The following is a 71914-nucleotide window of genomic DNA, read 5'->3' on the forward strand; positions in this document are numbered from 1 at the left end:
ACAAAAGATCTGTTCAACCATCAACAGAGAGCAGTATGCTATTATTAGGCTACATTAGGCTACACACTTCTCAAGTCCAATGGGAAATGCCATAGTACACTTAGATTGTCCACTCAGGCACTCAGAATGCTAAAATAGAGCCCTAGGCTGTCAACTTCACAGTCCACAGCATATTGTAATCCCATAGAGCCCCATAAAGGGGATACTATACTAGAAAATAACCTCTGTACATGAGACATCAAAAACATGACAACTCAGTCATCACACCATCTATGCCTTGTAAGTGGTACACACATTTTTATGTTTTGTGTTCAAAAGGTTAAAAGCAAAAACATTTTTATATCTACATCTTGTACCATTTGTAACAGGAAAAGTATATGAGTCAACTTCTGTTTGAAAACAAAAGGTTTCTTTCGTCCATGGGACCATGTTTTAAAAACAAAACAACCAGTACAGAACAGGACAGGCCTGCTGAGTAAAGGCAACCAGTGCAGGTAGGGTGGCCATCCGTCCGGATTTCGTCCGGACAGTCCGGTTTTTGAGCTATTTGTCCGGACAGAGAGAGTGTGTCCTCCTTTTTGGACATTTGTCCGGATTTTTGTCATGAGTGGCCATCTGTCCTTTCATGAGCACATAGGCTACGCCTAATATCAAGGCCTCTGTAAGCTACTCATCTCTGTTACGTGTCATCATTTCTGACCCTCCGCCACCACCATAGCACGGGACATCACAAAACTCCACCCACTTCCTTTTCGCGAAGCAGTCAATGCGACAACCTCCCTTGTGATTGAATGAATGAACATCGTTGCTGAGCCTTAAGTTGCATATGGCGAAACGAAAAACGTCTTTCAACTCTGCGTGGTATTCTGAACACCACTTTGCTACCAAAAGCAGGACAGATGCTTACCATGCATTTTGTAAACTGTGAAACAGATATTGATGTCAGCTCCAGGGGTAAGAGTGCCATAGAGAGGCACGCTTTCACAGGCAGGCAAAAAGAGAAAGCCAGATCTGCCGGGAAATCCTCTGTGGCCTCATTTTTGCTCCAGCAACAACCACAGCTGCAGAGCTCACTAAGTTATTAAGTCACTAAAAAGTTATTGGGTTAAAAAGGTGGGTTTGTTGACTAATGTGGAAAACACACACACACACACAAACTAATGTTACTATGTTATTATAATAAGTATGGGAATGTTGGAAATAGCTGACTAATGTGAAAAAGACAACAACAAATGTTACTATAATAAATTATGTTATAATAAATAGGTGCCTTATATAGAAATTATTTATTTTCTAATGTTATTCCCCATATGTTACTCTGATTCCGTATGTGTCCTCACGTTATGACCTGTGTCCTAACTTTTGGGCACAAGTGTCCTCATTTTCAGTGTCATGGCGGTGGTCACAGGACAGGACAGGACAGGACAGGCCTGCTGAGTAAAGACAACAGGACAGGACAGGACAGACCTGCTGAGTAAAGACAACAGGACAGGACAGACCTGCTGAGTAAAGGTCACTGTTGCATTCCTGAATAGTTGGTAAATATAGGTGTTAAGTGTTAGTGTTTTAAATAACTCACAGGACACCGTCCTGCTGTTAATCAGATCGGCTTCTGTATTAATGTTAGAAAGCAGCTACTTCCTCCATTACAGCATATTCTCCCAACAGGTAGCGCCCTCTAATGGTTACCAGAGAAATATAGTCAAAGTAATTACAAATCGAAACAGTTCAGACAGTGTTACATCAAAAGCAATTAAAAGTCTCAATTCCATACATGCATTTTAATTTCCCTTTTAAACAGGTCATATAGCGCAGTGCTTCTAAACTGATGGGTTAGGAGCCAAAAGTGGGTGGCAGGACTGTTCTGGGTGGGTCGCGGTCACGGAGCTTGTGGTTAACACCTTTATTTTGATATATGAACGGCGACACAGGAGTTGAGGACTGACAAATGTGTGTTACATCAGCATGTTCCAAACAAATACAGGCACTTTGCTCATCTTACCACACAGCTCACCATATCAATTGGCTTGAATGCCAAAATGAAAGGCCACCAGTAGCCTACAGGACAGTCCAGGGGCCTCATTTATAAATCGTTCTTACGCACAGATTTGATCTTAGACCGTGCGTACGCTCAAATCCATGCCAACGCTCAGATTTATAAAAAACGTCTTTGACGTGGAAAAGTGCTTATCTCCACGTCAGGTTCAAACTTGACGTACGACCATTTCCTTGTGGTAATGCCGGGGTACTGCAAGTAATCTGAGTGCGATGCATTTTCAAAATTCCGTTTTTGGACGCAGCTTAATTCATGGTTTGGCATACAACTGCTAATGAGAACTATAGCCCACTTAAGAAACTGAAAAGACGTAGCCTATAGCTTACTTATTTCACAATATCTAAAAAAAACCCACCAAGACCTACGATAGAATAATTGAAACATTCTTACAGGTGATCTAGTATATTTAGTGTTCTCACCAATCTAATATTGACCATCAAATGTAGCCTGGGTGCCATTCCGAACTTAGTCCCGCCCACAACGTTTGAGGTCGGGAAGTTCGGTCTGGCATTGATCAATAGTGGCGCGAGTATGCTCGCCCAAAAGCTGGCGGGCCAATCAAATTGTCAGGGCGGGCTTTATACGATGATGGACAGATGCTCAACAGTAACGTAATCAATCACGTCAACAAAGAGCGCTTGGGTTGAATTCGTTTACAACAACGATGGCTGCCGCTGGAGAATTGAGATGTGTAGATTCTGCTATCAGGTCTGTTCTAGAAGATATCGACAGCGAATTAATTTTAAAAGAGGAACAGAGTAACGGGATCAAGGCATTTGTTGATAAGAAAGATGTTTTTGCCGAAGCAACTGAAATGGGCATCACGGCGATGCAACTCGGCGTGCACGACGAGGTGGATATAGCCAGCGGTCGTTGCCAGATCCTTTTTTGAAGCCCGGGGGATATTCCATCAACCTCGCTAATGAAGGCGGCGCTTAACAGAAATAGCCTGGCTTGAACTAGCGTAGACTTTCACTTGGGGCTGAAGCCGTTCCATTAACTCAAGTTAGCGGCATCTTGGTCTCGTTTATTCAAGCGAGGTTAAAGTCAGCTTCATCTCTGCTCGTGCACGAGGTAGAACAGTAGACCAAAACAGTAGATTGACGAAAAGAGGATATATGTCATAAAATTAAGACAATACTAGACGATTTTTGTTCGATTTGGCAAACGCCATCTACAGGATTTTCATCGAAAGTCATCACATTTAACATCGAGAGAATAAAATGGATTGCCTACAGAAATTGGAGAATATTGAAAGCATATATTTAAAACAACAATGCTAATGGTTTGAAATCAATTCCGAGTTTGATTGGCTTCACTCTTGAACACATAGTCTATGCTTGAACAAAACGAGTGAATGAATAAATAGTATAATGTAGCACCCTCATAAGGAGAGAGAGTGAGAGAGACTACGCCACCCCTGGGTTTCAACCTAGAGCGCAGGGGAGCTCTGATAGTTACATAATTTTCCCGGACAAACGGACTAGATATCAGTGCTTATCTCATATAAAAATAAATACTTTTATTTCTCTTAATTTAGCACAAAGATATAACAGACATGGACGACATAAAACTCCATAAGGACAGACATTAATGACTCAAAACACAGCCCACCCGCTATTGCTGTTACCCAGCCACAGAGCAAAAGAACACTAGTACAGTCACCACAGCTCTACTAATAATAAGCAAACACAGTAAAGTGATTGTAGTCACACACAAAGTGTCCTAAGCTATTGCACAACGCTCGCACAACACACTTCAATTCATCACGGGAAACCCCACAGCACGCAGTGAATGAAGAGCTTACTAACTGTAACACGCCCCTTTCCCCGGACTGATTAGTGGCTGGCTGTTACGTGGACATAGACAACAACACAAAAAGAAACAAACAAACAAAAAGAAGGAAATCTTAACTAGCCAGTCAACCCGCGAATCCCTCTTAGCTTCCCATACGTAGCTGGCCAGCTAGAAAAGTTACACGAAACCCCTTGAGCAGTTCGCAAAGAAAAGAAATGCAACAAAACAAGCCTAAAACAAACAGCGGTCAGCACAGATACACGGGACCAATAGATCGCTCTCCCAGGAAACCAGCAGTCTTCCCTGTTAAGTCGGCCCCGCTGCCAGATCCACCCTCAAACGCCCGCTCACAGTAAGAGGAGAAACGTTGTGCTTTCCCAACCTGGCACACCTTGCCTCCGGAACAGGTAGATTAAGACCGAGCGGCCTCTTCCCACTCCGTTTAAATAACAGGATGTAATCAGGGGAAACCCAAAATAAGACCCGCCCCCTTTTACAGCGTAGCGGGCGCACCAAGTCACTACTGGTTGTGCAGGGGCACACTACCACAATTCACCCCCTCTAATTGAATCGTCGCCCCGACGATAGCCCACCCACAGCACCCTCCCAGGAGGTGGTAGCTACAGACTGTGGTAATCGATAGGGGTTAGTGTGTTGCCCTGCCGTTGGTCTGGTCGACCGCCGCAGCTGAACATCAGCATCAGCTGTGGACTCCCACTCCTCTACACTCTCTTGGTATGGGAAGGGAGAGTCAGGATCAGAGGCTGACTCGCATCTTGAGGAGTTCAAGGAGGCCTCTGGGGGAGGGTCTGACTGGTGCTGCAGGTCCTGTGCTGGTTCCTCTTGAAGAATAACCGCAGGCTCAGCATCTGAATCTTCCTCAGAGGGCACAGGGGACACATTTTCATCACCAGAAACTACATCGCTCATAGGGTCATCTTCCACTGGACACTCCATCCCAGCTGGAACTCTCCTCAGCTCAGTGCGGTGAATTTGTCGGATAGGACCATCTTCGCCCACTGGAGCAATAGAGTACACAGCGCCTTGGTTGGAAGGTGTGCCGACCACTTTGTAGACCAGGGGGTTCCAATGATCCTGAATTTTATTACGCCCTTTGGGATGATTTCTCACATACACTAGTTCACCCTGTGTCAAACCCCCATCGTTAACTGATTAATTATATTTCCGATTCCGCTTATTGGCTTTAACTCCCAGCTGTTGCCTCACATGGGAATGTGCCAATTTCAAACTTTCCTGGTGCTCACAGACCCAATCGCCAGAAGTGGTTTCATCTCCCCCCTCCCAGCCAGTACCCAGCAAAAAGTCTACCGGTAGCCTGGGTTCACAACCAAACATGACATAATATGGGGTCATGCCCGTGGTCTGGTGTACTGTGGTGTTATAAGCATAGGTCAACTGAGGAAGGTGGCGTGGCCAGTGTTTCTTCTCAGCTGGCGGCAAGGCTCGCAGTAAGTCATGTAAGGTGCGGTTAAACCGCTCGCATTGACCGTTTCCCTGTGGATGGTAGGGCGTTGTTCTACTTTTCTTAATGTCATAAATGGAACAGAAACGCTGGATCAATGCGCTTTCAAAGCTCCTGCCCTGGTCTGAATGTATGCGACTGGGTGGGCCAAAGTGATGAAACCAGTGATGCACCAGGGCTCGTGCCACCGTGGCTGCCCTCTGGTCCCGAGTGGGAATGGCCTGAGTGTATTTTGAGAACACATCAGTCAGGATGAGCACGTTCTCCCGGCCATCACTCGCGGATTCCAACACTGTGAAGTCCATAGCCAGTAACTCGTGCGGTCGGGAAGCCAGCAGTGCGCCTCGGTATGCCCTCACTTTAGGTTGCACCGCCTTGCTGAGTATACACCGTTCACACTTTCGGCACCACTGTTCAACATACTTGGTCATGCCTGCCCAGAAGCACCGGTCACGTACCAACTGGAGTGTCCGGTCGACGCCTTGGTGACCATGACCCTCGTGGACACTTCGGAGGACCTCTTCCCACAAACATCTGTGCAGAATAAGCTGTAAGATTTCTCGCCCGCCACCTGCTGGATGAGATTGGCGATAGAGAACCCCCTCCTTCTCAACAAGTGTTCCCCAGTGGCGCAGGAGTTCCTTACTCTCGGTTGGGAGCTTCCCTCTCTCTTGAGCATCTGGTTGCCTGCCGTCCCGCCAGAACTTCAGAATAGGCCCAATTGTTGGGTCCAACGTCTGCAGAGTGGCTAGATCTGTGGGGGACCGCCTTGGAAATGCTTCCACCTCATTGCAATGCACCTCCATCTCGGACGACATCCCAGGTGGTATGGGCTGACCCAACAATGGTGGTACTTCTGTGCCAGAGACAAAGCGATGGAGATACTGTCGAGATAAAGCATCCGCATTGCCGTTACTCCGCCCAGGCCGATACTTGATGGTAAAGTTAAATGAAGCCAATTGAGAGGCCCACCTTTGCTCCATGGCACCCAATTTGGCTGTCTGGAGGTGACTTAATGGGTTGTTATCAGTATAAATTGTAAAAGTGCTTCCCAGAAGATACTCCCTAAACTTATCCGTCACAGCCCACTTCAACGCTAACAGTTCTAACTTCATGGAGCTATAGTTTTCCATGTTCCTTTCCGTGGGTCGCAAACCCCGGCTGGCGAAGGCCACTGGTCTAAGCTTGCCTGCCTGCTCCTGAGAAAGTATAGCGCCCAGCCCTCCATGGCTGGCGTCGACTTCCAGGACAAAGGGCCTCGCGAAGTCTGCATAGGCCAAGACTTGGGCTGTTACCAAGTGATGTTTCAGGGACTGGAACGCTTCCTCACAGGCCTCATCCCAAGCTGAGGAAAGTGGCACCTTTGGGGTCTTCCCTTTCCTCCTAGGTCCACTTAATTGGCCAACAAGATGGTGCAAGGGGGCCGCCATCTTGGCAAAACCTTGCACAAAACATCGGTAATAACTTGCGAATCCAAGAAAAGAACGGAGTTCCGCTAGATGACTTGGACGCCTCCACTCCCGCACAACCTCCAGCTTATCAGGGTCAGTTGCTACCCCTTCTGCCGACACAACATGCCCCAGTTATTTCACCTTCGTTTGAAAAAAATGGCACTTTGACAGTTTCACCTTCAGCCGTTGCTGTGAAAGCCTGGAAAAGACCTCCTCGAGGCGTTCCAAGTGCTGCCCCACCGAGGAGGAAAAGACAATCACGTCGTCAAGATACAGCAATACGGACAGATGGCGCTGGTCGCCAAACATTCGCTCCATTAATCGCTGAAAAGTACTTGGCGCGTTACAAAGGCCAAAGGGCATGCGATTGAATTCGAAAAGGCCAAAAGGGGTGCAGAAAGCAGTCTTGGTTCTATCTTTCTCGGTCACTGGGACCTGATTGTAACCACTGGCCAAGTCCAGTGTAGAAAACCAGCGAGACCCGCTTAGAGCGTCTAGCGATTCTTCAATCCGAGGAAGGGGATAGGCGTCTTTGCGTGTCTTGGTATTTAATTGCCTATAATCCACACACAACCTGATCCCACCATCCTTCTTTGTTACAAGGACAATGGGCGATGAATAAGGGCTACAGCTTTCTCTTATTACTTTGGCCTCTAAGAGCTGCCTAATGTGGGCCTTCACGACTTCGTATTGTGAGGGGGGCAGTCGACGGTACGGCTGTCGTACAGGGACATCATCCACTAAGGGAATGTCATGGCTGATCAAATTAGTACACCCCAAATCAGTGTCACTATGGGCAAACAAACTCTGGTACTTCATTAACAAAGCCTTAGCCTTAGCCGCCTCTTGGTCACCCAAGTCCTCAAAGGCGGGAAGTTGCACTTCATGGGTAGAAGGCACAGCCTGCTGAGTGGCCATCGTAGCCGTGCATTCAGAAGAAGAAGGGTCAAACGAAAATTCAAGGGGAGATGCATTCTCAGAGGTGGTCACGGCAACCTGAACAGTACCCACCACTCGTCGAGGAGAGAGCCAGACATCCACATTACCCACATTTGTAATCGGTGCATACAGAAGGCCTTTGGTGGTTTTCAACAGGGTAGGGGAGACTAATACACCTGAGGGAAGGGGGGCGTCTCCATCAGACAAAGGTTCCAGTAAGAACTCACCAACTGAAAGCTGAGGGCAGGTGACGGGGACCATGGAGAGAGTTCCAGCAGCTAGGAGGATGGGCGGACCACGCCGGACTTTGGCTTTAAATGCAACAGGAGAATTGACAACAGCTTCAACCTTCTCACAATAGCGAAGGGCACGCTTAAGCACTGGAGGTGCTGAAAGCACCAAGGGGAAGTGGAATAGCTTAGGGCCATACTGTTCAAAAAGGGTGCTGTAGCATTCACACAAAACATTCATGCCTAATATGCCTGGAATTGCGACTTTGCGTTGCTGGTCTCCAAGGCTCACTGGGTCTTTAACAATGAGGATGCCATGCTTGGAGATGTACTGAGTAAGTACAACGACATCCAACTCGACATACCCCACATATGGTATGTCCAGGCCATTCGCTGCACGGAGGCCTAACCAGCCACATTCTCTCTTCTTAAAATGAGACAGAAAAGCTAAAAAGAAACTTTCAGTAATTGTTGTGACGATAGACCCCGTATCAATCAAGCATCGCACATCAATACCCCCCATGCTGACAGTTTGCACAGGACAAGATCCCACCAACTGTTCATAAGCTGGAGGAACAAAATAATCAGAGCCTACTCCCTCCTTCCCCAGAGTGTGGCTCTGTACGCTGGGGACGCTTAGTTTCCCAAGGAGCTAGGAGCTGCTCCACTGGTGGAAGTAGTAGTTTCGGGTTGGATTGGGCTCGGAACGGGCCATTTGACAGTAGCGAGCTATGTGACCAGGCATATTACAACGAATGCAAATGGGCTGACCATCAGGCGCCCTTCTAAAGCGACTGCCTCTGGAGGGTGGTGGTGGGCGTGAGTTGTCAGCCAGGGGACCTAACCGGGTCAAGAGATCTAGCTGAGCCTGCTGCCGAAGAACCATTTCCTTAACTTCAACGAGCTCTGGGAGTGGCTTTGCTTGAATAGCCTCACAGTTGGTAGTAACTTGTGACTCACTTCTCAGGGGTGTAGTTCGCTTATCACGATTGGGCTGGCCCTCTTCAACCCATCGAGTGGCTTCACTCCGGATATCTAAAAGCGAAAGTTGGTCGTCGCCCCTAACCAGGCGTTTTAACTCCCTGCGAAGCATAGGGTCCCTGACATTTTCACAGAATTGATCTCGAATCACTACATCAGGATTAGATATGGAGTGGTTGGTACATGACTTAACTTTCTCAACTCCATTAATGCATGGGAAAACTCATTCAAGGACTCCCCTTCCCTTTGCTTCCTATCAAAAAACATCTGCTGCCAATACACATAAGATTTTTCACACCCATACACTTTCAATAACACCTTAATAATTTCATCAGGATCTTCTTTAATAGCCTGTGGCCGGTATTTAATTTCATAACGTGCCTCCCCCTCTAAATGGTCATACAGGAACATAGCTTTATCCAGGCTAGACATACCTCTTGTTCTAATACAAGTCTGCGCTTCCTCCACCCAATCCTCAACCAAAAGGCAGCCTGAACCCCGTGCACCTGAAAATTTTGGACATTTTCGCTCGCGGCACAAATAGAATGCCTGTTCCCTGCGTGGAGGTTGAGGGTCCCCACCAGTACTCCCCCCCACAGACAGTCTCTCATTTTCCCTTCTCAAACGTTCCACTTCTGCCTGAAGGGACTGCAGTTGTTCATCCATGATAAGTCCAAGAGGCTACCAGTCACTGGAGGGTTGACTCTTAGCTACCAACCGCTGTTTGTTTATTTTCTACTAGCACAAAAAAACGCGCTGCTCAAGGGTATACACAATTAATACAATAGTCCCCCAACACCAACAATCAAAGAAACAAAACACAACAAAATAGATAAATAAAGTTTCGTCCTGTCGACTATACGCCAATTTGTAGCACCCTCATAAGGAGAGAGAGTGAGAGAGACTACGCCACCCCTGGGTTTCAACCTAGAGCGGAGGGGAGCTCTGATAGTTACATAATTTTCCCGGACAAACGGACTAGATATCAGTGCTTATCTCATATAAAAATAAATACTTTTATTTCTCTTAATTTAGCACAAAGATATAACAGACATGGACGACATTAAACTCCATAAGGACAGACATTAATGACTCAAAACACAGCCCACCTGCTATTGCTGTTACCCAGCCACAGAGCAAAAGAACACTAGTACAGTCACCACAGCTCTACTAATAATAAGCAAACACAGTAAAGTGATTGTAGTCACACACAAAGTATCCTAAGCTATTGCACAACGCTCGCACAACACACTTCAATTCATCACGGGAAACCCCACAGCACGCAGTGAATGAAGAGCTTACTAACTGTAACACGCCCCTTTCCCCGGACTGATTAGTGGCTGGCTGTTACGTGGACATAGACAACAACACAAAAAGAAACAAACAAACAAAAAGAAGGAAATCTTAACTAGCCAGTCAACCCGCGAATCCCTCTTAGCTTCCCATACGTAGCTGGCCAGCTAGAAAAGTTACACCAAACCCCTTGAGCAGTTCGCAAAGAAAAGAAATGCAACAAAACAAGCCTAAAACAAACAGCGGTCAGCACAGATACACGGGACCAATAGATCGCTCTCCCAGGAAACCAGGGGGATATTCCATCAACCTCGCTAATGAAGGCGGCGCTTAACAGAAATAGCCTGGCTTGAACTAGCGTAGACTTTCACTTGGGGCTGAAGCCGTTCCATTAACTCAAGTTAGCGGCATCTTGGTCTCGTTTATTCAAGCGAGGTTAAAGTCAGCTTCATCTCTGCTCGTGCACGAGGTAGAACAGTAGACCAAAACAGTAGATTGACGAAAAGAGGATATATGTCGTAAAATTAAGACAATACTAGACGATTTTTGTTCGATTTGGCAAGCGCCATCTACAGGATTTTCATTGAAAGTCATCAAATTTAACATCGAGAGAAAAAATAGATTACCTAGGCCAGTCATTCCCAAACTGTGGTCCGCGGACCACTAGTGGTCCGTGAGGGTACTGCAGGTGGTCCGTGGAAAAGCAAAATAAAATATAAAATATTTTTTTAAACCTTTATTTTACCAGGAAATGCTAACATATATTCTAAGAATATGTATATTCATATCAAATTTAAATGTAAATTAAATAGTAAAGTTATTGTGTGATTATTGTGTGACTAAAAGGCTAGTGGCACTAGTATGTGACGTTCAAGTGCAGTGCCGCTAAGCGCTAACGGTTAGAAGAACTGGTTAGAACCACAACATGGATCGGTGAATGGCAACAGGTTCTCTGAAGAGAAAAGAGGCAGATGTTAACTCTAGTTCTACTAATAATGAGGAGATTGACAGTGAGTCGGGCCAGATTCCTCATAAAGGTACAAAAAAAGGAGGGTGAAAAGAAAACTTATTCTCTTTCTCTGTCTCTCCTTCTCTATCTCTCTCTCGCTCTCAGACAGACAGATGTTCTTATGAGCCTACTGTAAGGCTACATTTAATAATATATTGTTAAGAAAATACGTTGTTGAAATGAACTTGATTATGCCATCGGGCGCTTGAGTAAATAAATAAATTAAATATTAATTTATAGCAATTAAATATTAATTAATATATATTATTTTTTTATTTCACAACGAGAATTCAAACTCCGAGCACGGTTCCAATTTCTTGGGCAGTAAAAGCTCACGCTAAGAACCAACCCAGATTTTGTTTAAATCTACACACTTCATATTATGGCTACTGAAAAATGTAAATGCTATTTTGAAGTATTAAAAAACATTTTTGTTTTAGACATATTGGTGCTTTTATGATAGCCTACTGATGTGATGCCCAGTTATAGGCCTATTTTTAGTGCTAGTAGGCCTATTAAGAGGTGCAGATTAATTCAGGTAGGGCTGTGTATAGACATTTTATTAAGGGTATTATGAGGTGGTCCGCGAAAATTCTTCATTACAAATAGTGGTCCACACACACAAAAAGTTTGAAAACCCCTGACCTAGGCTACTGTAGAAATGGGAGAATAATGAAAGCATACATTTAAAACAACAATGTTAATGGTTTTGAAATCAATTGCGAGTTTGATTGGCTTCACTCTTGAACACATAGGTCTATACAGTCTATGCTTAACAAAACGAGTGAATGAATAAATAGTTCAAAAACAACTTTGGCATATATTCAAAACTATCTATAGCCTACGTTCTTATATTACAAGAGTTCACTCCAAATTATTGTCTAGGTGTAGGTGGTCATAAAATAAATTAGTATCAACATAATAGCCTATTGTCTCCTATAACTAGCCTATAAAAGTGTTTGAAATAAAAAATTAAAATCTGAAATGGCTGCAATGGCTTTCAATTCAATTTATGCCTAGTATTTAATCTGTGTAGCACACAGTTGATTTGACATTCATGAACAATCGTCGACACATGAAGCAGTTTTAATTATTAGCTGCCTATGCTACAGAATAATTATCCTTTGGCTTGCATCAGATATAATATAGCCCACTGGCAAAGCTGTCTGAACAGCCTACCAAATGTGCATGACCCTTTATCAGCAGTAGATATGTCTTTCATCAAAGATTATAACTAAAAATGCCATTATCAAGGTGATAAACAATGTAGCCTTAATACTTCGTTTGGGAAGCGAACCTGCGAACACGCAGGAATGTAATTCCTTTCCTATGCAGTCTTGCTGCACGTTACACCACCACCGAACGTAAGTGATGCAGAGTAGCACGATTCCTAGAACCACACGCATGTGAAGTTAAAAAATTGTAATTGTATAATCTTCATACATTCTTTGGAGCTAGTGAATGTGTCAATCCATGCTTGGTGCACTGTCGTAAAAAACATTTCTATAGGCCTACTTCTATTTTTGAAGTTGTAGGCTACAGGTGACGAGAGCACAGGTTGACGGAACCATCTTTTTGGACTCGTTTTCCGACTGATTGGTTTTTTTGCAACACCGCTTAATTTAGCTTGAAAGTTAACCTGCTATGGAGCAGGTTAGTTCTGTGGCATAAATTCCCATGGTTACCAAGCTGGGATTCACGTTAACCTCCTTAATGGAACGGAATTCTCACTAAAATTAGCGAGACTTATCGAAATAAGCCAGGTTTGGCCTTTAGCGAGGTTGATGGAATACCCCCCAGGTTTGGCCTTTAGCGAGGTTGATGGAATACCCCCCAGGTCACACGCTTGCCTCCTGTTATGTAAATGTGGCGTGTGTCAGGAATTAGTTAGCAGTCTGACATTGCTCCATCAGATACTCATTGCGCTCAGTCAGATGAGAAGAAATGAGCAAACGCTTCACTGTTAAATACTCATTGTCGTAATCTGTATTTAAAATGTAATTTACAGTAGGCTACTATTTTACTTTGCCTTCTAAGAGTCACGCGCCGCCTTCTGTTTACTTTCGCTTTCCCCTTTGTGTTGATTTCCCTTCCGCACACCTGTGTGTTATTTAATGGCCACCAGATGGCGCCATTTCACTGCTTGCTCACATCAGCCGAAGTTCAGTGCCATGGCGCCATCTGGTGGCCATTAAATATTTAATGTTAGATTAGGTTAAAGGCATACTATGCAACATTTTTCAGTTAATTAATGTGTTCCATACCGTTTTGGATGATTAAATGAGTCATTTCAGGTCGAACAAAGGTTTTCTCGGCCGCCCTGGTGGTCTGTAGGGGAAATACCGTACTTGCAATTGCAGGAGCCCTCGGCTCGCACCCACAGGCTCAGAAGTCTCGTGCATCGCGAGAGTCGGTCTTGCTTTATGGCGAGAACTGCTACACGCCCCCAGTGAAAGGCATGCTCGTTGCTAGCGCAGTGGCGATATTTGTGCAGTTATCATGGCGGAACCAGCGAGAAAACAGCGAAAGCCCATGTCGGAGCAGGCAAGAAAGAGGAAAAGGGTTCTGGACAGAGGGAGGAGTCGTACACGGGTGAACATCGGGCAAGCTTTTTCCGAATGGCGAGAGCTAAAAGAAAAAGAAGGCTGCAAGGCTGACGCGGACCTCGCGTTTCTGCTGATGCGATTGTAAGTAACATTGGAATGGTTTCTCTCTCTCTGTGTGCATGTTCATACTTTCACTGTGTTAGTCATTGTTTGTACTGCCGTTTTTTCGACTTTTGTATGATTGTGGTCGGTTGCTGAGTAGCTAAGTAGCTAGCGGGATATTCGTTTTATTAGTTAGCAAGTTAGTTAGCTTGCTGCCTAAACATTGTTGTGGTATGTGATAACTGCATCGCTTCTTATTTGGCAAACTTGCTTCACATGTGAAGTATCTCAAGACTGTGTATTTACTTTACTAAATTCCTTATTTTGCGCAGATTGGGTTTGAATCGCGTTTTGCAATGAGCTGCATAAATCTGAAACCAGTACAAAATGTAGTCGTGTTTGTTAGCCATAAACCTTACGAAGCTAGTAACGTTATGTATAAACTGGCGTTTACTGACGATCCTAGAAGCGTTTTTTTTGTCTGACTGTGATTTATTTTCAACCACGGAATGCATGGTCCCTCTTCTTTTATCTAAATGAGTCCCCGACCAAAAAAGTGTCATTGTTTGTATTATGTACACTTTGTATATGAACATTTCTTTCTCTTTGTTGAAGTTATAAGCGATGGCAAGTCACATCAACGCCAAGCAAGGCACACCCTCGACCTCCAGAGCCACCAGTGTCCAGTATCACTGAGGAATCGGATCGTGATCTGTAGGTTTTCTATCCATTGCTTTATTATTTGTGCATTTTACTTATTTGTACCAGTTCTTATGGGCTGTGATTCCTCAGCATTGTTGCTGAACCTGGTGTCCAGCCACTGTCTGCAGGGGGAGAAGTAGGAGATTTGGAATCAAGGTAGGCTACAGTTCACTGCTATGAGTCTGTGATTGTCTATGTAGAACTTTTTAGGTGACCAGTGATTTTATTTTTTTGGCCTTATTTATCCTGACTGCAGCATGCACTCTCTGAGCATTGCTGAAGAACACCGCCCAGACTCTCCAGACAAAGAAGATGCCAATGACCTGCGGAACACTGTGTAAGTGTTGTTTAGTAGTGGTTTCATTTTCTGTCAGCGTCTTTTCTCCTATCTAAAATAATTTTCATGTGGTTCCTGAACAGCATTGAGATGGATGACCTTTGGGCCGATCCAAGTGAAATGGGCTTGGAAGATGGAGACAGCTCAGATGAGGATTTTGTCCCTTCTCTTCACCTACGGTATATTTGTATTGTGAATTTATTATTTTCTGGGTGAATTTATCAATATGCTTAGGCATTTGTCAAACACAACACCTTGACCAATGTCCACTCATTATTACTCTTTCTTCAGAATGGTTGGGGGTGAAACAAATGAGCTGGCTAATATAAGTGTGGATGAAGTAGTGTATGACTTCGACACACCGGATCCTCCTGGCCAAGACTCTGAATCCACCACAGATCCACACAGAGTATCTTCTGAAGATGACCTGGTTGGCAAAACTGCAAACATTACCTTCAATGAGAATCTTCTGACTCTGGCCAGGCACTTGAGACTGCCACAGCAACAGTGCAGTTATGTTGACAGAGTGCTTGGGGTAGCATGCCCGGGTTCCCCACCATTTCAAGTGACTTTGAAACCTCGGGGGACTGGAGTAATTTTGGAATGGGTAAGATAGTAGATGACACTTCACCCCACCCCCCACACACTTCTTTTGAGTCCCTACCCCCATTTCACACATGGGGACATGGTAGCCAGTAAATGTGTGAAGACTCTTACAAGTCTGCTGGTAGCAAAGTTATGTACTTGTGTGAATTTGCATGTGTTGATTTTTTTTACATCAGTTATGCCCCTTCGGACACTCCTTGTGGAAGTGGAATTCTCAGCCCTGAGGTTTGGTATGCAGGGTGGTGACTTCATGCTGTCTGCCAACATTCTCCTGTCTGGCAACAACTACAGGAAAGTAGCCTTGCTGTTCAAGTTTATGGCGATGGGGATGGTCAGAGTCAGAGTCAACTTTCTTCAGGATACAAGATGCCTACTGCATCGAGCCAGTGCAGGAGTACTGGGACAAAACCAGGGCAGAAGTCTTGGAAAGTCTTCGACAAAAGGACCGCGTTGTTGTCCTAGGTGAGGCCAACTTCTATTACACATAGAATTCTGTCACCGGTTATGATGGAAGGATTCACTCTGGAATCTGAGTTTCTAATACCTGTAATGTTTGTTTTCAACAGGTGATGGCAGAATGGACTCCCCTGGTAAGTTCAAGTGACTTTTTTTGATCGTCATGTTATGTTGTCTTATGGCCTGTATTTAGATTCATAATAAGGATTGACTGCCTACTATGTCTAATTTGTGAAGCTGTCTGAAGTAAACCCTCTTGTAGGAATGGTGTGTATCTCACACTTTGTTAGTAACAGTTGTTTGAGGTTCTGAAAGTACTCAATGAGCATCACATTAGACCTTATTCTGTGCACAGCCCATGCAGTTCATCTCTCAATGTCTAGCCATTGTGTCCTGACCGACCAGTAGGTCGGACCACCCTTTTTCTGATGCTATTCATTTGTGTAGTTACAAACATGCTTGACATGTGCAAACTGTGTTTTTAAAAATGCACACATGTATGCTGACATCAGTGCTGTTGTTGCAGGCCATTGTGCACAGTTTTGCACATACACCACCATAGAGCAAGACTCCAGAGACATTGTCCACATCGTCTCTGTTGATAAGCGAGAAACCAACAGGAACTCGGTCATCATGGAGAAGGAGTGCTTTATTCGTACAATGGAAGCTCTCCTTCCAGAGCTTGCCATCAAAGAAGTTGTCACTGATGCCCACCCACAGATCAGTGCATTGTTGAGTGAGTTGTTTTTCCTTTATTATTTGAAGTCGGTTCAAATTGTATGTAGTGTTTTGGGTTGGGATGTAGTTCAACATATATTTTCTTGTGACAGATCCAGAGTGTGGTAAATACAAAGCATGGGGGATCCAACACTCACTGGATATATGGCATGCAGCTAAAAGTCTAAGCAAGAAGCTTCGACGGGTATGATTCAAACTATTTGTACCATTTGTAATAGACACATGTTGTCCACTTGATATTAGGTTGGGATATTAGGTTGGAAGGGTTAGTTTGGCGCTGAATATTGATGATGTATGTGTTACTCTTGTGTGCCAGGTTGGGACTGTAAAAAATCAAACAGATATTCAAGCCTGGATCAAGGACATTGTTAATCACTTTTGGTACTGCAGTAAGCATGCTGTAACTGAGGAGCAGTTCAAGTGATGTCAAGTGAAAATGTATATATTTTGACCAGGTCTCCTCCTTACGCTGGCAGAGATTGCTTGGCTAATTTTCCTTTTTTGCAGATGATGTGGGTTGGCGTGCTGCACCACGTACGGGACGAGCACTCTTGGGCAACTGGGTGCTGTCAGCACGAGCCACTGGAGGAAGGCAGCCAGGAAAAGCCATGGATCGAACAAGGTATTTTCAGTAAATGAATGCAGAAGTTGAACTCCCTGTCCAAATCTATGTGTATATGTGAATTGCAAGGTTATCATTACAGGTTCTGCCGCTCACAAGGCATTGGCTGGAGTTGTGCTCGACAAGCGATGGTTGGGCCTGGTGAAAAAGTTCTTGAACTTCAGGTAAGCATCTAGTCATTCATTGCATAGAACGAGTTGTTGCCATTATTCCATCGTAGTCTCTAATTTGGGTATGTTTAGTCATTTCATGTTAGTGTGTTATTCTCATCACCCATTCCTGTCCCACCTTTATAGACCACATCTGATTTGGAGTCCTTCCAAAATCACATCCTCATGTACTCATCAAAGCGGCACGCCTACACACCATTTGTCTACAAGACAAGGACACTACTGGCTGCCATTGACTACAACAAGCACAATCGGCGCCTTCCTGCACGCAACCGGGATGGTCAAAAAATGTATGTTTCTACTGTAATGTTTCTGTTGTGAATGTCTTACATTGTAAACAAATTTGGCTATGTTGATTTCAACACACTGCTCTGTTTATTACTTTCTAGCTACAGATGCTCATACAACAAGAAGTCAAAGAGCTGGAGAGTCTACACCATGAAGGAAAAGAAGCAGTACAGCTACATTCCTGACCTTCAGAGGGCAATTCTGGCAAGGAGGCTGGGAAGTGGCAAAGGCCTTCCCCGCAAGCAGACTTTGAGGCCTGCTGACCCAAGGCGCCTTGGTTTGCTCGCACCGGAACAGCCACCACCTACAGCTGAACTTGTAAGCATACATAGAATAGAACTATGTACAATTAGTTGAAAACTTTACAACAAGCGCTGCACCCTAAAACCAGTGTACTGGCCCCTTGGGTCAGGGAATTTGTCCCTGATGCGACACACACAACAGCTGGGTATCACAACCCTGTTGCCCACACCCAGGCGTCCGTGCTGCCACAGGACAAAGTGACGGTAAGCCGTATGCCTGAACTGCCGCTGGTCTACCCCAGGTTCAGGGTTATCCTCCAGGGCAAAGATGTCGTTCCATGCAGCACGAGCCAGCCCCAACACACCCTCATCCAAAATATAATCGTCCATATGGCCCATTCTACTGACACAGTCCTGTGGTGACTGCCGACAGCACTTTCTCTCCAGGTCTGTGTCCATTTCTCTGCAGTTGCCACAGATGCACCAGTGTAGACCAGCTGGGTCAGGGACAAGGACAGGGCTCTCTGGAACGTCCAGGAAATGCATGACGTCAATCATCATTCCTGGTGACCGTTGCACCATTCTATCCAGAATTCTGTCCTTCTGGATAGGGTCCAGGGAATAAAGTTTGTCCTACAACGCAACAATTAGTTTTATTATGTGACACTAAGAATATCTAAAATCTAATTAGTATCAGTGTTATTACACACCTTTATTTCAGCCTTGCGCCTGTCTTGGAGGTCCTGTAACCTCTTCTGTTCAGTTGAGTCCAGTCTTGCACCCCTCCACTTTGATGTTCTCTGCCTGGTTTTGGGCTTTGCACCCCTACCCCTTCCGCCTATAGCTTGAACAGAGAACTCAGAAGAAGCTGATGTTGAAGCTGATTCCTGCAATATTATCACAGAGCTGTTGTCAATAACAAGTTTAGCCTACATATAATAGCTCATAAGTCCTGAGCCTCAAATGATTTCGTTTCCCAGAATAGTCTGATTATCTACCATGCTATTTCAAATATTTCTGATGCATGCATAATGTTGTTTAGACCAATTTCAATTATTTGAAATGTACCATTTCAGTGCTCGAGGTGCAAGCCACAGACATCAAAACCCCTCCCCCCAACGACGGTCAGATAAATGTATGGGAAACTTCAACTTGGCTAACTCAACTCTTCTATTTCTAACTTGGCTAACTACTATCTTTGTTATTTAGACACATACATAACGAATAATGTATGAAAACACACTGCAGTTACAAACGTGTTGAAAATTGGAACAAAATAGTTTAGCCTACATAGCATAATAGCTCATAAGTCCTGAGCCTCAAACGATTTCGTGTCTAGTCATACTATGGCAGACTAGAATAGTCTGATTATCTACCATACTATTTCAAATATTTCTGATGCATGCATAAGGTTGTTTAGACCATTTTCAATTCTTTGAAATGTACTAATTCAGTGCTCGAGGTACAAAACCACAGAAATCAGAACCCCCCTTCCCCCAATGACAGTCGGATAAATGTATGGGAAACTCCAACTTGGCTAACTAGAATCTTTGTTATTTAGACACATGCATAACAAATAATGTATGAAAACATGCTACATTTTCAAACTCGAAAATTGGAACAAAATAGTCACTTACCGCAGTAGACATGGTGATTCGTTGCGTTCGCCTGTCTGCTAAGCTCAAAACAACCGCGCCTGGCTTGACGGAGAAACCAGGAGAACAGCTGAGCGTCTTTACGGCCTCTGGGGGGAGCCTCGCTGGAAAATCAACCCTGGTTGCATAGTATACCTTTAAGAAGACGTGACCTCGAAAATGTTGTAGTAGTTCCTTACTAAATTATTCTTCTAATCAAACTCATCGGATGTGTTTTTCGTGTTGAATTGCATAACACATTATGCTAGCATATTCACAGATTAGTCCTGTATTAATTGTATCCATAAGTACATTTTCATGCCTACACACACACAAAGGTGTATTTTCATTTTGTCAATGTTGTTGTGTTTTTAGGGTGTGAGTATAGTGTTGCAGGTAGCAGGTGCTGTCATGTTGGGATTCACTGATCCCACAGCTGCCCTCTTCCACCTCCTAACTAAGAGAGTGTGAAGACTGATCACATGGTTACAGTGTATGAGACAAGTGGTCATTTCAATGCATCCTTATTCTGTTTCCACTTTTGAAGGAAACCTCCAAGTATCTGTATTGTTCCGATGAGGTATGTTTTGAATCTTCATTATAATTGACATTGAATTGTATTGTCAATTACCTCCTCTCTTTCTTTCATATTGTTAAGCAGCTTACTGCATGTTATCAAGGTTTTACATTATGTACTGTATGGGTTATTTTAATTAAAGTAGTAGCTGTAACTTTATGAAATGATTGAAAATTAATTATTGAAGTATTGTTAATTATCATTATCAATTATCATTATCAATTATCATTGGCCAAAAATACATAACGTGTTACGAAATATTAACGCAAAACGCATTGTGTTAACCTATTTCCTTTGTGGGGGGCTGATGTCATGTAACAGAGGCCACAAAACCTGAAGCAGCAAGATCGTTTATTTGATTGTCTATGGAGTTGGCTGAAGATGGAACGTGAGGAGCTTGTTGGCGAAAATCTTCAGTTTTAAATGTGCGCTGTGCATAGGGCACGGAGAGACAGAGGAAGGACCAACATTTAGCCAATAAATAGTAGCTGTACTGCAAACTGTATTTCACTCTTGTTAGAGAAAGTATAGAATGTCAACATGCACCAACAGCATGTTACATAAAGATGATACTTTTTGGGTCCTCTATAAAGATCCAACTTGAACTCATAGGCCCTATGCTAAGCTACTCCATTTAATTGAGAACGCGTCTGAGCGCGCACAAGAGGGAGAGAAAACTAGTGGCAGGTTCCAGCTGGCTTGTCAATGATCACCCATCTGTGCACACGCAGGCCACATTGGGACCTGGAGTTCATGAGCAGGGCAACCTCTCCCCTGTTCCCAGGGTCCTGCGCTCATGCATGAGTTTCACATGCACAGCTGACTATATAAGACAGACCCACTTCTGCTCTACGTTGGGCAGAACGCATCTGGAGTTGGATATATCTGTGGAGAAACTCTACATGCAACGGTATTTCAGCGGACACTTTCAGGTCCTAAAACGAACAATTCCTTCATTGCCATGCGCCCATAAGAGTAAAACACGGTTTCACGGCTTGTTCAGCATCACAGTTCATGGTGTTCAGTGCACTTGATGAGTGGCATGTGTGTTGGTGTGTGTGTGTGTGTGTGTGCAATAAAGAACCATCGTTTGAGAATTTACATCACATTTCATTGTTACCGGACAACCTTTGGTGATTGCCGTCTACTTGAAACCAGCTTTCTAAGGCTTCAGACCCCCCCCCCCACACACACACACACACACAACACCCTCTGTTACCCTTCAAGCCAGATTCAGCATTTACCGCAACAGACACCAGCCCCGCCACCTGGACGACTACCTGGTGAATCTGCCACGACAGCTGACACACACATCACCACGTAGCCACTCCATCATGGGAGACAGCTGACACACACTTCACCACGTAGCCACTCCATCATGGGAGACAGCTGACACACACTTCACCACGTAGCCACTCCATCGTGGGAGGCAGCAGGCCACGCGATGCACCTCCCTACTAGACAAACACAGCCACCGTCCTTTCTGCCCTGAGGGAGATTTCGGAACTCCCCCTATTACCGTCGGTCCTGTATTTCCACCGTCTTGCGTGTATGTGTCACTTAATATCCATTTCTATACAAACCAAGACGGTGGATTCCTAAAGGAATGCAACCACCCACACCATACTGTAGGTGTATCTAAATTGGCTATGTACCAAAAATGACATTTTACCGTCACTCGAAGAGCTGTAAACAGTGTTGTAAGGCTGCGTGTACACATCCGCTTGGAGCTCCAGTGGAATTTTAATTTCATGATGAGAATTCTCTGTCTAACCATTCATGTGCCCTTGAAACGGCGTAAATAGGCGACCCATCAGGCCAGCACTATAACTCCAAACGTGGTAAACAAAATCTGATATTTCAGGCAGTAAATGCTCCCGTTAAGAACCAAACCAGATTTTGTTCAAATCTACACACCTATGGCTACTGAAAAATGTTCATTTAGCAAATGTTATTTTGAAGTGTTAAAAAACATTGTTGTGTTAGAATTTCTGAACAAAAGTGGTGATAATTGGGGGTGTTACGATACAGGAGGAGAACAAGCAGCACGTCCTCAATGCCATCTCACCAAGTCAGCCAGCTGCTCCTCAAGCTGTACCCGCTAGACTCAGCGCCCCCACACCAAAGCGACTCCACTTTGTAGATAGCCGCGTATCCTTTGCCCAGCTCCCAGCTCCACACCACTGCAGCCAACCAGCCAGCCCTTCACGCAGCCAGAGGACGACCCTCAGCAGGTGTTGTGCACTGAGCCACTCCCTCCTCCAGTTCCCGTTCAGCCCGTTCGGCTCCTTACCACCACCCCCTCTGCCAGTGCCATACCTCACCCCAGTCAGTGCTGACAGGGGCATACCTCACCCCAGTCAGTGCTGCAGGATATACCTCACCCCAGTCAGTGCTGCAGGCCATATCTCACCCCAGTCAGTACTGCAGGGCATACCTCACCCCAGTCAGTGCTGCAGGCCATACCTCACCCCAGTCAGTGCTGCAGGGCAGTGTTAGGCTCCTCGCCAGAGATCACCCCAGTCAGTGCTGCAGGGCAGATATCACCTCAGTGCTGCAGGCCAGAGATCACCCCAGTCAGTGCTGCAGGGCAGATATCACCCCAGTCAGTGCTGCAGGCCAGAGATCACCCCAGTCAGTGCTGCAGGCCATACCTCACCCCAGTCAGTGCTGCAGGCCAGAGATCACACCAGTCAGTGCTGCAGGGCAGATATCACCCCAGTCAGTGCTGCAGGCCAGAGATCACCCCAGTCAGTGCTGCAGGCCATACCTCACCCCAGTCAGTGCTGCAGGGCAGAGATCACCGCAGCAGTTGCTCTCTCTGCAGCACTCAGACATAAGCACCCACCACAGCTGGTAGCAGAACTGACAGAGCATCTTTGGGGCATGAATATCCAGCTAGACCATGGACTCACCGCTCCAGCATCATCATTTGAAGTCCCAACACCAGAGTACATGACGCCTTACACCCCACCTCACACCACAGCAGCTTACCATCACTACTCAACAGATGGCCGATCTGGAGCTCTTGAGCCAGCCACACTCACCTCCCCGTCAAGTGACCACTTACCATGGACCAAAGCCTCACACCCCTTACTTCACTGAGGACGATCCCCGCCAGTTTGCCCGCTTGAAGTTGGCACTGGACAACATCCTGCCCACGGACGCCACTGAGCGGTTCAAGTTTCAGACGCCAAGACGATGGCCTCCCTCACAGAGCTGTATGGTCAGCCTCACAAACTGGCCCTACAGCGCATCACTGAGGTGCTGGCCGAGCCACCAGTCAGACACGAGGACAGCAGAGGGTTCCGCCTGATTGCGCTGAAGGTGACCAGCTAGAGAGCGAGGGAAGAACATGCTGGACCAGCTAGAGAGCGAGGGAAGAACATGCTGGACTAGCTAGAGAGCATTAAGGGAAGAGCAGAGTTGGAGTGTGGGGGTGCTGGACCAGCTAGAGAGCATTAAGGGAAGAACAGAGTTGGAGTGTGGGGGTGCTGGTCCAGCTAGAGAGCATTAAGGGAAGAGCAGAGTTGGAGTGTGGGGGTGCTGGTCCAGCTAGAGAGCATTAAGGGAAGAGCAGAGTTGGAGTGTGGGGTTGCTGGTCCAGCTAGAGAGCATTAAGGGAAGAGCAGAGTTGGAGTGTGGGGGTGCTGGTCCAGCTAGAGAGCATTAAGGGAAGAGCAGAGTTGGAGTGTGGGGGTGCTGGTCCAGCTAGAGAGCATTAAGGGAAGAGCAGAGTTGGAGTGTGGGGGTGCTGGTCCAGCTAGAGAGCATTAAGGGAAGAACAGAGTTGGAGTGTGGATCACATGTGTCATGTCTGCTCTCACATGACCTACAAGCGCACTTCAAGCGATTTGTTAACCCCCTTCGCACGCCCATCCCGACTCTGCTGGACTTCGCAGAGTGGCTGGAGTATAAAGTCCGCGTCCAGGAGGATGACCGCTTATTCAGTCACTCCAGAGCCCCAGTGGAGAGACAACTAGACCCCCGGCAGGATGCTAAGGCAAGCAGGGCCATCCAAACCACCATCGTCCCTTTGGACATCAGACAAGCCCAAGCAGTACTGCCCATTCTGTGGCAGCCTTGAGCACTATTTCAACCAATGTTCAACCTACAAGTAGCTGTCAACAGAGCAGAGGGTAGACTGGGTCAAGTCAGGGAAACGGTGCTGGAGGTCTGGAAGAGACACAGTGCTATCTCAAGGCACGCTGTCCACAGTGCAACCACACACATCTAGAGGTGCACGAGGTCAGCAGCCCCACTCCATCTACAGAGACAGAGGAGCCAACCGGTGAGGTACTACGGAAGGCCAGCACAGAGTAGCACTGTGTTGCTAAAAATGGTGAAGGTGTGCCTGCATCTGCCTGTGTGTGTGTATGTGTGTGTGTGTGTGTGTGTGTGTGTGCAAATTTCATTGTTCTTACCGGACAACCTGTGGCGATTGCAGTCTACTTGAAACCAGCTTTCCAAGCCTTCAACATACAATCCTTCAAAGTCAGAACCCCCCCCCCCCCCCCCCACACACACACACACACACACATAGACAACACTCTCTTTTACATTTTGCATATTTTTTTGCAGAATTCTGTTATAATATTTCTACCATTAAACATATACAAAGAAATGTCTAATACATCAATAGGTTATACAATTTAGTCACAACACGTTTTTCCCCCTTCTCAGCTTCCTCATTCTCTTGGCCAAATGTGAATTTATTTTTGAGGTGCCCGTCTTCCTGGTGCCATATGAGCTGTATTTCACGTCACTGCAGTTCACCTGTTGGCAGCTCTAGAGCCTAGAATTTTCCAAATACAAAAAACAAATCATGCTGATGTTATCACTTCTGAGATGAACAGCATAGGTTCTGATTGAATAAAAAGAAAAATACAGACTCTCTGACACTGCTTGTGTTTTCCAGTAGAAAAAACTACCTAAACTAGTAAAAGTATGTATGCGTGTGCTACGTGTGTAGGACAATTACAAAAGAACCACAGGATCCTCAGAAGTAAGTATTACTCCTGTCTCAGGATTTTTTTTTTCATTTTGGCATTCATACAGGTCACAACAACTTCTTGAACGCGTTCTGTCATAAGGAAGTGACATCAGCATGGAACACAAATTATCTGAAAATAAATCTGAGTTTTGAACACCAACAACATGGTAACTATACTAATTTTATTTCATATCCAAGTTCCACTGTTAAAATGCATTGATCTTTGGTATTTCCTAATATGGGACTGAATAAAGTCAAACTGCATGGCTGACCCCACAGATCTCAACTAAATATGGTATCAATCGCCATTTATTTACAAGAGGTAGTTTACACTTTGCAGTCAACTGTAAATGACCTTGAATCCTTGCCATTGATACCTACAGTCCTGTTCAGCAGCTGTCATATTATGAAACATATCTGGAGCATGAGGGTGGAGTTGTTCTAGCACAACATTCCCCATAATAAGTACTCGTGAAGTACGAGTGGAGACCATGCTCCAACAGAATAACTGAACACAACAATGAAGGATACGGGTGTCACTATGCGGTTGTGGAAATTCCCTGACCAGGACAGTGTATATATAAATACACCCTTAAAACGAATGTGTTGAAAACAATACGACTTGTGTTGATTTAACACTTCTCCGTGTCCAGATAGGGACAACACAGTGTACCCTTGCTGTTTAAATACATTTCCGGCTGCAATTCTTTGATGTTTGCTGGTGTTGCTATTACGGTTGTATCCATGGTTTAGCTCTTTCACTCCCACTTTCAATTTTGAAACTCAAAAGTCATTCCTTTTGGTCGCTGATTAATTTGCCATCCACTCGGTTTCTTTTCTATACCAGTTAGTAGCAGCTAACCTAAACCTTTTGAAATTGCAAAGGAAACGCATGCATCGTTATATTGAATCATACTCTGTATACTCTGTTATTTAGTAAGCTACTTGGGCAAATCCGTTTCATGTCCACTCTGTCTCTGGCAGTACGCAAGCAACTCCTCAAGGTACTACTAGGCTAGAAAAAGGCAGGCAGGTAGGCTGTTATAGGCTCCCCACTTCATCTTCCGTAGACCATTATTAAATTGTGGTCCAACTCCGCCAGATATCCCTAGTGGTCCGCGAACAAATGTGATGAAAAAAAAGTTGTTTTTGTTGTTGTTTTAGGGCTAATTAAAATAAAGATGACATATATTGTTAACAAATCTTGTTCCTTGTGCCCTTTTTTGAATTTGAGCCCCTGCCCCTCAAAAGGTCTCTGCATGTCCCTGATCTGAATATTGTTATTTTTTGTATTTGCCAAGAGGCATGTGACATACTCAACACAACAGACTCAGTCCCGTTACACCATATGCCTTGTAACCCTAGTTTAAGACTAACCTTGGATGGACCTTTGATGGCATGGACTATTACTTTGCTGTGTTCTGACAGCAGGAGAGCCGTCAACATTTCATGCAATTTTGAGAGTTTTTTTGGCCTTGACTTGGCTGGACTTGATCAGCAGGTTTGGGGTGTTACTGTGAGAATATAACAACAAGGAAACAGAGCACATCATCTGGAGTGTGGGTGGAGTTTTTTCTAACAAAATGTTTCAGTGAAGAATATAATCTCACATTTAGTCCAATGGGTGAAAAAGACAGAAACTAAAAGAGCAAAATTCCATCAGCTGAACAGAAAGTAACAATTGATGCATACGCCAACATGAGGCTACTGTTTCTCTTCTACTTATTCCAAATTTTCTTGACAGTAAAATCAGGTAAGGCTGTTTTCATGGATTATTTAACCAAAACACTGCACTGTATTGGTACACACACTGGGGATTCTGCTAGTGATATTTTGGCTTTCACACACTGAATTCAAGAAAACAAAAGACTTTTGCACACCTCTTCTGCTCAGGTGCACATCAGAGAAGATCTGAAGCCGACAGCAATGGAATAGATAAATATCAAAATAGCACTATATCAAAAAACTGCAATGGAAACATTTTTTTCGCATATAGATGAGTCGCATGACACTATAAGGGGCCGTTCGGTATTTATGGAATGGACCACCGAAGGAAAATAGGGGAGGGTCATGTCTTTTTATTCTTTGTTGAGGGGAGGGTCACCCAACGTTTTCATATTCATGAAAACAGCAACATTTCAAAGTGGCTTGTTTGGTGCATATTTGTCCATGTAGCTCTGTGTCAGTCCCTCTGCACACCACGTTTATCCTTCATTTCCTGCTTCCTTGCAGGGTAGCCTGGGGAGTTAAATAAAGACCTGGCACTGTGGCTTTCGAGTGGAGATACTGAGGGTCCTCTAGGCATTAGCAAAGATTCTAGAGCGAATGTGATTTCTGGCGCCATTGCATTCTCTTTCGTTCCATAGCTGTCAACATTGAACATTGAAAATAAGGGAGATTTTCTGGGTTTCTCACCCAAAATACTGGAAAATGTCAACATTCGTCCCTGTTAACGTTGGAAGGGTTGCAGTAGTAGCAACAAAGAAGCCTACTTTATTCACGCCTAACAGCCTATATTCATTTGGTCAACTTTATATAGCTCTAAAAAGGCTAAATTTACCTTTGGTTTACTTTTAGTTTACCACTGTGTGACTTTTAACAGTGGCATGCTTAACATTAGTAAAGCATACTTGTGCTTCATTCATCCACACATCCAGCTCCTCCTAATGTTTTGACAAGCATATCTACCAATTGACCTTGTTCCTGCCCATCTCTAGCTTTGCTGTCTCCATCCTTTCTGTTTTTGTTGTTTGCAAAAAATATATAGTATTTATTGGTAACCAGCAACAAGTGCAAGTTGTAATCACTGTCCTTCTCTCTCCTGCGCAAACAAAATGTGTTACGTTCCAAGTACTGTTGCTTAGTGCGTAATTCTGCTTCATAAAGTTGAACAAATACATTTGGTTATTTTACAGAAAAATATAAATAGCCAGTTTATGGTCTACAGTGCAGAGTTGGTAAGTTATGAGGCCAACTTGGAGTGAATAATGTGAGGGGGAAATGACAAAGATGGACTTTAACCTTTGATTTGATACTTATGTTTCTGTAAGCTCTTACAGTTTTGAATAGACTCTTCTGTTTAGCTTAAAGGATAAGTTTGGTGTGATATTGACCTAAAGTGTGTTGAAACATGATACCGAGTGTGAACTTTTGTCTCATAGCCCATCTCGGCTTGTCCCTTGCACTCCGAAACTCGAAATCTGGCGCTAGTTAGCCAGTTAGTAGTAACATGTGCTCTGTTTCCTTCTACCAACAGGTTTTCAATGGGGGTGCCTCGGGCATCGGGCTAGCCATGCAAATAAATCATTGCCATAAAACCTGGCAGTTTTATGGCAAGCGGTTTTAACATACCTTATGGCAAATTGCCTACACTGGGTAAACTTGGAAGCTTACCATTGTGTGTGCATGCATGACAAGCTGTTTTAACATTTAAATGTATTATTCGTAGGAGCAATGAGATATTGATAGTCAATTGAATATAACAGTTACATTTCATGTTCAAATTTGTCTTATCAATAAAAAAAAAAGCAATTCATGCTTTAGACCATTTTAATAAAAAAATAATGTAAAAACAAAGTACCGGTTCAGGCACCGTTTTAAAAGTATCGATTTAGCACCGGTATCGGATAAAACCCAAACGATACCCAACCCTAGAAGGTACTGTATGCATAAATCGTCTTGTAAATAAACTACCAGTGTTGGAAAGTATTCTTAAGTGCATATTAATATACAGGCTATGGCCAGAGGCACCCTGAGAAAATTTTACACTTTTCACAAATATTAAACCGCTAGATCCATTCTCTGAACCAAATTCTCAGTTGCCTGAACACATTTCTTGAATCGACAAACCTTTTGACTAAACCCTTCACATGGTGCACTCAAAAATCCTTGATTTTTGCTCCATTTTAACCCTCTCTGGTGAAATGTAACTTAAGATTCTGATACCATCCTAGCAACATTCTGGACACTGCCTCCTAGCAAAATCCATTTATGAGATTTTAATTATCTAAATTATTCGTAATACTAATTTTAGTTCAAGGGAATGTTAGGCTACTGCTTCGTGTCGTAGGCTACATCGCAAGTCACATCATGTTCACATGCAAAGCAATAACGTTAACTTTAACACCAAAATGCCTGGAGATATGGCCGCCGCTATTTCAATGTATTAGGCTATTGCCAGGCAATATTAGTTCTCATACATGACATAACATTACCTAAGATTACACTCAGCCTAGGCTAAACAACACACACTGCTGCTGGATAGCTGATCATCGTGACTTGGTGAACAGTGTTTTCCCTGACTGACGCGAGAAGCGAGGTTCCATTCATTCATTTTCATTCGGGGCGTGCCCTGCCGTGCTTCTGTCTGTTAATTTGCAGCAGGCTATTATCGGATGAAAGAAAAATAAACTAAACGTTTTCCCGATTAAGATATAGCATACTTTTTAATTTTGGTGTCATAAAATATAGAAGCATAACGTTAAATTGCCTAGTAGAGTGTCCATGTAGTGTCAATGTAGGCCTACATGTCTGCGCAAGTGAAACTGACAAACTGAACCTCTCGTGGGTATAGGCCAGAAACAACTATATTTAAAACCACGAATGAAATGGATTACTGTTACTGTTCAAACGAGCGATTTGATAGCCTAATCCACTGCACGAAAAAAAAAAAGGAAATAGCAACGTGTTCTATTTCTAACAGGTGAATATCGTAGCAAATAGTATGGCGATGGCAGCTAAAAAAAAAAAAACATTTATTTCACTCATCTCGCTGAAATGAACGTGGCCTGTTGCACAAATAAATTAATTAGGCAGATGATCTACATCTTCGTTAACCTAAAGCTAGTTTTCATCTCTATTGTTGACGTGAAATATGTGTCCATAGTGTCAGTGAAGTGATAACATAATTATGCAGTTGCCGGTAGCCAGTGTTCACATCACGGGAGTCAGAAAGAAGCTACCAAGACGGGCCCTGCTCTGTTTCTGTCCCTCCCAAACTGCGCTAAAATTGTGTAGGCTATTTAACAGACAGAATTTAAAAAAAAAAATGCCCTTTTATGATCCACACTACCTCTTACAAAATAGGCCTACTCCAACGTTCATCTAGCTCTTGTGAAGTATGAACTTCTACAACACTGCCTATACAATTGTCAGCAGTCAGTAACAGCATAATGTGACTTAATGGCCTGTGTGATTGGGATGTGGATTGCTCATTTATTATGAGTAGGCCTATAGGCTATGGTATAGCTATGGTATGGTATTCTCTCTGATATAATAAATACAACACATTGGGTTTGGCAAGAAATTTGGCAATACTACTTTCACACAAGTGATGGCACCCCTGCTTGGAGACAGAAGATTGTCCGTTTTGCTTTTAAGGATTTCATCTGCAATGGAAAAAAATGGAACGCTATGCTTACTTTAGTGCTGGACTTGGACTCGACTTGATCAATAGGGACTCGACTCGGACTCGACGTGGATCAATAGTGACTCGACTCGGACTTGACTCGGATGAGTAGTGGACTCGACTCGGACTTGACTTGGAATTTTTTTTTAATGACTTGGACTTGACTCGGACTTGAACACTGAGGACTCGAACCTGGACTCGGGGCATAGTGACTTGACTACAACACTGGAGTGCAGATACGTGTAGGCTATACTCTGCTTGTCACACACACATTTTAGAAAAGCATGTGGTTACACTTTACTTGACAGTATCGACATAAGAGTGACATGACACTGTCATGAACGTGTCATAAACAAGTCATAAACGTTTATGACAACGCTTCTGTTATTAAGTGACATTCGGTTTTTGTTATAACAAGTTAGGATTAGGGTTAGAGGTTAGGATTAGGGTTAGGTTTTGGGTTAGGGTTCATGTGTCATGACAGTGTCATGTGTTCATGACAGTGTCATGTCACTGTTATGTCGATACTGTCAAGTAAAGTGTTACCAAGCAAGATTTAGTGGAGTCATGGTGTTGCATACACTGTGATGTGTGCAAGCAGATTTCTTCTGCAGAGATACATTCACTTGTCGTCAAAATACCAACATCCTGTTTGATTTTGCGTTCCTTGCTCTTAAGGAGAATGGCAGATGTCACTCTCATTGGTTTACTGTATGTCACACCCAAAAAACACTCATGACTAATTATGAAACATAAGAACATCTCTTTAAAATAATGCGCCTGGCGCAGGGACCAATTTTCTTGTTCCTAAAATAAGAAATGAGAAATCAGACACACCCTAAACATGAAAAAAGTGAGGCCTGTCACACCCACACACACGCACACTCATAAACCAGTAAAACCACACACACACTCAGAAACACACATACACATAGAAGCGCAAACATACATGCACATACTCACTTACGTACTGTACACATAGCATGAGTTGCAAAAGTAGGAGTATGGAGTTGGTGATTGAGAAAATTGACAATCGTGATTTATTTCTGCAGAGTGATTTATTTGGTACATCTAGTTATGTCCGTGCTAGATGAATAACTGGTTGAAAGAGAGACGTGAATTAAGATGATTCTTGATTTGTCTCATACTGTACATGATGTAATCGGGGGGGGTAATTTTCCATGCAGTGATTCACCAAGTTTATACACCTTTTCTTCTACAGGTTCTCATTCTTTTTGGATGTTCAGCACATTCATAAAGGGTGAGACTCCATTTCCAGAATACCAGGCTATATTTATGCTGGATGACATCCCGTTTGCATATTACGACTCAAATGACAACAAGCTTGTACACAGAGGTGTGAATGGTCCGGAGAGAACACCTGACCTGGGATATGTTCCTCATGAAATCAACTATCAATGTATGAGATCTAGAGCATCCTATCTGAGACAGCTTCTAAACCACACAAACAGTGAGTCAAAGTATTTGACTGGCAAAGTACCTTTTAGCAACATCTACTGTATAGTGTAGAAACAGTAGAAGAGAAAGACGAGACATTGAAATAAGAGTTATATTTACATAATTAATGTTAAACTCAGAAAAAAATGATAGTGATGTAGCAGTTCATATATGGATTTTTGTGTCTCAACATCTGTCTTTCTTGTGCTTCCTGAGGTTTTCATGTTCTACAGAGAATTTTGGGATGTCAGTTACAGGAAAATGAGGACATAGGAACTTTAACACACAAAGATGCATTCAACGGGGCAACTGGAGATGTCCGTTATTACAATCCACAATCTGACAGCCTTTATACTGACCAGGTGTGGCCAGATGCAGTGGATGGCATATGGGTTGTGAGTGTGCATATAGCTTTTGCATATTACCATCCCTTGTGCATTGAAACCCTCAAGACAAACCTGGAGAAAGAGAAAAATCGTGTTCTTAAAAAGAGTAAGATTATTTGCTTATTGGCTTTAGGACAAAAGCATCTGCCAATTCCCATAACCATAAACCATAACCATTATTGATAGTTGTGCAAATGTTGCCTAACAGTACTCTGTAGACATATTTCGATTGTGTATGGATTGTGTTTTTTTTCTTTAACAGTGATCCATTTTAAGAATGACTTGTTGTATGCTGTATTTATGACTACATTTCACAGTGAAGCCCAGAGTAATCCTCTACGGCAACGGTCCCCAACCACCGGGCCGCAGGACATTCCTAACCGGGCCGTAGCCTACGACATGAGTTTTAAAAAAATGCATGCAAACTAAACTAAATTTAATTCGCAATAATGTCACGTTTTTACATGGCATAGGCCTATATGCAGTTGTTTGATTGCACGCATGTTTGCATTTTGCAAGGTCTATTTTCTTACATCTGTCTGTCCCGCCTTCAACACTTTTACATATTGCCTTCAGCGCTGCGCAGCCTCAGGTCAGCTCACTTCACTTGATCAGTTCTTGGCGAACAAAAACAGCAACAAAAAACAAGCATCTTTAGCAGGTCACTGGCCAGAGTGTTTGAGTTGCGAGAGCCGCTGCAGAGATTTCTTACAGAAAAAAAAGTCACCGTTAGCTGCACATTTTAGTGATGAGGACTGGGTGTCAAATCTCGCTTACCTGTGTGACATATTCGGGTTGCTTAATGACCTCAACCTGTCACTCCAGGGGAGAATGACGACTGTCTTTAAACTGGCAGATAAAGTCGCTGCATTTAAAGCCAAGCTTGATTTGTGGGGACGACGAGTGGACCAGATAAGTTCCAAACAGTAGTGGGGGTTTTGGGAGAGACTGAGGCAGGGCCCTTTCTCTCGCAGCTGGTGCGCGATCACCTTGTTGCACTTTCAAATGAGTTTGAGCGTTACTTCCCATCCTCCAAAGATCCACGGCAAACCAATGAGTGGGTCCGCAACCCATTTGTCAATATCCCGAATAGTCCTAACTTGTCAGCGCAGGAGGAAGAGCAGTTGATCGAAATTGCAAATGACGGTGGTCTTAAGAGTGTGTATAAGAAAACCTCTCTGGCGGGTTTTTGGATCAAAACCAAAGCAGAATATCCCGAGATAGCCGTAAAAGCGCTGAAAACGTTTCCCACCACGTATCTATGCGAGGCCGGGTTTTCGGCAATGACTGCAACTAAGACCAAATTGCGCAATCGACTGGACATTTCAAACACACTGAGGGTGTCACTGTCTTCCATCACCCCCAGATGGAAGCTTCTTGTTGTAGGGAAACAAGCAGGGCTCCCACTGATTATATTCGTAATGCACGTTTAGTTCATGTTTTGTTCCCATATTTTGTTAGGGATGTTCACACTTATAGATGTAGCTTCAAGTTGTTCAATATTCATAGTTCATATTGTTCAATTTTCATTTCTTCAAGTTCACGTTTTTCACAAGAGATCGTTACCTTCAGTTACCTTCACTGTTCATACATAACTAAAGCTAGTTCTTTTCAAGTAATGCATGCACAACACATATGGAACATGGAACCCCCGAACCCATCCCCCCCCCCCCCCCCGCCGGTCCGTGAAAAAAAAACAGGAATCAAACCGGTCCATGGTACATAAAAGGTTGGGGACCCCTGCTCTACGGGGTGCAGTGTTAATTGTTTTGAGAAATGCACTATCTGTTGTGCAGACATTAATGATGGTCAGAGAAATGCACCAAAGTGACTGAGAAAAACTAGTGATCCATTAAGGAAGATTTCTTCTGTACTGTATTTATGGCTACATTTCACAGTCAATCCCAGAGTCAGGCTCCTCCAGAAGACACTCCCAGACTCTGGAGGGGCCAAAGTGACCTGCCTGGCCACTGGTTTCTACCCCCGTCACATCAACCTGACCCTGCTCAGAGACGGCCAGCCTGTGTCTGACCACCTGATCACTGGGGGGGAGCTGCTACCTAATGGAGATGAGACGTACCAGATCAGGAAGAGCCTGGAGGTCAGTGCAGAGGAACTACAGCATCACCACTACACCTGCACAGCTGAACACCTCAGCCTGGACAACAAGCTGGACATCAGTTTAAGTATTATTGATTTACAAATATGGAATGTTGGATATATGATTTGTATAGTTTGTAGTTTGTAGTTTTAGTATCAGGTGTATGTTGTGTTTAGTTTTGATGTCTGTGTCTGCTTTGATGGCTGAACCCTCATACTCCTGTACTCTCTGGGCAGATCATGAGTGGGATTCAGTCACCACATCCATAGTGCCCTCCGTGCTTATTGCTGCTGGGTTACTGTGTCTTGCTGGAGTTGGTGTCGGGGCCCTTGTCCTATGGAGGAGGACCCGAACAGGTGAAATAGGTCTTACTGATTTCACTTAAATACTTATTTGAGACCTTTAGATTATTAAAGTTCAGACCTGTCCACTGGTAAAATGTGTGACAAATCAATGCAATTGTGTTGATTGGAAATACCCAGAGGCTCAGAGTGTACAGTGTACCGTATTGTGTACAGTCGATATTTGTGTATCAACAAAATAGTTCCACTGCTCATACAATGAGCTATGCTAGTGGTGGTGGAAATTGGATAAATAAGGCAACATTTCAGCTCTTACTATCCTGTAGTTTTTATTATAGGCTAATATTCCACTATTCCACAAGGATAGGTTGATAAGTTAACAAAAACAGGAAGGAAGAAATAAAGCATTTGAAATGTATCCCACAATTCCACTAAGAGGCATATTGAACTACTGTATTGTTTACATGTTTTTTTCTGCATGGGTCAGCTATCATGTTGTGATTTGCTCCTTTACTACACCCACTTCTGAGCAAACAAGCCATATAGGTTGATCATGTAGCCTACTGCTGTCATAGCCTACTGTTCTTTCTTCCATAAAATAACTTTAATTCATATGGTTAACTCTATTATCCTTTCTACTTGTCCCTATAGCCATAGTTAATTTCGGGCTCATCATTTTCAGCGGGGGACTGGCTGATCTGCTGCTCAGGCTACTTTTGTTTTTAGGCCTATAGGCTACTGCATACACAGATCAAGCTTGAGTTTTGTTATCAATATTTGCATAAATTTTACCAAAATGCTAATATTTTAATTAATTTAATATGTTACTTGCGAATAGGTTGACAACGCTACAACGTCCAGTAGGTTATTAGCCCAATTACGCCGTTATAATCATGGCTATCTCTCTTTACCAGTTGCCACTTATATGTCTGTCCTCTTCAAAAAATAATTTGAATTCCAGTGGTGACGTACACACAGTAGGCCTAACAGATGATTATGTGACACTAAGATATTTTAAGGGTATGGGATTAGCAAAACGGCCGGCAGATTTTGAAAATAAACAATTCAAATGGTCCTACCCTCTTTCCTCCAACTCTGGCCCTGACTCCACCCACTCGAAGAACATGAACGCGCAATCATGCACGAGCGAAAACTCAGATGCACGAGAGCAAGTCAGGCTAGCACTATACGAGCTCTAGTCTCCATAATACAGTACATACAATCGCTCACATCAGCTTCCCCCCCAAGCAGGTTAGTTAGCTAGCTAGATCTACGTTCTTTATTGACCTCCTAAAGGGTTGTAGTTACTAGTTCCACAAATGCCTGAAGGCGCATGATTTTAAATACAGTACATAAGAAAATACAGACTTATGAACTAAGAGACTTTGACTATAAAAGATTACAAGCCAATCGCCAGGACCACTATACTGCAATTGTTTGTGTTAGCCACATGTAGCTGCTAATATGCTGACGGCAAAAGCCCATAAAGACCCGTTAGCTTTGTGGTTTTACTGTCGTGTAAATGACAAAAATACTCCATAACATGTCTGCGCGGATTAATAGTTCCTCAGCTTCTCACCTGTCCAGCAGAGATGATGATTCTCAACTTTTTACTGCATTGCCATGAACAAAGTAAAGGCAAAAATGGTGTTTCTTTGTTGAACAAATTGGGATGCAATGTGAGCCTTGAATTGGATGTCATGCAGGAATTTGCTAGGATCTCAAAACCGGATTATGAACATGTTTTGGCATAGAGAAACACACAATAGCGTTGGATTATAAACATGCTTTGCCACAAAAACAGACAAAAACGTGGGGTAAGTCCAGCTATATGAAGTTATTATTTTGCTGTCACTTCGTCTATTTTATAACCCAGAAGGATGTATTTGGTATCAAATGATAGCTGTGTCTCCTCTTTCATCTAACATACGTGGCATATATATCCGATCACGGGTCCGCGAGTAATTACTCCGAGAGTAATGGGTGTGCAGCGTTGGTTTGTGTACATGACGTTAAAATTTTGCAGTCACTTCGTCTGTTTTTATAAGCCAGGAAGATCGAGATCCATGGTAGCCCTGTTTCTCCTCTTTCATCTGATATGCTTGTCATATCTATGCGATCACGGGTTCGTGAGTAATTCAAACGAGAGTAATGGGTGCGCAGGTGAACGCAGAGAAGTATAGACTTTGCGTCAATCGGGTTCTAAGGGTTAAACATAGGACCCCTTCATATATCTTCTTCACAATTTTTGCATCCATTGAACGTGTGAGTTCTTGGAGAGTTTCTGCTTCAAAGCTGCAGTTGGCAAGATTTTTTGATCATATTCACTGAAACCAACACTATGCTCCGACAGAACAACATAAATCAGCCTGTTTTAGAAAAAAACACACTTCTACCTCCACCTAGAGCCTGTTATTTGTGAGATCTGAATGTCAATCACAGTCTGGTGCGCAATAACAAGCACAAACTCGATGAGAGGGTGCTCGGTGGTAGTGGGTGAGGGGCATGAGAGTTGTAAACATTCAAAATTTTAGCTAAGTCCCCTCAATCTGTCAGACTTGCCAACTGCAGCTTTAATCTCTTTGCAGAAAAGCCTCCCAGAGCTGCCAGAATGTTAGAATAGCTTCCCAGAGCTGCTGCTTGGATGTGAACTGCCTCCCACCCTCATAGATCTTTTGCTTGATGATGCTCCAAAGGTTCTCAATAGGGTTGAGGTCAGGGGAAGATGGAGGCCACACCATGAGTTTCTCTCCTTTTATGCCCATAGCAGCCAATGACCCAGAGGTATTCTTTGCAGTATGAGATGGTGCATTGTCATGCATAAAGATGATTTTGCTAAGGAAGGCACGGTTCTTCTTTTTGTACCACACAAGAAAGTGGTCAGTCAGAAACTCTACATACTTTGCGGAGGTCATTTTCACACCTAAAGGGGCCTACCAGCTCTCTCCCCATGATTCTGGCCCAAAACATGACTCCGCCACCTCCTTTCTGACGTCTCAGCCTTGTTGGGACATGGTGGCCATTCACCAACCATCCATTACTCCATCCATCTGGATCATCTAGGGCTGCACGGCACTCATCCGTAAACAAAACTGAAAATTAGTCTTCATGTATTCCTGAGCCCACTGCAACCGTTTCTGCTTGTGAGCATTGTTTAGGGGTGGTCGAATAGGTTTATGCACACTTGCAAACTTCTTGAGGAAACCTTCCTTTTTTTTTGTGATCTATTTTTTTATTGTATTTTACTTCATACAACAAACACATAAACAAACTGAAATACATCTAAGACAACAAATAAGACAACACACATCAAATAAAACAACATACAGCATTCAACCACATTCACTCCCCCCATCCCTTGCTCCTCCCGCCCCCGCCCAAAAAGAAAGAGATTCGGTTATCTGATACAGCTCAACAAAGTTGACAAAATTAGTATGCCAAATTAACTCATTGAATGCCAAGCTGTTTTCGGGAGCTTTGTCCTAGAGTGCCAGCAATCTAGACCATTGCTGATGATTTTTGTACAGCCACAGCATCTGTGTTATAGCTATGAACACGTACAATAGCTCGATTAAAAGGTCAGACTTTAAGCTCTCAGTGGGTGCAAACCGTGTATTTCTACACGCCTCTGTTCCTGAGAAATCCCAAACTAAACAGTGGCTAGTTTTCATCAAAATCGCTGTTTTTTTTCTAGAAATAGAGATATAACGTCTTTCATGAAATATGAAGTGTTGCCTGTTACTTACTCGTGTAAACATTCCGGGAAGTGATCAGTGAGACCTGGCGAGACTGCCACCTCGTGATAGACCCACGAAAATGGCCTGGTTTTGACCTGACGTGCATGCGTCACTGATTCGACCCAAAGCGGCAACCGAGTTATGATAAAATGTCCAGATAAAATGTCCAGATTGTGCGTTTTCATGAGTTTCACGATCGTCATATATTTCATTTCTATTCATCACAGTTCCCAAAATCACATATAAGGTGTATTAGAGTGTCTAGTTTCGTAATTTAAAAAAAAAAGCTAAAAACGTAATATTACGTTTTTGGCACTCAACGCATGGGAAGGAAAAACGTAATATTACGTTTTTGGCACTCAATGAGTTAAGATAAAAGATGAAAAAGCAAGAGTAAGCAGAAAGGGGACATAAGACCATGACTACTATCCCAACATAATGTCGATAAAGGATGACCATAAATGAATGTTTTTAACCTGAGCACCATGCATAATGGCCACTGATTTCTCCAGCCTAGCCAGATCTATAACTGTATTTACCCAGTGTTGATAAGACAGATCATGAGGTGCTTTCCATCTCTGAGCTATAAGCTTCTTGGCAGCAGTTAGGCCTACCAGGAACCAATGTTGGTGCATCAAAGACAGGTCTAGACCAGTAAAATCACTAAGCAATAAGATAGTTGGGGAACAAGGGATGGTACACTCAAGTACTATGGACATCTTATTGGAGACCATACTCCAAAAATCTCTCAGACCAGGGCAGTCCCAGACCATATGAACAAAAGTTCCTGTTGTACCTGAAGAACATACTGTAGCTGGCAGTTGGGAGATAGGTTTAATTTCATTAAAAATAATTTACGGGGAGTGCAGTAGAGTCTGTGTATGAAATGGTTGGGATTACGCGATGATAGGACTATCCTTGACCAGACTGTAGACCAATTGATTGTGTTAGGTGCAATTGAGAGATCTTGGCTCCAGTGACTATCAACCTGCAGCGGTTTTTCTGCATGTATGTATGTGTAAAGAGAGGAGACCAAGCCTCGGGTAGATGCAATACCACAAATTCTATGAATCAGATGAGGTTCCAAATGTTCTCCCCAAGGGACTCCATATGCCCGTAAGGCACTGCGGAGTTGCAGGTAGAAGAAAAAAGAGGTACCAGGTAAGTTGTAATGTGACTTCAGGTCTTGAAAAGATCTGAGTACATTACCTGATGTAATGTCGGAAAGGGTGTAGATCCCTTTATCGCTCCACTGATGGAAGGAAACCGGATGACCACCCAAGCGAAGGGCATAATTATTAAATATAGGAAGGTGAGGATGGAATTTTGAAAGATTTTCAGATTGTGGTTCCATGTTTCTCCATGTGGAAAGAAGATGTGAGATTAATGAACCAAATTTGGATTTACAGGTTTTATAAGGGATGTTAGAGTAGATTAAATCCTGAAGCCTATGTGTCTTACTAGGTTTTCTTCTAAAGAACGCCAATCTACTTGTGCATCCGGGTTTAACCAGGTATGAAGAGGACGAAGTGTTAAGGACCAGAAATAAAACTGGAAGTTTGGGAACCCAAGACCTCCCGATAGTTTTTGCCTCTGCAAAATGGACATTTTGATCCGTGGGCGTTTCCCTTTCCAGACATACCTAGACTAGCCTGGGTGTTCCCATGCTGCCTTGCGCGCGATTTGATTCACGCTGCTAAGGCAGCCTGGAGACCATGGAGCAAATTTTCGCCTGAGATAGGGAACGATCACAGAACAAGGGGGAAAGCAAGACGATGATGAGCTATGCACAAACACATTTGATAAGACATCTGTGGCACCCAATAAATAGCCTGGCTAGCGCCACCACTTCTCAATGAGACGTGGTCTGGGAACCAAACGTTAATTTTCTCGTATTTGAAAAAAATGCCCAGATCCGTTTATTGGGTGCCACGGATGTCTATCAAATGCGTTGAACACTCCGACCCCGTGAGAACCTCAGCAGAAGTTTCTAATATATGTAGTAGTCTGCGAACATTGTCTGAAGACCCGAGTCGAAAAAAGTGCATGCTTTAAACAAAACCTTCTAGCTACAGCGCATTGAATCAGTGCGTGAAATACCGGAGCTAGTGTGCGTGTGAGCCACTTTGTCAGAGCGATATTGTCAACGTCAGCGAGTATTTGCATTAGATTATCGTCTAATGGCATCAAAAAAGTTTACCTGAAATTAAGTGTTGGGTCTTCTATTCGCGGACCCTGATTCTGAAGGGGAATATCTGTCTTCAGAAAATGACGGTGATTCGTTTAGTGAGGCTTCAGATGCGTCCCTGCCTTGCAATGATGCAGCTGGACAAAGTGAGTTTACTCCATAGTTTAGCTTACACCAAGCACAAACGTTGAATCGTTTGCCCAATGTCACTGGTGGGAATAATGTTTCACGGGTTCGGAGTGTTCATCGGGAAGTTAGCAGGGTGTGGCGAACAAGGCTGGAGGTAGCCTAATGTCCATGTAGCGCTAGCTTCTGTCTTCTGAACGTGTGCCTCTCCGCAATCGCGGCGACAGTAACGTGGTGGAACCCTTGTCTAATGCCACTGGGTATGTTAGACGAGGTCGAAGTGCTCATAGGACAGTTAGGGGGGAACGTAGAGTCAGTGTGGGGAGTCACAATGAGAATGACAGTAGGCCTAGTCCGAGCTGCGCAAATTCTCTCCACTCGACGCGAGCGCGAGGCAGATCTGGCCATGCAGCTTGCAACAGGAGCAGAGGTGGTGACACGGGGCAGGAGAGCCATTAGGCCATGCATAGTCTATCACAAGATGATGGGAATGCTATGGATAGGATATGGATAGTCATTATCTCTACAGCAAAAGGCCTGCTACATAAAAAAAAAATTGTCAGCCATTTATTAGTAATGATTTACACTGTTGATTATCTATTTCCCTGACCATTTAGGACATATATGTGTTCTTTTTTGTGTGTTCATGTCCTTGTGATGTGTGTGTCTTTGTCAGCTAAGAAAAAAACAACAAAAAAAACATCAACAAAAACAACAAAAAGAAAACAAATACTAACATTGTCTCTTGTCTTGTATCGTCATCTCACTCCTGATCTGTGCCTTGCCGTGGCAAGTGAGCTTTTGAACGAAACAGGTCTTGTCTACTTGTGTTTGTGTGTCATCTGAATAATATATATGTGCCCCATACATGGAATCAGAGTGCCTACTGTATGTAGTAAATGGAAAATCTCTACATCAAAAGGTGCCTACCGCTACATGCATTTGGTTTGTTTCTGCCATTTATTAGTAATGATTTACATAGTTTGTTTAATACTTAGTATTTACCTGAGCATTCAGTATTGTGCAATATAGCATACAGAAGGTGAGGGACATTTTGGGGGGAAAGAAGTGGTGCATTTTATCATTCAAACATGCGACTTTTCATGAAAAATCTATAATCCAAGATGGCCGCCACCATATGACGTCATAATATGCAAATTAGATATAAACATTTAATCCCTACATAAACTTTGGGTCATCCTTAATATTTCTCTAATTTACAGAAAGTATCTATCTCTTATCACTTTTAAGATATAGCCTTTTGAAATGAAGATGTCAAAATCGAACGTTTCGAAAAAAAACCTCTGGCGCCTAAAGGGTTAACATCTCTCGAAAAAGAGCCAATTGAAATGGCATGGTTGAACATGTTCAGCAACAGAGGGCCAAGCTGCGACCAAAATTGCAAATACAGTTCAGGAGGAATTCCGTCAAACCCAGGCGATTTCCCTTTGTTAAGGCTACGTAAAGCCATCTCCAATTTGGTTATTGTAAAAGGTTTATCTAGGGATGCTGCCTCATGGGGCAATAATTTTGTAAGCTTTAAATCCTTAAAAAATGTGTCAAGTTTAGAGGAGTCATATGGAACCTCAGAACTGTACAAGTTGGAATAAAAAGAACGGAAGGTGAAGTTAATCAATTTGGGGTCCGTAACCAGAACTCCTTCTGATGTTTTAATGGCAGGTAGCCTATATGCGCGAAGTTTTCACTGGCACGCAGGCTTATGGCAAGTGAGCGGCTGGGGCGGGCTCCCTCAAAGTAATGGTTTTGACGTGTGCGGTGGATAAGAAATTCAGCACGCTGTCGGAATAATGAATTCAACTCGTCTTTTATTTTTTTACGTTGGGTGATTGAATCTGGGGAAACGTTGTTGTGCATGGCACATTCCAATTGCCCAAGCTCGCGTTCTAATTCAAGAACCCTGCGTTGACGAGTCTTGTTTAAGTTGGACGCAAACGATACACAATTACTTCTAATATAACCTTTCACGGAATCCCATAGAATGCGAGTGTCCTCGACTGAATGCTCGTTAAATGATATGAATTCTGTTAGGCCAGATTCAAGTTGATTCACAAAGCTCTCATCGCGCAATGAAGAGGTGTTAAGACGCCAGCGTGGAGCGCGGTCATGCGATACAGAAAGGTTAGCTTTACAAATGACAGCCTTATGGTCTGAAAAGGCCAGGGAGAGCATGTCCGTACTTACCTTTTCAAAGAGATCCTTGGATGTAAAAATGAAGTCTATTCTAGAAAATGATTGATGTCTTGCCGAAAAGAACGAGAAGTCTTGTCGATTATGATTGGTAGCACGCCATATATCAATTACCGAAAAATCATGAGCCCATTTTCTTAATGCACCAGACGCTGATCTCTGATCACTGCCCTCAACTACAGCCGTCCGGTCTACAGAGTGGTCCCAGACTGCGTTAAAGTCTGCTCCAATAATTAACCGGTAATCTGCCAGATCATGCATGGTGTTAGACAATCGCGCATAGAACTCAGAATCAAAACTGTTAGGGGCGTTAACAGACAAGAAGGCAATTTTCTTATTTTCTATAATGGTTTTCATAAAAGTGATTCTACCATCTAAGTCACTACCCACACCTAAGTTGGTGAACTTGAATCTTGCGGCGGACAACAATTAATACTCCTTTAGTTTTATTAAGGACTGAAGAGTTTGCCTTTACACACTAATGTTTATTCTGCAGTTTATGGACATCCTTCTGAAGCAGGTGGGATTCGCTGACCATGGCTATGTCCACTCCCTCCCTTCTAAGTACCTCCAGAAAACGTATGCGTTTAAAGAGGCCCTATGCAACAATTTTAGCAAAAATGACCTTAATTATGCAGTTTGAGAGTCGTTCTGATGGTTCTACAACACTTTTTGGGTCGTTTGGTGGGTGCTTCGTCTCCCCCTAGTGCTTCTCCGCGGAAAAACCGAATATGCAACTTTCTGGTCACGGTCGGAACACATCCAGATGTAACTCGGCGGAAATACTCGAAAATGTAGTCAGATTTAGTCAGATTGTAGTTTCTAAGAAGACTGCAAAACGGACTCCGACTTGGCTTTGTTGCTGTTGAAATTGTAAGTAGCCTACCTTTGGGTGAACTTCGTTTTTGTAATGTGATTTTTGCTCGACCGTTTTATTGTGAGCCCTATGTGTTTAGCTTGGTTTATTGATGCTAGCTCGCTAGCTATTGGGGGTTTAGCGTAGCAGTCACTTGCTACCGAAGCTGCAGGGGGAGCTATGTCGTGAATAATGCGAGCCCAAATCAGGCGAAAACCCAGAAACAGCGAAGGAATAACCAGACCTGCATAGGGCTTCTTTAAAGGGCAAATTCAGGCCACACGCATTAAAAGAAAATACTGTAAGTTTAGTCATTCATATCATGGTACCAAAGACAAATAATGAGCTGTGAGTAACATGGGAAAAATGAGCAGGTAAATGAGCAACATCCGTCCCCCGTCCCCCCCACCCCCAACAAACACATGCACACACACACACCAACGTAGCAAACACAGACACACCAGACGACCCCACACACACAAACACCCCCAGCCAGAAACGTAGCCACACACACACACACAACACACATCCCGCACAGCAGCAAGCGAACCCCCCCGCACACACATACACATACACACAACAAACTGAACAAAACAATACCAAAAACAGTACATGGATATTGCCTGACCAAGCAAGCATATTCTAACCCTCCCACCTAACACTTGAAGGCGAGTCCCTAAGAAAACTTATGGCCTGTTTTAATCAGTACAAAGAAAGTAATATGACCTTAGCCAAGATACAAGGGCAAAACAAAACAGATAAACAAACAAACAGACAAGCAAGCCATCTGTAGGTTTAGTCTAGGCCTACCATTCATTTCCATAGGGCTTCACAACACTGGGTTCCATAAACAAAAAATGATTAAGAGTCTTTGAACAGCAGTAAACAATAAGCTCTATTTTGAAGTCCCAAATGTCCAGGCCACGAAGTAAAAGAAAAAGGAAAATAGAGATATAAATAGGCTAGATTAAACAACAGCAAAAGAAGAAAAATAATAGGGAAGTAACCTAGAGCCACTCGCCACTTACCCCCCCAAAGCGCCAGGTTAATAGCGCTGTTTCTAGCCTATTTCAGGTCGGGGAATTTAATTTTCAAAACGTCCATGGCCGCCTCTAAGCACTCGAACTACAAGGTTTCATCATCAATCCAAACAAGAAGAGTGCCCGGATCCTGGACTCTGGTCTTAACTGATGTCTCATGAATTTGATCCCGTAGCGGCCAGTATTGGTCCCGAAGTTTTCTCCGACGCATCCTCAGAGATCCGTAGCTTCACACCGGGGAGGTCCCTTGGCTCCAGCGGGATGGACTTAGCTGCGGGTCTTAGGCGACATACACGAACAGGTGGAAATGTTTGTTTGTTTGTTTGTTTAGGTTAACTCGCTAGAGTTTTGCCTAAAAGTCCCAAAGGGTGGGCATCGTTTTAACGTCAACTATATAAAATAAAGAGTAGTTATTCCATCACAAAAAAGTTGATTAAGAGTGTAAGAACATTTTCTCCCCACGAGAGTCGGACCCACACGTCTCACTCGCTGCCGGCCGCCATGTTCCTCAGATCTCTTTTGCAGGAAGAGGGAATGGCAGAAACCTTCCTTATAATGCCTTTGTCTGCACAAAGCCTGCCTGTGCTCTGAATCAGCGACAAATTTCTTTACAGTACGATGATCACGCATAAGTTTTCGGGAAATTTCCAATGTTTTCATACCTTGTTCAAGGTAGTGCACAATTTCACGCTTTTCAGCAGCAGAAAGATCCTTTTTCTTTCAAATATTGCTTGAAACCTGTGGCATGCTTAATAATGTAGAACTCACACAAGTAGGGCTCACCTGGCAAACTAATTATCACGGGTGTCTGAGATTGATTTCAAAGATCCAAAGAGCCCTGAGGCACAATACCATCCTTGAGTTTAATTGAAAAACAAAAACATAAATGTTTAACACTTAATCCAATTTGCATAATTATTTGGAACACGGTGTAGTAGGGGTAGTGGTGGCGGCGTCTTGTCGGCCATTGTCTTCTACTGTAGTTATCAGCTAACTCCAGTACCGCAGGATAACGTCAAACGGAAGCAACTTGCACTTTGCACTTGCTCTGACTGGGTCACGAGCTTTGAGTATGTGCACAAAGAGGTCACACATGCGAACAGGGCCAGGTTAAGGTCATCTGGGGCCCGGGGCATAGGCCTCCCCGAGGCCCCCCCCACCCCAATTTTTTTTTTATATATATTACTATTATTATTATTATTATTATTATCAATATACATAAGACAGAGAGATAGAGAGAGAGGCAATTAAATTATGACAGATAATATAAAAATGAAATTTGCATTTATATTGTGGAACTGTTAACCAACATACAAAAAACAAGTAGCCAGGTCAGCCTAAAATGTGCAACTCCCGAACTCTGAACTATGAAACATTGTAGCCTAGAGTTTGGCGCGCACGTACACAGCCACATCATGATACATTGTTAACACACAGCCCTAGCCAGCCACGACGTCAAATACATTGAAACACGCAGTCTAGCGCGCACACACACAGCCCAGCCACATCAAATACAAACAAGGGGGGGGTGTTGGAGCCGATAACGGTAAGGTTGTTAGGGACAGGGGTGGACGTGGATTTATCACTATTTTGATCCTTGTTTTGAAAAAAAAGTGGACAAGGCGCCTGCAGGAATTAATGCGATGGTATGCCCACACCCACCTAACTTTCAACACTTTGATAATATTTGTCCCGGTTAGGTTCCTGCATTGGTCAGTTAAAAAGTAGTCTACATAGTAGGCTATGACATCCACATGCAATATCTTTACAACAACAACGCCTCACAACGACCTATTTGTTTGAACAACTTTGTAGGCTATAGCCCTAAAGGCTAAAGTTACCTTTATTTTTGTTCTAGCGAAGGCTACGTTCACGTATGGCTTTAAACAGCGGTAATGCTAGCCATTTTGACAAGCACAATAATCTTGCCTACCTTGTGCTTGCGGCTTGCCCATTTGAAATAACTCCTCTCGCTTTGCTGTCTCCATCCTTTCTGTTTTCGTTGTTTAAAAACGTGTTATATTCATGATGAGTCTCGAGTTAATTAATTAGCTTATAACATTGTGTGCTCATAACCAGCATAGATAGTAATAGAAAACAACAAGCTAGCCGACAACTTCTGTAGCATAGGCTCTCCTGCTCAAACAAAAGGTGCGCGCGTGCATAGTTCTGCATTAAGTTGATTTTGATAACGTGTTTACAAACTTACTTTACAGAAAATTGTAATAGCCTACTGTCATGCAGTTAATGGAATACTGTGCAGAGTTGGAAGTTATGGTAGCCTAGGCCTATTTGGTGTGAAGTTGTGAACACACACACAGGGGCAATTCTCTCTCGAGTAGCCTGATACGCACAGTGTGTAGGCTACTGGGGTACGGCCGTGGTTTTGGCGCGCCTTACTGAGAACGCCCGGCTGCCACTCTCTCTTTTTTCGAGCTCCGCTTTCATATTTCCTAATTGTCTCATGCGAAGCCATTGTTGTCTGTGATAGCATGCATTGATAAGGGGAAAGACAGGTGACGATAAGACATTTGTTTTCTTTTTTAAATGTCCCGCGCCGGGGCCCCCTAGTGGCCGGGGCGGGGCTGCAGCCCCTTTGCCCAATGCACAAACGCGGCCCTGCATGCGAAGGGGAGGGGGGAATAGTGAGACCGTTTGATTGACAATCTTACTGTCCAATGCTTCTAGGTGGTCTTGGAAATAATTGGATGGAGTTTTCCGAGCCCTGCCCTTTCCACAGATTATTGAATTGTTTCATTTCCATTTCTGTGCTTCCATCTCAGTGGCTGTAAGTGGGTTAGGAATAGGATTTCAAGTGATTTTGCAAAAATGGCCAAAAAAGAGAATCCCATACCCTACCTTTAATAACACAGCAGTGAAAACGATATTGTGAGATGTTTTATGTTTTTATCTGCCTATAAAACTGTCAGATACACACTATATGTAGTATAGTAGTGTATTATATGTAGTATAATTCACGCACACAAAAAAAGCTCTGGCCATTTAAGGGACTGTACGATATTTACCGGGGGGGGAGGGCCTAAGAGAATTTTTTAAGCCTTAGGGGAAGGCCCAGGAGAAATATTTTGGCCTGGGGGGAGGGCCGAGGAAAATTATTTTTTTCCTGATCCATGATATTTTTTTCCCCTGATCAATGATCCGTTTTCGATATTTTAAAAGGTTTGTAGGCCAAAACATGATTCACGTCTCTTTGACAGAGTGGGCGAGTCCAAAAAGTCGCAACCCTACCTGAATCTCCCACAACTCCCCTCGTAAGCTTGCAGGTCGCGGTTATGAGTCATAAACAAAATATTTTAATGATATTCGGGTCATTTGCAGGCGGGTCAGTTAAAATTAATTAAATATATATTTTCTACAAATAGGCCTACTTAAAATATCACGAGAAGGCTAGCATCAATACAGTAAAGCATCAATACAGTAAGTCAACAGTAAAGAAGCTGAAGACGCGAGTTAAAATAATAAAGACACCCCTTCAGGAAAAGCGATATAGGCTATGGGAAATGCGAAGCCATTTAAAAGTATGACAGCCGAAACGGGCAGCCTGCAAGAATAAATCTTATGGCACAGACTACACAGCCATATCTACCGGTATGTAGGCTATAGGTTCGCGCATGCATAAAAGTTAGCCTACCTTAGTTCGTTGTGTTTGTGACTTTAAACAGTGGATGTGCTTTAGTAAAGCTTTTTGCTTCATTCAGCATTTTAAACCAGTTCTTACGCTAACGTTTTGACCAGCAATGTATCTCTCTTGCCTACCTTGACTCCCCATTTCTATTTTCGAAAGAAGTATGTCCATGGCCAAATCTTATCCTAGTGTTCTAATCCTTGGTGGTTGCGTGCGTGCATGCGCTCTTATTCTCATTCTCTCTCCTGCGCAAACATTAGGCTATGTCCTGCATGCCTGCGTGTAGTTCTACTGCATAAAGTTTCGCAAATAAATTAGTTTGTTTTACAGAAATGGAAGCACACATTTTGTAAATAAGCGGGTCGGATCGCGGGTCGGGTATAATTTTGTCCTAATTAATATTCGCGGTCCGAGTTGCGGTCGGGTTGATTAAAATATCGGGCGACCGCGGGCCGCTTGTGACCAAACCCGCGCAACACTGGTTTGTAGTCCCGTGTGTGTGTATGTGTGCTTATGACATTTGCTGGCCGTTTTAACCTTGTAAACGTCATTTTTCGACCAGTTTTATTTGATTCACGTAGGGGGCCCTACGCCCTAGGAGAATTTTTTTGAGCCGGGGGGAGGCCCCTGGAAAAAAAAATTGACCAGGGGGGAGGGCCAGGCAGAACATTTTTAACCCGATCATCTGGCGACCGGCCCTCCCCCCCCCCCCCCCCCCCGCTAAATATCGTACAGTCCCTAACCAGCACAGTTTAGCACAGTGTCAGAAAAGACAACAACACTTGTTTATGATTAACATGTAGTATTGTACATGCTATTACCTGAATGGTATGACTGTAATCACCTGCCCTGTTTCGTACATGCTATTACCTGAATGGTATGGCTGTAATCACCTGCCCTGTTTTGTACATGCTATTACCTGAATGGTATGGCTGTAATCATCTGCCCTGTTTTGTACATGCTATTATACCTGAATGGTATGACTGTAATCACCTGCCCTGTTTTGTACATGCTATTACCTTAATGGTATGACTGTAATCACCTGCCCTGTTTTGAGACAAATGATTATGAACGGTGTTTCAGGTCGAGGCTCACAGACCTCTTTGCAAGTGAACACAGAAGCTTCAGGTGAGTGTGCCAGAAATTAATAAAGACCGTTTATTATCATTTGTGTTGATTTGTTCATAATAAGACAAATAAGAGACTCAGATTTGATTGTGTGCATGTTTTCTCTCATTCCATACATTTTGTTCATAACTTGCCATATCCATGAGTATCCACATCCATATGAGTATCCATATCCATATGAGTTTCCACATCCATATGAGTATCCATATCTTGCCACAATGCCAAAAGTGATCCTAATTTGTAATTCTGCCTCATGATTCGGATCCACATTTGAAATGTAATATAGGTTACAGATGACTGGTTTCCTTGTTGCAATTGTAATATGTAATGACACTATTTTAATTACTTAATCGAAGTTGCATAACTTATTACATTTGATTACATTAATATACAGGGACAAGATACAAATCAACAGAATGAAGCTTATATTCTACATATAAGATTTACATTGTTTAAAGAAGAGTATCCAGATGTAATCACCATGATTTTGTTATTTCAGCAGAATCTGTCAAATTTAATTACATGTTTTTTGTCAGTAACTAACTGATTACTATTACATTTATTTAGTAATTTAATTATGTAACTCTCTTGAAATTAGTTACTCTCCAACCTAATTAATAAAAATAATGAAAACAGTTATTTAAATAATGTTTTCTTTGCATTTCTTTCAGAGGAATATAAAAGTCTGTCAACCACCGATACAAATTTTTGAAGACTTATGAAGACCTGCAGCCAACCACTGACTCACAGGAGGCACATTTCTGTAGGACTTTAGGGCTGTCCCACTGTCAAATCCTAATGTTTAATAGGGCTCTCTCATAGACTATCTGAGCTTTTTAGTTATGATATGTAATGTGTAACAGGGCTCTCTCATAGACTTTCTGAGCTTTTTAGAGTTATGAAGTGTAATGTGTAACAGGGCTCTCTCATAGACTCTCTGAGCTTTTTAGAGTTATGATGTGTAATGTGTAACCAGTGTTGGGAGTAATGCGTTACAAAAGTAATGTAATTACTGTAATATATTGCTGTTTGCGGTAACGCGGTAATGTAAGGCATTACAAAAAAAAAATCGGGTAATATTTACTCGGTACAAACTTCAGTAACGCGCGTTACAATGCAGTTTAACCCAAAATTAAGCGCTTGTTTTGTTTTGATACATATTCGCAACCACGCGAGAACAACAGAGGAGAAAAAATCCGCGCAAAATATAATAGTAGAACGTTATCTCCTGATACTGGTTGAATATGACTGTGGCTGCAGCAGACTCGCAGGTGGACTCTTATTTGCGGGATGACATAAGCCTACGCTCATTATTTTCAGCTTGTCAGAGACAAGGCTATGAAGAACATAATAGTTAGTGCACTTTGTGTGCGAAACCGAAAGATCTCTCAGCTCGCGAAATAGCACAAGTAAACATCTAAAGTAGTGCCACGCTAATCTTTTTTATTCTTGATAAAACACAAACTATGCTGTTGTGCATGTCAGCTTTGTGCTGTGAACTTAAATTGAAGAGAATAAAGGGATAGAAATGCAGAAAAAGATTGTGTAGCCTGGCAGTGCCACCGCTCCCACCACGCGCATCACGCACTTTGCGTTGGGCACCAAAGGACAGAGGGGGCACCCAAATGTAACCAATGAATAGTAGCTTTACTGCAAACTGCGTTTCACTCTTCATCAATAACGTTTACAATGTCAAAATGCACTAACACGATGTTACATGCAAGTTTGATACCTTTTGGGTTCTCTCAATCACCACGTAGTACTAGAATTGGTGGGTCTTCAATCATTCGTTTTCCAAGCATTTAGGCTACATGAAGCACATGATATGCTGAGTCGACTGAAACGCATTCCATTCAGATAGCTAGGTGGATACCAGGCTCATAATTCACTTGTATTCGCAAAACGAAATGTGAAGCAACATGTCATTGCATACTTCCATTTCCAAAGCAATGAAGGTTGCTTAAAACAACTTAACATTGTGCATATTTCAAACAAATAAGGCTTGTAAACAAGAGCTGGCAAAAGGGCATTATGACAACGTAAAGATCAATGCTCTTAAAGTGACAGTGCACCATTTATAAGTAAAACAGCATTTCTTCAGAAATTAATGTTTAAAATACACAGTAATGGTCTGTAAATAATAGGCCTTTTATTTTACTTTAGGTGTTTGAGTTATCATTTAAATGTCACTCACTCAAAGCCACTCACTTAGGGCACCGAAATGGCCAGCAGGCCACCATCTTGACATGTCTTTATTAAAGGAACCGTATGTAAAAATTGTATTTCAATTAATCATAAAATTGCCCTGATATGTCACTATAGACATTAAGAAATCATGTTCATTTCAAATACTTATATCACTGACAACAGTAGTCTGGCCAGGATATTCTCATTTAAAAAGTGAAGTTGCAGCCCTCAACTGATGTTGATGTTGTCATGTTGTGTTTTGGCCTAATGCGCCACCCTCCACCTATCTACTAATCACAAAGTCAGTAGTGTTTCGTCATCCGGTTGCCAACTCTGCCAGTCAGAGGGGAGGGGAAGGGGATACACCGCTCTACAGTAATTTGAAAGTGATTGTAGTACCCGTTTTGGCCACAATCTTACATACGGTTCCTTTAAGCTTTGATTTACAATATAGTAGGCTCTCTATTGGTTTTAATGAGTAGGCTTAGGCCTTAAAGTTACAGTTTTTCTATCACAATTTACCAGACTTTGACCTTTTGTCAGTTTTTAACATTCTGACTATGATTGTCCCTTGTATTGCATTATGAGCACTGCGCCTATTGCATTCTACTGTTGCCTTAAGCCTAGCTCAGTCATTATGCTATACCACATCTCCCTCCATTGGAAGAGCAAGCTGCATTGAGCGTAATAAACTGCATTTAGAATGGCAAATCCATATTTCTAGATATTTTGGTGAAAGTAACTTAAAAGTAATGCAATAGTAGTGTAATGCCTTACAATTCAGAGACAGTAATATTATAATGTAACAAATTACTTTTAAATGACAGTAATAAGTAATGCATAGTACATTACGATTTTGAAGTAACTTGCCCAACACTGTGTGTAACAGGGCTCTCTCATAGACTTTTTGAGCTTTTTAGAGTTATGAAGTGTAATGTGTAACAGGGCTCTCTCATAGACTCTCTGAGCTTTTTAGAGTTATGATGTGTAATGTGTAACAGGGCTCTCTCATAGACTCTCTGAGCTTTTTAGAGTTATGATGTGTAATGTGTAACAGGGCTCTCTCATAGACTCTCTGAGCTTTTTAGAGTTATGATGTGTAATGTGTAACAGGGCTCTCTCATAGACTCTCTGAGCTTTTTAGAGTTATGGGGCCATATTTTGCACCCTGACGCATGGCGTAAAACTCGTTTTCCACCCAGCGCAAAGTGTATTTTCTTATTTTGCACGTTTATTTTTTAAACAATGCGCCCAGGGGTGTAGCAATTAACAACTTAGGGAATGTAGTTAATGAGTAGTTATTCACCATCATTTGCAAATTGGTAATGACGGTTAAAAGTGATTAGGGGAGAGGCGAGAGACACGTATGGAGAACAGCTGAAAACACACGAGATATAGCGTTGCTTTTTCCAGCCTATGTTTTCGATGGTAACCCATTGTCAGTCAATACTGAAAGTAACTTACTGCATATAACTGTCTTGTCGTTGACTGACACACCAAGTTAGTTTCACTTTGCCAATGAGTTCAAATAACAGACGAGTGCAAATGCGTGAAGGCTATGCTAGGTTTTAGTAAAGCATGGTTTAGTGGAATGACTATTCCATGCGGTCTCGCAAGCAGCCTTCTTCAAATGCGCTGTTGACTGTCAAAATACCGATGCATTCTTTGACATCGCGCTTTGCGCCGTTAAAGGGAATGACAGATGTCATTCTCATTGGTTTAAATGATGTTACCCCCCAAACACACCGATGACTGATTAAAAAACCTAGGAACACCTTGTTGCGCCATGCACTTGACGTTTGATAACGAAAACCCTCCCAATGTGGACTGGACATCCTACTAAATTTGAATAAGCTTTTGACGATTGACAATGTGCTTTAGACTGTCATGATAGGGCCCATGATGTGTGTGTAAGTAAACAACCATCAAAAAACTACAAAGGAAATTGTTGAAATTGTATGAAATTGTCCCGTTTGTATTTCTACCATTAGCTGTCACCGCCTTTTGCACTTGACATCTGATGTCAGTGAGGGTTCAATGAGGAATGTAAGTCAGTGAGGGAAGTGGTTTCACTGGAAGTGGATTAGCCTACACAGGTTAGCCTATAGCTAGCTATTGCTAAACCTAGAATTATGCTAGGCTAGGCGAATGGGAGTGCGTCCGCTCCCACCACGCGCATTACACACTGTGCCTAGGGCAAAGGAAAAAGGGCGACCAACATTTAGTCATTTAGTAGCTTTACTGCAAACTGTGTTTCAAGAATGTTTACAATGTCAAAATGATGATTGACTTTTTGGGTCTTCTCAATATCTTCTCAATATCCACCACGTAGCAGATCCACTTAATTGGGAATGCATCTTGCGCATGCAGGAGAGACAAAAAGAGAGTGGCAGATTCCAGCTGGCTTGTCTTTGTGTGGACCTATCTGCTTTTTCATATAAGAAAAATGAAATCATGAAGGCAACAAAGACAAGGCTACAGGAGGTTGCAACTTGCAAGGTATTTCAGTTCCCACTACTGACCATATTAAACATGGTTGCAATCAATGTGATTTTGAACACCAGAGAGAGATAGAGAGAGAGATCATGGCTTAAAGAAATGTTCCATGCTGTTAAGAACCAACAAACAGATAAAGGAACACTTATAGTGAAAATAGTAACTAACCAAGCCCTAATCCGTCTGGTTTAGTCCACATTCTCATACATTATCATGCAGACTCAAAACAAGATCACAGAAAGGACACACACAGATAGACCATTACAACTTTGCACAGACTCAATAGACGAGGGACAACACCACTTTAACAACACACACAAACACACATACACACACACACACTCACTCTCCACAGAGTGTTCTGCGAGAGCTATTTTAAGCTACACATATTCAACCCCAAACTAATTTCATTCATAGCTTGCCCAGCTTGGATCATAGACATATGTCATAGACACAGACACATACCATAGTGATGTAGAACTTCATGACAGCCATAGAGGGTGATAGACCATTACGCTACACAGAGCCGTCTATAGAGAGTTTGGCCAACTAGAGAATCTAATGTTCTGAGCTAACACTGCTCCGAGACTTATTAGGTGATGTGTCACTCACTTCAATGGGCATTTTAATTTAAATTTTTCAATTTAATTGTACTTATAAAGCGCCAAAACATCACACGTCTCATGGTTAGACAATCAGAGAAAAGAAAAGAAGGCCCACGGGTAACAGGGGCGAGAAACCTCAAGCAGATCCACGACTCAAGGGCCTGACCCATCTGCGTAGAGTCAGATACAGGACAGTAAGGTCTGTATACATGACAAATGCATAAGTTAGTCAGGTGTAGAGAATAGGACATGGTGTTTAAAGCCAACTGAGGTGAATGTTACAAGAGGTGGGATGGTTACATATCCGGTATGATATTGCATTAATTTCTAATTTAGTGCCAGAAAGTTCAAATAGTCCAGCGTAGGAAATGGAATTGTCCAGGGGATGAGGAGTTGTCATAGGGCAAGTGGTTGGCCGGCATTACGGGCCAGGAATCTGGGCAGAGTTGCCATAGGCAGATGGTGGGTCGCTAGGCTGTACGGGCCAGGAATCCAGGTAGGGGACATTTTACAGGCCCATTTAAGATATAGAAGGTAAATATACACTGGACGTAAGGGCCCTTTACATATTGACAAACATTGATAATAACATGTATATGCCTGTTAATGGTGAAAATAAGCGATTTATTTCAACATAGTATATTCAGCCCATAGGGTTACACTGCAGAGTCATCTGATTTATTTCAACATAGCATATTCAGCCCATAGGTTTACACTGTAGAGTCATCTGATTTATTTCAACATAGTATATTCAGCCCATAGGGTTACACTGCAGAGTCATCTGATTTATTTCAACATAGCATATTCAGCCCATAGGGTTACACTGCAGAGTCATCTGATTTATTTCAACATAGCATATTCAGCCCATAGGGTTACACTGCAGAGTCATCTGATTTATTTCAACATAGTATATTCAGCCCATAGGGTTACACTGCAGAGTCATCTGATTTATTTCAACATAGCATATTCAGCCCATAGGGTTACACTGCAGAGTCATCTGATTTATTTCAACATAGCATATTCAGCCCATAGGGTTACACTGCAGAGTCATCTGATTTATTTCAACATAGCATATTCAGCCCATAGGGTTACACTGTAGAGTCATCTGATTTATTTCAACATAGCATATTCAGCCCATAGGGTTACACTATAGAGTCATCTGATTTATTTCAACATAGCATATTCAGCCCATAGGGTTACACTGTAGAGTCATCTGATTTATTTCAACATAGCATATTCAGCCCATAGGGTTACACTGTAGAGTCATCTGATTTATTTCAATATAGCATATTCTGTCATTCTGTCATTCCCTTTAACGGCGCAAAGCGCGATGTCAAAGAATGCATCGGTATTTTGACAGTCAATATAGCATATTCAGCCAGAGTCATCTGACGATGGTACCAACATGGCGTCCATGATTTGAGTTGGCCAAACTCTCCCTACATACGGCTCTGACACTACTGTACACACACATACAACTGTGTACAATCACAGTGGAAAGTGAAAAGGAAAAAAAAACAGATCTGTGTGTCAATGCTGGCAAACTGACAATACAAACAAAGATCATAAGAGCACAGAACTCTGTACATGTTAAAACAGATGGCCAGCTGTCATTTGGCAATCTGACCAACAGATTCTGTTTCTTCTCACTGCTGATATGTGTTTCCCACGCATCTTAAAGGAAAGATCCAGAGTAAAAACAGCCTGGGGTCTATTTACGGATGATAATGAGTTAAAACTTTCATTTGGGAGCAAAGTTACGTAAGGAGGAATTTTGAGCCAGACCATTGTTTGTATTGGCAATGAAATGGTTATAGTGTTTAGCTATGGAGCATAGAGCCACGGCAAAATAAATCACTATTTTTAAACCACTGACAAGCCTTACACTTTGCTGGTAGCATGGGGTCCCTACAGACAAACCAAAGTATTGTAAACTTTGAACGTGTACAGAGAGGTTATAACACCTGTTTCTGAAGAAAGCGCATTTCTTGACTTCATGTTCCAGTAGCGTCAAATTAGGGTGCGCGTTTGATCTTGCAGCGCTGCACAGATCTGGCTGAATCTTACAACACAAACATGCCTCACGTTCAGCCTGATCTACACAACGCTGAATCTTACAACACAAACATGCCTCACGTTCAGAAAGATCTACACAACGCTGAATCTTACAACACAAACATGCCTCACGTTCAGCCTGATCTACACAACGCTGAATCTTACAACACAAACATGCCTCACGTTCAGCCTGTTCTACACAACGCTGAATCTTACAACACAAACATGCCTCACGTTCAGCCTGATCTACACAACGCTGAATCTTACAACACAAACATGCCTCACGTTCAGCCAGATCTACACAACGCTGAATCTTACAACACAAACATGCCTCACGTTCAGCCAGATCTACACAACGCTGAATCTTACAACACAAACATGCCTCACGTTCAGAAAGATCTACACAACGCTGAATCTTACAACACAAACATGCCTCACGTTCAGAAAGATCTACACAACGCTGAATCTTACAACACAAACATGCCTCACGTTCAGCCTGATCTACACAACGCTGAATCTTACAACACAAACATGCCTCACGTTCAGCCAGATCTACACAACGCTGAATCTTACAACACAAACATGCCTCACGTTCAGAAAGATCTACACAACGCTGAATCTTACAACACAAACATGCCTCACGTTCAGCCAGATCTACACAACGCTGAATCTTACAACACAAACATGCCTCACGTTCAGGCTGATCTACACAACGCTGAATCTTACAACACAAACATGCCTCACGTTCAGAAAGATCTACACAACGCTGAATCTTACAACACAAACATGCCTCACGTTCAGCCAGATCTACACAACGCTGAATCTTACAACACAAACATGCCTCACGTTCAGCCAGATCTACACAACGCTGAATCTTACAACACAAACATGCCTCACGTTCAGCCAGATCTACACAACGCTGAATCTTACAACACAAACATGCCTCACGTTCAGCCAGATCTACACAACGCTGAATCTTACAACACAAACATGCCTCACGTTCAGCCAGATCTACACAATCTAATTCATTCACTAGCTCTCCATATACTGAGACTGGCTCTGTAAATGGACACAGAGTGAGGACAGCCTGCCACTCAAACAATAACAAAACACTGTGAGGTTTCTCAGGGAGCACTGCTATGGTATAAAATTCTCGCCAAAAGTTTTCTGTACCTGTACCAAAGTTTTGTGCTTGTAAGAATATTTTGTGCTCGTAAAAAATATTTGTGTACATGTAAAAATACTTTGTATCCGTAAAAATATTTTGTGCATGTAAAAATGGTTTGTACATCTTCAAATCCGTTTTGTCACTGTGTCGAAAAGTTTTGTGAATTTGCGAACGATTTTTGCACGCACGGATTTTCCATTTGCAAGTGCGCATCTGTTTTCTACAGACATGAAACAGATCTACGGGTACGAAACGAATTTACAAGTACAAAACTTTTTTACAAATTTTCCCAAAACAGCCAATCACAGCACTGCTTACTGAACGGCCAGTCAGCCGATCAGCTCGCTTCTTTAATTCTGAAACGCTGGACATACCGCTCTGGGTACATCCATACAAACACCACAGTCAGAAGAGGTGAAACACTTAAAAAAGAAGAAGAGGTGAAACAAGTATTGGCTGGGCTAAGCTAACTTCAAAGATACTGCTTTTATCAACCGTCTCTGCTAACGTTACGTGAAAGCACGCACATATAACGTGGGAAATACAAAGGGAGGAATGACTAGTCGGAAACATAACACAATAACTATACAGAACAATTATCATTAATAATAATACTAACCCTGTGGGAACAATAACTTAATGAGACACGCTTCATTTTCTTCCATAATGGTAATCTACCCAATTTCGTGTAAAAGTACAATGGTTAGGGCGTATGAAGTCCGTCTTTGATGTCCAGAATGAATGGGTCTTTAGTCAGCCTAAGCCAACCTGAACTTTTTTGGTCATGTAACTGTTATGTTCTAGCTAGCTTAGGTAACAAGCTAACAAGCAAACAGCTCAACTTAACTCTATTCCTTCCCTACTATGAATCTAATATCATTAACTAGAACTAATAAACAGTATAGTTTAAAACGCGAGCACTGGATAGGTAATTAGTAGGTAACAATAGGTAATGGCAGCTAACTGGGCAGCTAACCGTCTCTGCTAACGTTACGTGAATGCACTGCACATATAACGTGGGAAATACAAAGGGAGGAATGACTAGTCGGAAAACACAACAATTATCATTAATAATAATACTAATGATCACATTTTTATTAGTTCTAGTTAATAGTATTAGATTCATAGTAGGGAAGGAATAGAGTTAAGTTGAGCTGTTTGCTTGTTAGCTAAGTTAGCTCTTCTTTTTTAAGTGTTTCACCCAAAGATTGTTAACAATCTTTGTTTCACCTCTTCTGACTGTGGTGTTTACATGGATGTACCCAGAGCAGTATGTCCAGCGTTTCAGAATTAAAGAAGCGAGCTGATCGGCTGACTGGCCGTTCAGTAAGCAGTGCTGTGATTGGCTGTTTTGGGAAAATTTGTAAAAAAGTTTTGTACTTGTAAATTCGTTTCGTACCCGTAGATCTGTTTCATGTCTGTAGAAAACAGATGCGCACTTGCAAATGGAAAATCCGTGCGTGCAAAAATCGTTCGCAAATTCACAAAACTTTTTTCGACACAGTGACAAAACGGATTTGAAGATGTACAAACCATTTTTACATGCACAAAATATTTTTACGGATACAAAGTATTTTTACATGTACACAAATATTTTTTACGAGCACAAAATATTCTTACAAGCACAAAACGTTGGTACAGGTACAGAAAACTTTTGGCGAGAATTTTATACCATACACTGCAGGGAGGGTGAAGTACCTCTGTGTGGGGTTTCTCAGGGAGCACTGCAGGGAGGGTGAAGTGTCTCTGTGTGGGGTTTCTCATGGTGCACTGCAGGGAGGGTGAGGTGCCTCTGTGTGGGGTTTCTCAGGGAGCACTGCAGGGAGGGAGAGGTGTCTCTGTGTGGGGTTTCTCAGGGAGCACTGCAGGGAGGGTGAGGTGCCTCTGTGTTGTTTGGTCTTTGGTTCAAATATAATGGAAGTTGTTTTGGACAAAAGTATCTGCAAATAAACATAAACATAAACACAGCATCGCTTACAGACCTATTTATTTGTCATTCTAGAACAGAGTCACATTCTAGAACAGAGTCACACCTATTTATTTGTTCCAGCTGTTTTGTGCACTGAGAAACTGAAAATTGAAAACCGCCCCCTCTGAATTCCCTTGTTGTTGAGACATGAAAAAGGTCAAGCACCATCAAGCCCCCTGGGAAAACTTCAGCACCTTTAGGAGTTTTCAGTGGGCGCCTCTGTATATCTCTGTGTGACTGCAAAGATACAAGCAAATCAGTGCGACGACAGTGGTGCTACACATACATACTCTCACACACACATATACACACACACACACACATATACACACACACACATATACACACACACACACACATATATACACACACACACACACACACACACATACACACTATTTAATATAATTGCCAATGGTTGGTGACAACACTATTTCTGGATGTCTGGGAAACTACTTCATGCAAAACAATCAAAAGGTTTACATTAGCAAGAGACACAAATAAGAAATGAACATGTGATCAATGTATATCTAGTGAATAAATACCACACACAACCACTAACACAGCACAATGTATTTGTTGATGTTTGTCCTATATGGGGAGTTATGCTTGTGGACAGTGCTGACCACTACATTTCCACCTCCCTCCTGATGTACCTGTGTTCCTCCTTTTCCATATAATGAAACCAGCAGCGGCACCGATCCCACTCAGCACCAGCAAGATCAGTACTGAGGACACTATGAGAACTACATCTCCTCCTCCTGGTTCATATTCTATCATAGAAATAAAATAATATAAGTTGTTCTATGTGGCAGATCACAAACATGCCTATACAATATCAAAGAAAACATCCTTTTTTCTCATCTTGGTTTTGCTGTAGTAGAACAACATATCAAAGTGTTATTATTACTCTCAATACTGTAAAATCACATCATACCTGTTAGGCCTAACATATTATGAAATTATATACCCAATCCAAAGTCCAGTTTGTTGTCCAGGCTGAGGTGTTCAGCTGTGCAGGTGTAGTGGTGATGCTGTAGTTCCTCTGCGCTGACCTCCAGGCTCTTCCTCATCTGGTAGGTTCCATCTACATTGGGCAGCAGCTCCCCCCCAGTGATCTTGTGGTCAGACACAGGCTGGCCGTCTCTGAGCAGGGTCAGGTTGATGTGACGCGGGTAGAAACCAGTGGCCAGGCAGGTCACTTTGGCCCCTCCAGAGTCTGGGAGTGTCTTCTGGAGGAGCCTGACTCTGGGCTTCACTGTAGAGGATGAAGAATGATCCTAAAAGCCCAGTACAAGTAATCCTATAACAAGTCTATCATTGTTCAGTTTTTTTTATTTCTGTCATCTATATAGCTTATTATTGAAAAGAAATCATTTGTAATCATTTATATTATTATATATCACATCACAGACCTCTCCTCATCACAGTGTTCTTCAGTTTTGATAGGAAGTGGTTCAATGCGACTCCACAGAAGCGATGACAAACACTTGCATGGAGCAATGACTTGAATTCATCATGCCACACATTCCGTGACAGTTCAGAGTGCATGTTAGTCAATGAGTTTTCCTTGGCATTATAGACACACAGTTTTCTCTGTCTCCCATCAAAAGCATCCTGTCCTGATGCTAGCGCCTGCCCGTTGTCCATCAGCTGACATCCAGCTCGTCTCTGGTGAACATGGACTCCTGAAAGAATCAGGACAATTGAACAATTAAACAAATCCACCCATACACAGACAGCCAACAGTGTTAACTCAATGCTAGCCTCCTAAAATAAAGACACTGTTGGAGCACACTTTAAGCACACACTACTTGATATGGATGAACTGTACTGCATGGAGAAATCAGCAATGACATTAAGTCATAATCTACAGCCCTTGGATTTTAATTTCTGAGTAGCTCTAATAAATAATATAATCTATAGTATACCAAGGACCTGTGGCCCTGTTTCTGAAGATGCAGAGAAAAAGAACACTTACCATCTGAATGATTATAATGTTGGTTTAAAGCTAGTGCTAGCTCTTTCACAAATTTGTATTCTGTCCGCATGACACTGAGATAAATGTTTCTGTATAGTGAATCCTCATCATAAACTCCAGGTATTTTACAAACATATGTAGATGTGGAGTCTGTCATAACATGGTATCCAATTTCAATGTCATCGAGCTTCACCACAAAACTGTATTCTGGGAATGGTGTCTCTCCTATTATAAATGTTTGAAATATCCACAAAGAATGTGAACCTAGAATGGAATAGTAAAGTATTTTTAGTAAATAATAGGCTAATATATATAAAATAATACTCTCTCTCTCTCTCTCTCTATAAATATATATTGTATATAAACTGTATATATACTGTATATACAGTATACAGTATATATTTCTAAATATTTGCATATGGGCAAATTTGTAATTGTGTTATATAATATTTCTACCATGCATGTACAAAGAAATGTTCAAATAGGTTCTACAAAAACACATTCTGCTACAAATAACTTCTGATATGTGCTTAACTGTATAATGAGGAAGAAGCCTATACTCGTTCAGCAATGTTGTAAAGGCAAAAATGTGTCTTCTCAGATTTACAATTTAGTTTTAATGTCACACTGGCTTCATATCAAATAACCCAAAGTATTCGCTATCAAGTAAATTATATATACTACATATATGTATGGTACAGTAAATTAAAATGTTGAAAATGACAGGGTACCTGAGTTGGCAGTTGACACAACTGCGAAGAGGTAAGTAAGACTCTGCATTGTTTGCATGCTGATACAGTGTGATGAGCACAGTCAGGGCCGTCCCCGTCTTTCCGTTGAATCAAGCTAACGAGTATAGGCCTATACAGTTATAGCGAGTGACAGTGTCTCATAGCCTACATTAAAAAGATTAAACTGAATTACCCTTCAGGGCATGAGAAACGGAGGAAGACACTTCACGAGAATACCGAGGTGAAGTTAGTTTGATATTTGATATTCGGATATTCGACAGATTTTCAAAAAAAAAATGTATGCGGCCGGTTTCACCCCAGTGTTTGCAGACAATGTACAAACAGATGACCTGTCTACTTGCTCCCAGCCGACCATAGGGACCGTCTAAATAGTACCTTCTGAATTACCTTCATAGTCTTTTTTGTCAATAGCTTTGACATCATGTGACCTAGTGACTCCAAACCAATGCAGAATAGTTATCCTATATGGGACTCGTCGGACACACCTCTTTTTATGGTCACTGTATGCACACTGTATTTTTTATGAATATTTTAAAGAAAATACATTATTTCATATAAGAAACAGTCTTCTTTTTTTCAATACCTCCCAGGTCATGTGACCTAGTGACTCCAAACCAATGCAGAATTGTTATCCTATATGGGACTCACCGGACACACCTCTTTTTATAGTCACTGTATGCACACTGTATTTTATATGAATATTTTAAAGAAAATACATTATTTCATATAAGAAACAGTCTCCTTTTTTTCAATACCTCCCAGGTCATGTGACCTAGTGACTCCAATATGAGTCCCATATAGGATAACTATTCTGCATTGGTTTGGAGTCACTAGGTCGCATGGCTTGGGAGGTATTGAAAAAAAGGAGACCGTTTCTTATGGTAAATAATGTATTTTCTTTAAAATATTCATATAAAATACAGTGTGCATACAGTGACTATAAAAAGAAGTGTGCCCGATGAGTCCTATATAGGATAACTATTCTGCATTGGTTTGGAGTCACTAGTTCACATGACTTGGGAGGTATTGAAAAAAGAGGACCATTCATATAGGATATAATGTATTTTTTTTCACAAAATATTCATATAAAATACAGTGTGCATACAGTGGCTATAAAAAGAGGTGTGTCTAATGAGTCCCATATAGGATAAATATTTCTGCATTGGTTTGGAGTCACTAGGTCACGTGATGTCAAAGCTATTGACAAAAAAGACTATGATGGTAATTCAGAAGGTACTTTTTAGACGGTCCCTAAGGTCGGCTGGGAGCAAGTAGACAGGTCATCTGTTTGTACATTGTCTACAAACACGGGGGTGAAACCGGCCGCATACATTTTTTTTTGAAAATCTGTCGAATATCCGAATATCAAATATCAAACTAACTTCACCTCGGTCACGAGAATGATCAGCGGGAACAGCAGTCGGGTAGCCTAAACTTAAACTTAAACTTAACACTTAAAGTTTTCACAGTTCACAAATTTGATCTGATCTTCACAAATTGGCAAACCATCTTCTGACCATGCCTAGCAAAAGTTGTGCTTTTTGTAGCCATATCTAAAACCGTTCGCCAGTAACAGCCCATCGAAATTGACAGTGAAGCCGCCAAACAGGAAGTGAGCTCATATCTCAGCAACCCTTGCATGTATCATAACCAAACTTGAAACATGGACTCATGACCCCATTCAAAACATTTTGTGACCTTTGACCTCTAGGGGGCGCTGCAATTAGCAGAAATGCATTTTGTAACTGTTAGCGTGTTTGGAATTAAAACTTACTAGTAGTGTCTTTTCATACTGTTCAGACTGAGCCTTAGATATGTCTTGATTTTTGAAGCCATATTCACAAGCGCTCGCCAAACACAGCCAATCGAAATCCGTTGTGATGCCCCCAAACATAAAGCGACCTTATATCTCAGGCAATCTTTGGTTGCTAGAGAGTTCAAGAGTGCAGCACGCACATCCAAGTAGTTGAGTACTGGGTGCTGGACAGGAAGGCACAAGCAAGTAGAAGAACATTGAGTCCGCACACCAGAATCTGCTCCTTAGCGTTTTTTTTATTTGTAGGCTATATCACCACATGTGACGTTTCGGGCCCCAGCCCTTCATCAGTATAGTGATATAGCTTACAAATAAAAAAACGCTAAGGAGCAGATTCTGATGTGCGGACTCAACGTTCTTCTAATCTTTGGTTGCTAGACATGAAACTTATCTTCGACAGCTTACGGCCATGTATATAACAGAATTGAGTTGCCAAGCCCATCTGCTTGCTCCCCTCAAAATAATAGTTTTTTGTCAAACAAAATGCTTGTATGGTTCAACACACAATATGCAAATGAATATAAAATCATATCAAATATACGGAATCACAGACTATACAGATCACCCCGTTATCTAGCAGTTATGGTTGACCATTTTTAAACAGCAGCATGGAGTGACGGCTGCTATGTCACGATGTGGCAGGCGTGTTTGGTAGAAGGCGTGTCTGGTAGTAGGTATGTTTGGAAGTCTTGCGGGACGCAGATTGATACTATTGTCCACTAGGCTATTTTGCTGTGCCGTGAACAATTCATGACGTCACATGCAAATATAGAATAAAAAAAAAATAAAGTGATAAAGCATTTCTTGATATTTAATTACAGATGTAAATGGCTGGAGTTACTAGATGCTACTGGGACTTTGCCTGAAAGTGAGCTCTGTGGTCAGAGGAAACGTAAATTGAGCCTTTTGGCAACACTCCCTTTGACCTACCCATAAATTCATATAAGAACAGCGCAGTTTGCCATCCTGCACTCCAGTGGCAGTGTCTCTGGGGCTTCCACCACAAAATGAAAAAAAAAAAAAAAAGAAATAACCTGAACCTGCATAGCCAAAAACTTTTGAGCACAGGAAGTGCATGCTTACGAAAACCTGTTGGTGTAGAAACAACAGCACCGCCGCAATCAGATAAATATATCTGACGTTTAAGAAATGTTGATTGCCTCCTCACAAGGATAGTCACATAGTTCAATCACATAGTTGAAGCACAAAGAAAACAGTGAACCGTAAACTCAGTGTTTTTCCCTCACTGCGCCTATGCCAAAACATTGTGGCCATGAAAGGGAACTGTTGGCTATACATGTTGATGTTGTTTGGACAGAACGCCACGTCTATTGCCAAAGCAGCGAGTTTCTCTTTGGAAAACATCGTGTGGCAGTCTATTTCAAAGAACTCGTTAAAGGGGAGTGGTCCGACCCAACCCGACGCGTTTAATTCCACACACTGTGTGCAGTCAAGTCGAAGCTTGACCACCTGACCATAGGGTGGAGGATTGCCCTAATGTGGGACATATTTTGCGTTTCGGTAGTAGGCTATATTAGGCTACAATGTGTAGTCAACACATTAAATCCAAATCCAAGTTTGATCACAGGACTTATACAGCTTTGGCTTTCCCATAGTTTCTCTGACATAACTTAGTTTGGGGAAGAGCCATGCACACACACACTGGAGCTTAGGTGTCCCACATTAGGACCATTTAGCATATTAGAGCACATAAATCGTGAGCTTTTGCTTTACATCACATGTGACTTACTGTACGCTTAGCCTAGCCTACTGTATACAGTGAGAGTTGGTATGTGGCAAAAACATAGCAATCGCGCAGTAAGCTACTTGGCATTAACATGATACAGAAAAATATCAAGATCCAAATTAAATATTTTTGTGCAAGATTACCTGCATCCGTAGGCATGAACAGTGCGCAAAGAGGAAAGAAAATCTGCCACCCATACATTTTAATTAACTTGTAGGCTATCTGACGTGGTTGCAATCTTCTCAGTCCAGAAATGAAAAGGTGAACTGACTTTAGGGGCGGGTTTAGGGAGGGGTGAGGGACGATGGCATATTTCAACAAAACGTAGCCTTGATTCATGGTAAAAATGTAGGCTACAGTAGCCTACTTTATTAAAACAAAACTTTATGTTGAGTAATGGCACATGTGTCGAAGGACAAGGTGGATGCAAACACATCAAGCAAGAAAGTTTTTCATCTGGCAGATTTTTCACCAGGTCAGTCAAACTGTGGCAGTGGAAAAATGAAAAAATATTCATATAAATTAGATTTTCCTGTTTGATAATGAAATTGATTTTATGTACAATTTAAATGAATGCAAGTAAGATGGTCTCTGTCAAAACCTAGTGGGTCATGATATAAAAAGTATCTGCCAAGAAACAACTACCTAGCAACATCTGACAAGAATAAGATGATTGGTTTCTGCACATGTGAAAATCATATAGGCCTACAGAGAAAAGTAGGAGAGCCAAGTCAGTGTGGGATTCCCAACCTTTTTTGACAGGTGACCCTATTTTGATGTCACAAAACATTGGCAACCCCCAATCATTCATTCCCAACATGTGTGAGAGAGAGAGAGCATCTTATCTCTGCTGTAACTGAGAACAGTATATTTCCCCAAATGTCCTGAGAGAAAGTGGAATAGAACATTATGTCCAATATTCCAATATGTGGTTTAATGTTCTGCATTTCTCATTAGTGGGTCACTTTGATACTAAAAGTATGATTCTATGTAATGACTGTATGATATCTGTACTGTCCCTGTGTATATCTCTGTGTGACTGTGTTTAGAGATAAGCAGGAATATTATGACTATGCAGTGTTTCACTGTTCTGCATGGCTGCGTCAGTAGCTATCTGCTCCGGATTACCAGGCTGCCACTAATCAGGGTCTGATTCAGTGTAGTCCACGTGAGATGGGATGACCAACGCCATCTCCCGTCAGCCTGGAAGGATACTTAAACTCTAACTATTTCCTTGTCAGTTAGAGCAGCTGATGGATCTTTAGGTGAAGTCATGCTGTCTCTCCCTTGATGCGCATCATTGTAAATAAACTCTGTTCCTGATTTTTCATACTATTGGTCTGACTGGGTCTCTATTAAATCTATGGTATCAAAATTACCATCAGTCCTAGCAAGCTAATTTGTTTGTTTGACTTACTTGCCTAGTTGTTTTGATACTTTGGAACATTGATCACACATTATTACCCATGATGATCTCATGCGGAATGAAGTTTATTTTTACATAGTTAGATTATAATGAAGGATCCAATTAGTTTACTTAGCTTGGATATCATGGAGGTTATCATATATTTGAATGTTATATTTTTAATGTAACATATATATATCGCAGGTCTACGGACAATTCTCTCAACCCTTGTGGCTTGGTTTTCACTCTCACATAGGCTACACCATCAACTGTGAGACATAAAGGGATGTGTGCCTCTTCTAATAAATTCCAGTGAATTCATTCAGGCACAGATGGACTCCAATCAAGTTGTAGAAGCATCTCAAGCACCATTGATAGAAGTAGGAGGCACCAGAGCTCAATTGCAAGTGTCATAACAAAGGGTCTGAATACTTATGTAAATGGAATATTTCAGTCTTATATTTTTTATAAATTTACGAAACACTCCAAACACCTGGTTTTTGGTGGAGTGTTGGAGTATTGTGTGTAGATTGATGAGAAAAAAAATGAATGGAATCCATTTTAAGATGAGCCTGAAAAATAAAATGGGTCTGAAAAAGGGTCTGAAAACTTCCCGGTTGCACTGTATATATATATATGTGTGTGTGTGTGTGTGTGTGTGTGTCCGGTGGAATGCACTCTGCGTTGTGATTTGCTGCTTTTGAGTGACTGACGTGACACGGGATGATGGTGAATTTGCGGGCTTTTATTCTCTGCAAAACGATAGGGACAATGTAGAGTGAAGCAGGCAGGTTCTCCTTCCCCCAACTCCTCTTCCCCAGAGTGACAGAGACAGGGCAAAAGCACAGGTAACCCACACAAAACATACTGAATACAAAATACAAGATATTAAACAGAAGTAACATCAATCATTACATTTAAAAGGTCAACACAGCTGATCGGTAGGATTTAACCATTAAACTATGCTACCAAACTACCCTAGCTCCTGATAGAGACCTAATGCAGAGACGGTTGTATGATAGTAGTGGAAGACAGTATAGGGTGAAGATATTTAATATAATATGAAAGGAGGGATAGACAGATAACCTCTTCCCCAGAGTGACAGAGACAGGGAAGAGGTGAAGGGCACAGCGAAATATGAATATGAAAAATTGATACATTAGAGGGGCAGGAGACTACCCACTAAGACTCTCACTGTACTGAAGATACAAGGCAGTGTGTCAAGGCAAAAACCATCTTTGTGGAATTATAAAACAATAGAAATGTGACCTGTTACACAAACACATTTTACTCATAGCCTATGCTGTCGGTCGCATTATCATTGTCTTATCATGCATTTTGTCAAAAGACTTTCAGTAACTTTGTTAAGAGTTCAGTTGCTAGTCCTTACGTTTTTGGAAGTACAGAATTTGTGTGTTTGTAGCGCAAGTAATTACTGAATGCCCCCCTGTATTTGGCCTGAAAGGTAAACACTACTCCGAAACTTATTAGGTGACGTGGTCACCCACTACAATGGGCATTTTACAGGCCCATTTAAGGTATAGAACATAAATATACACTGGAATATTTCCGTAAGGGCCTTTTACATGTTGACAAACATTGATAATAACATGTATATGCCTGTTAACCCATTCGCGCTGGATGCTGCATGACGCAACATTGACCCTCCCGCTGGATGCTGCATAGCGCAACATTGACCCTCCCGCTGGATGCTGCATAGCGCAGCATGCTTTTTATTTCATGTTTCTAGGTGCTACAGAGGCTTAGATATTACATTTTGGTAGACGTTGACAATTTTTAGTATGTTTTCAGAAAACCCTCAGGAAATAAGGTTATTTAGTCTAGAATGCCATAGGATTCTATAGGCGTTTTTAGCAGGCATTTTAGGAGTAAATGGGTTAATGGTGAAAATAAGCGATTTATTTCAACATAGCATATTCAGCCCATAGGGTTACACTGTAGAGTCATCTGATTTATTTCAACATAGCATATTCAGCCCATAGGGTTACACTGTAGAGTCATCTGATTTATTTCAACATAGCATATTCAGCCCATAGGGTTACACTGTAGAGTCATCTGATTTATTTCAACATAGCATATTCAGCCCATAGGGTTACACTGTAGAGTCATCTGATTTATTTCAACATAGCATATTCAGCCCATAGGGTTACACTGTAGAGTCTCTGATGATGGTAGCCAACATGGTGCCCATGATTCAAGTTTGCCAAACTCTCCCTACATACGGCTCTGACACTACTGTACACACACATACAACTGTGTACAATCACAGTGGAAAGTGAAAAGGAAAAAAAACAGATCTGTTTACCAATGCTGGCAAACTGACAATACAAACAAAGACCATAAGAGCACAGAACTCTGTACATGTTAAAACAGATGGCCAGCTGTCATTTGGCAATCTGACCAACAGATTCTGTTTCCTGCTTATATGTGTTTCCCACGCATCTTAAAGGAAAGATCCAGAGTTAAAACAACCTGGGGTCTATTTATGGGTGATAATGAGTTTAAACTTTCGTTTGGGAGCAAAGTTACGTATGGAGGAATTTTGAGCCAGACCATTGTTTGCATTAGCAATGAAATGGTTTGTAGCGTTTAGCTATGGAGCATAGAGCCACGGTAAAATGAATCACTATTTTTAAACCACTGACAAGCCTTACACTTTGATGGTAGCATGGGGTCCCTACAGACAAACCAAAGTATTGTAAACTTTGAACGTGTACAGAGAGGTTATAACAAGACCTGTTTCTGAAGAAAGCACATTGCTTGACTTCATGTTCCAGTAGCGTCAAAGTAGGGTGCGCGTTTGATCTTGCAGCGCTGCGCAGAGCTCGCTAAATCTTACAATACAAACATGCCTCACGTTCAGCCAGATCTACACAATGCTGGAAGAACTCAAATGTGTTTTTGTAACATTCTGCAAAAATCTCTTCATTCATTCACTAGCTCTCCATATACTGAGACTGGCTCTGGAAATGGACACAAAGTGAGGGTGAGGTGCCTCTGTGTGGGGTTTCTCAGGGAGCACTGCAGGGAGGGTGAGGTGTCTCTGTGTGGGGTTTCTCAGGGAGCGCTGCAGGGAGGGTGAGGTGCCTCTGTGGTGTATTGTTTGGTCTTTGGTTCAAATATAATGGAAGTTGCTTTGGACAAAAGTATCTGCTAATAAACATAAACATAGCATCGTTTACAGACCTATTTATTTGTTCCAGCTGTTTTGCGCACTGAGAAACTGAAAATAAAAACCGCCCCATCTGAATTCCCTTGTTGTCGAGACATGAAAAAGGTCAAGCACCATCAAGCACCCTGGGAAAACTTCAGCACCTTTAGGAGTTTTCAGTGGGCGTCTCCGTATGTCTCTGTGTGTCTGCAAAGATACAAGCAAATCAGTGCGACGACAGTGGTGCTACACATACATACTCTCACACACACATATACACACACACACACACATATACACACACACACACACATATACACACACACACACACACACACACACATACACACTATTTAATATCATTGCCAATGGTTGGTGACAACACTATTTCTGGATGTCTGGGAAACTACTTCATGCAAAACAATCAAAAGGTTTACATTAAGAGACACAAATAAGAAATGAACATGTGATCAATGTATATCTAGTGAATAAATACCACACACAACCACTAACACAGCACAATGTATTTGTTGATGTTTGTCCTATATGGGGAGTTATGCTTGTGGACAGTGCTGACCACTACATTTCCACCTCCCTCCTGATGTACCTGTGTTCCTCCTTTTGCATATAATTAAACCAGCAGCGGCACCGATCCAAACAATAAAAACAGTGCCTGAGGGAGGTTGATCGTAAGATATGTCCACTATGGACCCATAACTATGGATC

At 42.4% G+C, this 71914-nt stretch overlaps 3 protein-coding genes and 1 long non-coding RNA gene across 10 annotated transcripts; 3 read left to right on the forward strand and 1 right to left on the reverse strand.

Moving 5' to 3' along the window:
• The first annotated feature begins 10983 nt into the window (after nt 1-10983).
• LOC143105969 (uncharacterized) lies at nt 10984-18760 on the forward strand. 3 transcript variants are annotated; one of them, XM_076270109.1, is made up of 13 exons: nt 10984-14601; nt 14680-14745; nt 14846-14926; nt 15010-15105; nt 15218-15533; nt 15709-15994; nt 16099-16122; nt 16515-16724; nt 16819-16910; nt 17234-17348; nt 17431-17512; nt 17645-17808; nt 17908-18760. In XM_076270109.1, the coding sequence occupies exons 7-13, from the start codon at nt 16110-16112 to the stop codon at nt 17958-17960; spliced, it is 729 nt and encodes a 242-aa protein (XP_076126224.1). In that variant the 5' UTR covers nt 10984-14601; nt 14680-14745; nt 14846-14926; nt 15010-15105; nt 15218-15533; nt 15709-15994; nt 16099-16109; the 3' UTR covers nt 17961-18760. The 3 variants fall into 3 exon arrangements, 2 of the variants coding, with proteins under 2 accessions (XP_076126224.1, XP_076126225.1); XM_076270110.1 differs by lacking the exon at nt 14680-14745; XR_012983591.1 differs by lacking the exons at nt 17234-17348; nt 17431-17512; nt 17645-17808; nt 17908-18760 and adding an exon at nt 17043-17223.
• An 8057-nt stretch (nt 18761-26817) lies between these two features.
• On the forward strand, nt 26818-51392 carry LOC143105744 (patr class I histocompatibility antigen, B-2 alpha chain-like). 2 transcript variants are annotated; one of them, XM_076269833.1, is made up of 7 exons: nt 26818-27005; nt 31882-32130; nt 32334-32609; nt 34402-34689; nt 34841-34969; nt 49791-49835; nt 50507-51392. In XM_076269833.1, the coding sequence occupies exons 1-7, from the start codon at nt 26951-26953 to the stop codon at nt 50545-50547; spliced, it is 1083 nt and encodes a 360-aa protein (XP_076125948.1). In that variant the 5' UTR covers nt 26818-26950; the 3' UTR covers nt 50548-51392. The 2 variants fall into 2 exon arrangements, with proteins under 2 accessions (XP_076125948.1, XP_076125949.1); XM_076269834.1 differs by having other exon boundaries at nt 26819-27005; nt 34841-34960.
• An 8230-nt stretch (nt 51393-59622) lies between these two features.
• LOC143105745 (major histocompatibility complex class I-related protein 1-like) lies at nt 59623-66869 on the reverse strand. Of its 4 annotated transcripts, none has more exons than XR_012983529.1 (7): nt 63028-63161; nt 62297-62560; nt 61731-62003; nt 61286-61573; nt 60972-61088; nt 60380-60552; nt 59623-60286 (listed from the first exon to the last, which is right to left on the reverse strand). XR_012983529.1 is itself a non-coding variant. In XM_076269835.1 (7 exons), the coding sequence occupies exons 2-7, from the start codon at nt 63083-63085 to the stop codon at nt 60512-60514; spliced, it is 1041 nt and encodes a 346-aa protein (XP_076125950.1). In that variant the 5' UTR covers nt 63086-63142; nt 66755-66869; the 3' UTR covers nt 59623-60511. The 4 variants fall into 4 exon arrangements, 3 of the variants coding, with proteins under 3 accessions (XP_076125950.1, XP_076125952.1, XP_076125953.1); XM_076269835.1 differs by adding an exon at nt 66755-66869 and having other exon boundaries at nt 59623-60552; nt 63028-63142; XM_076269837.1 differs by lacking the exon at nt 63028-63161 and adding an exon at nt 66755-66869 and having other exon boundaries at nt 59623-60552.
• A 50-nt stretch (nt 66870-66919) lies between these two features.
• On the forward strand, nt 66920-68628 carry LOC143106318 (uncharacterized). The gene is made up of 2 exons (XR_012983658.1): nt 66920-67086; nt 68273-68628. It is a non-coding gene; the product is annotated as an uncharacterized LOC143106318 (long non-coding RNA).
• The last annotated feature ends 3286 nt before the right edge of the window (nt 68629-71914 follow it).

Source organism: Alosa pseudoharengus, unplaced genomic scaffold, assembly GCF_046254945.1.
Source record: "Alosa pseudoharengus isolate Yale_2024_CS ecotype anadromous, Long Island Sound unplaced genomic scaffold, YU_APseudo_1.1 YU_APseudo_1.1_scf_6, whole genome shotgun sequence".
Classification (NCBI taxonomy): Eukaryota; Metazoa; Chordata; class Actinopteri; order Clupeiformes; family Clupeidae; genus Alosa; species Alosa pseudoharengus.

Excerpts from the sequence above, each read along its gene's own strand:
- LOC143105969 (XM_076270109.1), top strand. Across the intron at positions 17,513-17,644 it reads AAAAAGTTCTTGAACTTCAG|ACCACATCTGATTTGGAGTC; the intron begins GTAAGCATCTAG and ends CCACCTTTATAG. Across the intron at positions 17,809-17,907 it reads AACCGGGATGGTCAAAAAAT|CTACAGATGCTCATACAACA; the intron begins GTATGTTTCTAC and ends ATTACTTTCTAG.
- LOC143105744 (XM_076269833.1), top strand. The coding sequence starts at position 26,951 with ATGAGGCTACTGTTTCTCTTCTACTTATTCCAAATTTTCTTGACAGTA. Across the intron at positions 27,006-31,881 it reads TTTCTTGACAGTAAAATCAG|GTTCTCATTCTTTTTGGATG; the intron begins GTAAGGCTGTTT and ends TTTCTTCTACAG. Across the intron at positions 34,690-34,840 it reads CAAGCTGGACATCAGTTTAA|ATCATGAGTGGGATTCAGTC; the intron begins GTATTATTGATT and ends CTCTCTGGGCAG.
- LOC143105745 (XM_076269837.1), bottom strand. The coding sequence starts at position 66,812 with ATGTATGGGTGGCAGATTTTCTTTCCTCTTTGCGCACTGTTCATGCCT. Across the intron at positions 61,574-61,730 it reads GAACACTGTGATGAGGAGAG|TGAAGCCCAGAGTCAGGCTC; the intron begins GTCTGTGATGTG and ends CATCCTCTACAG. Across the intron at positions 61,089-61,285 it reads CAAACTGGACTTTGGATTGG|AATATGAACCAGGAGGAGGA; the intron begins GTATATAATTTC and ends TTTCTATGATAG.